A 72,089-nucleotide genomic window follows, 5' to 3' on the forward strand; every position below is an offset into this window, starting at 1 on the left:
GAGTCTTTGGTGACATACCAAATTTCCTCAGACACCTCACAAACCATAGCCACTGGTAAAACCTTCTTTGTGATTGCATCAACATGGAGGCTCCAGCAGAATGCATGCAAAACAGAAAGAGAGATGAAGAGATGTAACAAGAACAAGAATTATGACAAACTTCATATAAAGAAGACAAATAATGAATAAGTAAGAACTAAGGAGGGGAAGAAAATGGAAGAAAGGAAGTAAGGGGGGAATTGAGAGGGTGAGCTTTGTTATATGTGAAGATAAAAGTATTTTCTGGAGGGTGTTGGGTGGGAGAGAATAACAGTCACTGCAAAATCAGTTGATGCTTGCGAGCGGGTTCACAATCCAAATGGAGAGGGGTGTTGTGGTTGCCCGGCAAGGGACAAGGGGCAACTCAGAGAGGGGGGGATATTGGGGTTAAGGGAATTTAAAATGTGGGAATAGTGGGAATATTTTATGTTTTAGAAGTGTTGTCTTACAATGCATTCAAAAAAACAAAACAGAAATGGATAAGGGGGAAAGGTGGTGATGAGGAAGTGGAAATGAGAGGTAAACAAAGTATGAAATGGCCATGTTGAACTATATGACTATAAATATTAATGGAATACATAACCAAATCAAAAGGAAGAGGCTGTTAAATTTATTGAAGAAAGAAAAAATTTGATATAGCATTCGTGCAGGGAACACATCTAACTGAAGTGGAACACAAGAAGTTAAGGAGAAACTGGGTAGGGCATGTTACGGCCGCATGATATAACTCAAAAGCCAGAGGAGTAGCTATATTAATCAATAAAAATGTACTAATCAAAATAGAGGAGGAAATAATAGATCCAACAGGGAGGTATGTAATGATAAAAGTGTCAGATATATTCAAAATTTTGGAACTTGCTCAATGTATATGCACCTAATGAAGAGGATCAAAAATTTATGCAAGATATCTTTTTGAAGATTGCAGATATGCAGGGGACTTTAACCTTAATTTGGACTCAAAGATGGATGAAACTGGAAAAAGACTAGCAGAAAGAACAAAGTTGCCAAATTTATGGTTAAATCGATGCAGGAAATGCAACTTTTGGATATATGGAGGAGACAACACCCAAAGGAAAAGGAATACTCATATTATTCGGGTAGGCATAAAACATACTCAAGGATAGACCTGTTCCTGTTGTCAGCCCACATCCAAGGGAGAGTTAGAAAAATGGAATATAAAGTTAGATTGTTATCGGATAACTCACCCCTGTTATTAGCAATAGAGCTGGAGGACATCCCACCAAGAATGTATAGATGGAGATTAAACTCCATGCTACTTAAAAGGCAGGATTTTAGAAAATGAATTAAGCGACAAATTAAAATGTACTTTGAAATAAATACGAAATCAATGAAAGCGTTTATCAGAGGGCAGATAATAAGTTATGTAACTAAGATGAAGAAGGACTACAATCGGGCAATAGAACAGCTGGAAAGGGAAACAGCAAGTACAGAAAAAGAATTAGCAACAAGGGAAGATACAACAAAAAGAAGAGAAATGGCGGACAAAAAAATAAAATATGAAACACTACAAACGTACAAGGTGGAGAAGAACATAATAAAGACAAAACAGAAGTATTATGAGCTAGGAGATAAAACACACAAAATACTAGCTTGGCAGCTTAGAACAGAACAAACTAAAAGAACGGTATTGGCATCAAGGAAAAAGGACAACAAATTACATATAACCCAACGGAGATCAATGAAAACTTCAAGGAATTCTACGAGCAATTATATAGAACTGAGAACAAAGGGAAAGAAGACAAAATAGATGAGTTTCTAGCTAAAATTGAACTACCAAAATTGCAAGAAGAGGAGCAAAACAAATTAATAAAATCATTTGAAATAGAGGAAATACAGGATATATTCAAAAAACTTTTCTTTCTTTGGCTTGGCTTCGCGGACGAAGATTTATGGAGGGGGTAAAATGTCCACGTCAGCTGCAGGCTCGTTGGTGGCTGACAAGTCCGATGCGGGACAGGCAGACACGGTTGCAGCGGTTGCAGGGGAAAATTGGTTGGTTGGAGTTGGGTGTTGGGTTTTTCCTCCTTTGCCTTTTGTCAGTGAGGTGGGCTCTGCGGTCTTCTTCAAAGGAGGTTGCTGCCCGCCAAACTGTGAGGCGTCAAGATGCACGGTTTGAGGCGATATCAGCCCACTGGCGGTGGTCAATGTGGCAGGCACCAAGAGATTTTTTTAGGCAGTCCTTGTACCTTTTCTTTGGTGCACCTCTGTCACGGTGGCCAGTGGAGAGCTCGCCATATAACACGATCTTGGGAAGGCGATGGTCCTCCATTCTGGAGACGTGACCCACGCAGCGCAGCTGGATCTTCAGCAGCGTGGACTCGATGCTGTCGACCTCTGCCATCTCGAGTACTTCGACGTTAGGGATGAAAGCGCTCCAATGAATGTTGAGGATGGAGCGGAGACAACGCTGGTGGAAGCGTTCTAGGAGCCGTAGGTGATGCCGGTAGAGGACCCATGATTCGGAGCCGAACAGGAGTGTGGGTATGACAACGGCTCTGTATACGCTTATCTTTGTGAGGTTTTTCAGTTGGTTGTTTTTCCAGACTCTTTTGTGTAGTCTTCCAAAGGCGCTATTTGCCTTGTCGAGTCTGTTGTCTATCTTGTTGTCGATCCTTGCATCTGATGAAATGGTGCAGCCGAGATAGGTAAACTGGTTGACCATTTTGAGTTTTGTGTGTCCGATGGAGATGTGGGGGGCTGGTAGTCATGGTGGGGAGCTGGCTGATGGAGGACCTCAGTTTTCTTCAGGCTGACAGTCAATAAAATGACGGGAAAGGACGGACTCCCAAAATAATTCTATAAAACATTTAAAGACTTATTAATTCCTCCTATACTGGAAGTAATGAACCAGATTGAAGAAACACAAAATATGCCAGATTCATGCAAAACAGCAATAATTACAGTAATACCAAAGATGGGAAAGATCCACTAACACTGGCATTGTATAGACCAATATCTCTACTCAACACAGATTATAAGATAACAGCTACACTATTAGCAAACAGATTGGCTGACTGTGTACCAAAAATAGTAAAAAACTAGATATAATGGGATTTATTAAGAAAAACGAACAACGGACATTATCTGTAAGTTCGTTAACTTAATGCATGCAGTACAAGGAAACAAGACGCCAACAGTGGAGGTTGCCTTAGATGCAGAAAAAGCCTTTGACAGAGCAGAATGAAATTATTTATTCAAAGTAATACAGAGGTTCAACCCATCAGAGAAATATATTAATTGGATTAAAGTATTATATAAGGGACCATTGGCGAAGGTGACAGTAAATGAATATATATCAAACCAATTTAAATTAAGCAGGTCAACTAGGCAGGATGTCCAATATCTCCCTCACTGTTCGCGTTAGCTATAGAACCATTGGCAGAACTGATAAGAACAGAAAATAAAATAAGAGGGATAAAAATAAAAGAGAAAAAATATAAAATCAGTCTATTTGCAGATGATGTCATAGTATTCTTAACAGAACCAGAATTATCAATAAAAGAATTACATAAGATATTGAAGGAATATGGAGAAGTATCGGGGTACAAGATCCACACAAATAAATGTGAAGTGATGCCAATGAATAATGCAGATTTCACAAAGTTTAAGAAAGAATCACCATTTAAATGGCAAACACAAACAATCTGATACCTAGGTATTCAACTAGATAATAATCTAGGCCATCTATACAAATTAAACGATCACCCATTAATAAAGAAATTACAAGATGACTTGGAACATTGGAAGGATTTACCTCTATCACTGATAGGAAGGGTAAACTGCATTAAAATGAATATCTTTCCAAGGATACAATACCTATTTAAATCACTACCAATTCACCTAACAGAGAAATTCTTCAAGGAGCTAAAGAAAATAATAAGGAAATTCTTATGGAAAGGGGGGAAAACAAGGATAGCGCTAGATAAATTAACAGAATGGTACAAACAAGGGGGCTTACAGCTATCAAACTTTAAGAATTATTAGAGAGCAGCACAATTAAGATACCTATCAGATTTTTATCAGACAAGGGAAAAACCAGATTGGACCAGATTGGAGCTAGATAAAATAGGGGAGAAGGTACCTGAATATATACCATATAAGTGGGATGAAAAGCTGGTGCAACAGGGGAATTCACATTTGAAAGAAGATTCACGTAGAAAGGAAAAAAAACAAATGATCAACTACCAAAATTAATATTGATGCAAAATCAACTAATCCCTTTCACAATAGATAACCTTTCCTTTAGAGAATGGGAGAGAAAAGGGATCAAAAAATCGTAAATTGTTATTTGAGAAATAAATGATTATCTTTTGAACAAATGAAGTGCAAATATGGTACATCTTATGGTAAAATGTTTGCATACCACCAACTGAAAAACTCCCTGAAGGACAAATTGGGAAGCAGCCTGAGGTTTCCAGAAGGAAGCAGTTTTCAATATGTGATTACTGACACAATGATAATTAAAAGATTTATAACAATCATGTATATCAAACTACAAGAGAAAGAGAACAATGAAATAAGCTGTAAACCCTAACAAAAGTGGGAACAAGATCTAAATATAAAGATAAGGAATGAAAAATGGGAAAAGCTATGCTTCGGAACTATGAGAAATACAATAAACACGAGGTTACGCATGATACAATATAATTGGTTACACAGGCTATACATCACACCCCAAAAGTTAAATAAATGTGACCCAACAGTATCAGATAGATGTTTTCGCTGTAAGAAGGAAATGGGAACAACAGTAAATGCAATTTGGGCATGTGAGAAAGTGGAAAAGCTTTGGGAAGATCTAAATCAGGTATTAAATAAAATCACAAAAAGCAACATACCAAAAAATCCAGAGATCTTTCTTCTAAGTAAAATATGAAGTAAAGAACTTGGCCTCAATTTGGATGGAGTACAAAAGAGGTTTATTATGATAGCCTTAGCTGTAGCAAAAAAATGTATTATGTCAACCTGGAAATCAAAGGATAGCCTGAGAATACAGCAATGGTACATAGAAATGAATAAATGTATTCCATTGGAAAAAAAAATAACATATAATTTAAGAAATAACATCACAGTATTCGAACAAATTCGGGAACCATACATGGAACACAACAGCGAAATCCTACCGCGGACCTCCACCGCCTAAAATTACAGAATGAGAAGAAGACAAAATGAACTGACCCAGTGTGTAAAAGTAGATGACACAATTTTCTTGTTTATTTTCATTGTGTGATGAGATTGTTTAATGAGTTTAATTTATAATATATGTTGAATGTTGAGTGGGTGAGGAGGGGGGTGGGAAGGATGGAGGGAAGGAAGGGGGGAAAGGGGAGAAAATGACACTGTGTATATTCAAGAGGGAAAAGTTTTTGTGTATTTTGGTCAATATGGTTCATAATGTGAAAAATAAAATTAAAAAAAAACGTGGAGGCTCCAGGACAGATCCTCAGAGATGTTGACATCCAGGAATTAGAAGTGTTTGTCCTTCTCCACTACTGACACCTCAATGAGACTGAGTCATGTTTTTCTAACTTCCTCCTGAAGTCCACTATCATCTCTTTGGTTTTGCTGATGTTGAGCGCAAGATTGTTGTTGTTACACCATTGCCATTTGTGATTCAGCTGACAACTGTGGTGCATTGGCAAACTTGTAGATGGCATTAGAATTGTGCCTGGCTATACAGTCATGGATGAATAATGAGTAGATCAGTGAGCTAAGCATGCATCCTTGAGGTGCACCCAAGTGGATAATCAGTGAGGAGGAGATGTTTCCAATCCGTACTGATTGTGGTCTTCCAATAAGAAAGTCAAGGATCCAGTTGCGGGGGTGGGGGTGGGGGTGGTGGTACAGAGGCCTAGAGTTTGAAACTTCTTGTCCAGCACTGAGGGAATAATAGTATTGAAGGCCAAGCTGTAGTCAATGAAGAACAGTTATATGTACAAATTTCTGTTTTCGAGGTGATCCAGAGCAGAGTGGAGAGCCAGTGATAATGCATCTGCCATGGAGTGATTGTGACAATAGGGGAATTGTAGTGGATCCAGATCTTTACTGAGCTACATGTTAATTCTGGCCATGACCAGTCTCTTGGAGCATTTCATCACAGTAGAAGTTAGTGCTACTGGGCTGTAGTCATTGAGGCAGCTCACACTTCTCTTCTTGGGTACTGGGATGATTGATGCCATTTTGAAGCAGGTGGGAACCTCTGACTGCCACAATGAGAGGTTGAAAATATCTGTGAACACTCTGGCTAGTTTCTTAGAGCAGATTTTCAGTACCCTGCCAGGTACACTTTCAGGACCTGATGCTTTTTGAAGGTTCATCCTCTTGAATGATGCTCTGATGTTGCCCTTAGAGACAGATATCACAAGGTCCTCAGCCTTTTCAGGGATTCTCTAGGGCACTGTTTGGTTCATCTTCATCATTGTAGTGAAGCATCACAGCCATCTATAGTATTTTCCCTCATTTTGTAGGCTGTAATGGACTGCATTCCCTCCCATTGCTGGCATGTATCTGCCTCTGTCTCCAGCTTCCTCTGGAATTACCACTTTGCTTCAGAGATGGCCTTGTGCAGGTCATGCTTGGACTTCTTGTAATGATCCCGATCCTCTGCCTTAAACACTCTTGTTCTTGCCCTCATCAGTTTGTGAATTCTCTGAATGATCCAGGGCTTCTTGTTGAGGAACACCTGGTATGTGTGCATGGGCACACACTCATCCACGCAGGTCTTGATGAAGTCAATGACACCTGTTGCACATTCATTCAAGACTATAGATGAGTTCTTGAATATGTCCAGTCCACTGATTCAAAACAGTTCTGTAGATGCTCCTCTGCCTCCCTCAACCATACTTTTGCCATCTTCACCACTGGTGCTGTGGTCTTCAGTCCCTGCTTATATACCAGGAGTAGAAGTACAGACAGGTGATCAGACTTGCCAAAGTGCGGTCGTGGTATGGCTCTGTATGCGTTCTTCATAGTGGTGTAGCAGTCATCAAATGTTGGTTCCCCTCGTCTCGCATGTAATGTGTTGGTGGTAGTTTGTCAGAGACTTCTTCAGGTGGGCCTGATTGAAGTCTCCCACAATGATCGGGAAGGCATCTGGATGTGCTGTCTCATGGCTGTTTATCACAGTGCTCAGTCCTTCCAGTGATAGCCTGATATGAGCCTGGAGCACATCAGAGCACTGTGACCAGAATGATGGTGGTATCCTCTCTCAGCATGTAGAATTGGTGACACTTGATTGCTAGACGTTCCAGGTCTGGGACATGACTGTCACATCTGTGCACCATGATGAATTGGTGATGACACAAATGCCGTCTCCCCTGGTTTTTCCCACATGCCACTATTCGGTCATCACGATGGAGGGTGTAGCCCTTGGGCTTCATCGCCTTGTCTGGAATGTCCGCATTTAGCCATGTTTCTGTAAGGCACGTTACACAGCACTCCCTGATGTCTTGCTGATGTTAAAATCTGGCTTGGAGTTCATCGGGTTTGTTCTCCAGGAACTGTACATTGGCCAGGAGGATGGTAGGGAGCAGAACCCTCAGGTCCCAGCATCTCAGCCTGACCTGTAGCCCCTCCCCCCCTCTGCATCCATGTGCTCAAGTCTTCTTTACCTGGACCATGGGTCCACTGCTGGTAGTTTCCACGATGTTTAACTGGTCCATGCACTGTCCCTTTAAATCCTCAGCGGTGTTTAAATGTGCTGAGCATTTGCGACTCTCGTGAATTTTAAATGGACCATTCTCTGTCTGTTTAAAACTTCCGTGGTGTTGTTGTATTTTCATGAGCTGTTTAAAGGTCCCTCCTGATGGAGACTCCCAATTCTGCTGATTCCAAGGTCTGCCAGCGATCTTAGTACATCGATGTTTTCAGCTGAATTTGATATTATGTTCCTTGTTTTTTTGTTTGATTTTTAGAAGTTCTGAACAGGAATATTTGATTATTATCATAGGAGCTGCTCTCAAAGTGTCACCCCTGTAAGGAGCCATTTTAGTTGTTTTTTTCTATATATTTTCTATATCAAGTTTCTATATCAATATATTTCTAAAGCACTTCCTGGAACATACTTGACAAACTGCAAGCCATCCAGCCCTTTTACAGTATGGGAGTCCCAGTCAATACATGGAAAGTTAAAATCTCTATCGTAAACTTATGTTTCCTATGGCTGTCTGCTATCTCTCTACAGATTTTCTCCTCCAATTCTCACTTATAAGACAACTTTATGAGTGTGGTCATACCTTTTCGGCTCCTCAACTCCACCCATATAGCCTCAGTAGATGAGCCCTCTGTTCTGTTCTGCCTGAGCACAGCTGTGATATTTTGCAGGACTCTCCTCTCCCTTTCACCATCCTCCTCTCTCCACCCTCCTCCCCACACCATCACATCTGAAGCAACAGAAGTCCAAAATATAGAGCTCCCATTTCTGCTTTGCCTGCAAACAAGTTTCACTAATGGCCATATTGTTGTAATTCCATATGCCAATCCTCGCTCCAAGCTCATCTGCCTTTCCTTTCCTTTCCTTCTGTTTGTCTTGAAATAGATGCACCTGAGAACGTTTCCACCATATACAAACTGTTGACTTCTAACATTGACTGCAATTTTCACATCATCTTTTCCCTCCTCCACTCCTCTATCTACACTGGCACTCTGACTCACAACCACGTGCAAATCTAGTTTAACCCCCCCACCGAGCAGCACTTGCAATCTTTCCCACAAGGATATTAGTCCTCCTCCCAACGGAATAGGTCCCACCTTCACGCGAAGAGAGCCCTATGATCCAGAAATGTGAAGCACTCCTTCCTGCACCATGTCTTTAGCCATAGCCTGGGTAGCAATCCTGAGATAACAAACCTGGTGGTCCTGTCCTTCAACCCTGGCTTTCCTGCTTTCCTGGTTGATTTCTTCTGTTTCATTCTCAGTTCTGATGGTGGGCCTTAGACTTGAAAAGTTTCCGCAGATGCTGCTTGACCTGCCAAGTAATTTTTCTGTATTTTCTATTTTAATTCAAAGTTCCTTAACTTGCATTTTTTTTTCAAATCTACCTTATCTACTTCATCTGTTTTACTTTGCCAAATTACAGCACCCCTTACAATTTATGAATACTGAACAAGTCGAAAGCTATGTTCAATCTATATTTTTCCTTATCTTCAGTTCAGCCATAATTTTTTCTCATGTAATTGTTGGGCATTTGGAAGCATATTTAATGTTTCACATGAATGGAATTGAATATATACATTTCATAAATTTATAATGATAAGGAACAGCTTGAGGGAAAACCAGTTTAAGTAATTGCTCTGGGAATTATTAGCAGAATTATTTGTAATAATGTCTCCCGAATTATTCTGTTGGGGAAATGTACTAATGCTTTCAGAATAAAACATATTTATAATTAGGAATCAATATCATGAAATATGATGTAAGAAATCTTAGTATTGTTGCTGGAGATTTAGTTTAAAAGAAAGTAAGCTTATTTTTAAAAAAAATGTGGCAAGTAACAGGTTTGAACATGTTTCAAATACTCCATAATTGTTTCTTTGCTGAAGTATACTTTTCATAAAGACATTTTGCCAAGATCTGGATTTGCTTTGTATCATGCTTTGCCATGAACCTAATTCATGCAAAATATCTATAAATGTTTATTACATAAGGTAGTTCTGATTTTGTTTTCCTTAATTCTGTTATCTTCATTCTTTCTGGCTTCGGGCTTTCGGAAATTCTGATGAATCTGTTCATTTCCTCACAAGGCACTAATGGGACCTGTTTAAGACATATGATTTATGCCTGAAGTAGAACAGCATTATTTCTCATTGATGCATGGATATAATTGGAATATGATTTCATTAGATAAAAGGCTTATCATTCATTACTTAATGAGGCATCACTACCTGACCATGCATTATCTATATACTGTATCTTTAACAAGGCATTTTAGCTATTCTCAGAATATTTATGAATATACTTATATTTTTATATCACCTCATGGAAAATCATGAATGTGGAATGTTGCAAATTCAAGATAATTTTCAGCAAAATAATACATGCAATTTGATCAATATCATTTCAAAATTATAGTTTATAGAGTTGTTTCAAACATTACTCAGAAATCCGAAAAGTTTAATCCTGTTTTGTAAAATTTCAGTGCTGTTTCCTTTGGTATTAGCATAAACTCAAATGATGAAATGACCTCTTTCTGTGTTGCACTTGGTTTATGATCCATAAATTATGCAATATACCTCTTCTATTGATGCTGAACAAATCATTAGTGCATTTCCATGGAAAATATTCAGACTGTACCAAGCAGTTAAAAGTGATCCTTATTTTTACTCTTGCTCCATTACACTGATTTATTGTTGGTAATTTTAATGGCAATGTATTGTGATGTCACAGTATGGAATACAGCATTAAAAACGTATTCTGCCAAATGGGACAATAGGGACTCTTTGAAAGAATAGTTCTGTGGAAATTATCTCATGTAATATGTTCACAATGATGTTGCGATTCGAGCATTTTATTTTCCTTTAGATTCAAGTTTTATTGTCACCTGATTGCACTAGAACAACCCAATGAAACAGCATTTTCCAGTCCTCAGTGCTGAACACACAGACGGATAACGAGACATAACAAACATACAGACGAACAATACATATGCATGACATGTATGCACAAATCCAGATAACTAACTACATATTGTTTCATGACTATGACAGTCTAGGATGGTTAGTGTAAATAGTTCCTTTGTTTGAACAGCATTCTCAATACACATGGGAAGAAGCTGTTCCTTAGCCTGATGGCGCTGATACTCCTGCATCACTTCCTTGATGGGAGTCGCTGAAAGATTTTGTGTGTGAGGGTGGAAGGGGCTCTCAATGATTTTGTGCGCCTCTTCAAACATCGATCCCAGTAGATCATGTCAATGGGGGAGGGGGAGAGGGGAAGACTCCACTGATCCTCTCTGCCACTCCTGTGGATTGACCTCCAATCCATTTCTCTGCAGCAACTGTACCACACTGTGATGTTTAACATTTACCCTATATTTGTTTCCTCTGGCTGGTGGAGATGGCCTTCCTGTAAAACTCCATTCAAACTCTTGTATAAAAATTAATATTCTATATTTTAAGTTGTGTAATATTGCATGCACAGACTGCACTGGGACAAGGTCTTGATATCTCTGGAAAAGGGTAATGATAACTCTGCTGGAAGATCCACCACTGATCACACCAGGCTTCCTACAATTTGTAGCAGAGTCTTTTGCATTTTACTATTCATTTTACCAGGAGATGCAGCAAAGCTAATCCAGAGGAAGGTGGTCTAGAGTTATACCAACACAAGGCAACATTTTTTGAGCTGCATGTTGTTCTCAACCTGTTGTTTCCTTCCATCCCATGTAGTAGCAAATTGATAGATGGAATTCCAGTTTCAAATTGTGCTTATTATTATTCTCCATTAACTTTTTTTAAAAACTTTATTTATTTGTTCAAAATACAGATAATAAGTAACATATATAACAATAAACTAAACATGAACGATATATTTTATATATATAAGAAAAAAAGAAAAAAAGAAAAAAGAAAAAAAAAAAAAAAGAGAACCCGCCCCCCCCCCTCCACTTTCAGCCAACTCTCCTAAGGAGAGCCATAAAGAGAGAAAAAAAAATAAAGAAAAATTAAAAATACATATTAATTCTCCATTAACTTCAATGGAGAATGTAGTTAGGCAGGCTGGAAAATATTTTCATTTGGATATAATGCCAATTACAGGTATTGCTCAATCTAAATCAGGGGTGTCAAACTCAAATTCACAGAGGGCCAAAATTAAAAACTTGGACTAAGTCGTGGGCCAAACTAAATATTTATTGAAAATTTTCAACAACATCTGCATGTTTTCTCTTCTTTCAACATATGTAATGTTAAACTTTTTCTTATTAAAATAAATGTTTAATAATAGTTTTGGTTAAACTCTTTCCAGAAAAAGCATTAACAAATGAGAAATTAAATATTCAATAAATAATATTTCTCTATAGCCTTTATGCTCCTTTTAAATGTATTTTTTTCACAAGCCAACAATTAAAAAAAAATAACTTGCTTCAATGACAAAACAAGTTTGTCTTTTAAAATGATGAACATATAGTCTGCCTCCCACCTGTCTTGAAAGGTCCTGTTTTCTGTCTTTCGTTTGGCCATTTTTCGTAAGGGGTTTATTACATGTGAGTTGGGCGACAGGTCGCAGATGCTAATGAAAGTAAAGAGAGGAGGTGGGGGCGATTAGCGGGCTGACGGGCTGGTGCCAATGCATTTGCAAAGCATTCTGGGATTTGTAGTATTAGCTGTGCATGCGCTATACTGGCACGGCGGCCAGCGGGCCAGCTCTAATACATATTTGATATGATCTTGCGGACCAAATATAATTATATCACGGGCCAAATTTGGCTCGCGGGCCTGAGTTTGACATTTGTGATCTAAATGGTTAAAATGTCATTAACTTGAAATGTTACTTTCCCCCCTAGATCCTTCCTCAGATCCTGCCTATCTTGCTTCATGTTTCCAGTATATTTTATAATTATGCCAACTTATTAAGCAGTGCATCCATAGCACAGAACCACTTTTGTATCCAAGACCTGCTTGACCCATTGAGGATGTTAGGGAAATTTTAAAGATTGGTTAGAGTGGGCAGCAGGTGAAAATGGAAATCAGGGAGAGTGTGTGCACATAAGAAACAGTCAGCAGAATTTGGAGTCCCATTGTAAGGATGGGGTGCCAATCTCAATATGATTAATACTCAACTATTGCAATATTTCAACAGTATTTTCTCACTTCTAAATTTCTGGTTTTTTTTTGGGAGGGGGGGTTCTTATTAACATCAGAAAATAACACAATATCCCACTTCTTCATCGACTGATAATCAGGAAAGATTGCAGGGACATCATGGGCTAGAAGAGGAAAGCATTTTCAGCACCACATTTTTCAAAGTGCTACAAATTTATGCAACCAATAAAGGCAGTGAAAATTCAATACTCTTCTGCAATTTTCATTTTCTTTGGTCGCACCTATCTCCAAAGACATGGTAGAATTTCATACTTGGCAAATCCCGAATGTACAATATTAATCGTTAATTGAGCTGAATTTCACAAGTGGAGTGCAAAGTGCAGCCATTATTTGAAATTGTAGATGAATGGCTACCCCATAATTCTCATACAAGTTTTAATTGTAAGAATTTGAGTTGTATTTTATTTCCTATACAAATCATACGATATGAGTTCTTCGAGAGTTTTACAATTTCAAAGCGTCTCAACAATCTTGGAACAATCCTGAATTACAAATAATTGTGCACATTTCTGAATACTACTCCACAATTGAAACAAAAAAAAATACAGTAGCTAATTGGTGCAAATATCAGTTCCCTGTACATCAAAATTCTAATGGCCAGATAATATGTTTTTAATGTTGTTGGATAATTGATAAATACTGGGCAGGACACTTGGGACAACTCCCCTGCCATGGGATCTTTTACGTACACCAGAGTAACGTCATCCGAAAGACAGCATTGCCCTGATTATTTGCATTGAAATCCCATTCAGGATTTTGTGCTCAAGGCTCAAGAGTGTGATTTGTGCCTTTGTTTCATAACTTTGAGTCAATTGTGAGCCACAGCTGAAATCAACATCTTTAAGATAGTAGCTTGCTAACATCATTTTGCATGGCCTGGAAAATGAATTGGCATTCATTTTAGAACTCTGCTGTAACAGACCATTTGCTTAAATGAAGTCCATCGTTTATCTGGTGTTTACTCTGGCAGACGTTTAGCACAGATTTTCATGAAAATGGCTGTTCTTTCTTTGAACATTAGGCAGATGGCTTGAGAATCAAAAGATTCCCTTGTTGCAAATGCCATCTGACACTCTTAGGCACAACCACCTGTTAAATTATGCAAAAATTCTTCTAATATTTGGAAGGCATTCAAGATCCATGTTCCCTTTTGGTCTTTTGAATCTCATTCCAGTGTGTGACTTTCAGTAAGGAGCATTTGATATGGAATTGTGTTTGCCACAGCAGTGACAATTTTGTTTCATATTTACCCTGAATTTCAGAGCTGAAGACTGTAACAATAAAATTATGTTTTTTGCAGTTTTTGGAAAGGTTTGTGGCATGTAATTAAAGCTTCAGCCGCAATAAATCCTTTGTTACATTCACTGCATCATATTTGACCTTTAATTCAATGACACTTGCAGTCAATTCCACACCTATGCATTCCAAATGACAGCATCTACACATTGCTTTTGCAAAGATGGACATGATCCTGTTTTATGATTCTCTCATTACACATTTTTTTTCATCAATGCCTGTTCACTGTTGTGGAGATGTGAAAAATAATATAATTTTTAAACATCTCCCAGCTAACGTAAGAGCTTTTCTTTTTCAATATTCTAAAATATATCTTGGCATATCAGACATATTTCTGCAGCAAAAGCTGTGGAGTTGGCTCATTGGTTATCAATCTATATTATTTTTACATGATTGATTTTGCCTAACATCACATAAGCTGATCTAAATCTGGCAGGGCCATCAGTGGCCTTTGCACCCACTTTTTTTTACACTTGCATGCACAGCTGAGACTTCCACTGAAGTCGGATGTCCACCCATAATTAGATCTACTGTTTTCAAAATGTGGTAAGATTATATGTCAAGAGAAATGAAATGAAAATGAATGGGTTTATTTCTTTTCATAAGAATCCAGTATTTCTCTTTTTAAAGCCAGTTGTGGTAAGCATTGAGGAGGAGCTGTTCTTTTGTTGTTGTTTTCCTTCTCCATAGTTTAGATCTGATTTGTTATCACTTAACAGTAGTCAAAATGTTGTTTATGATTTTAGTGACATTATTAGGTTATAAAGTACATCTTCCTCACCAATTCAATTCCTTGATTACTTTGATAATATTCTTTGATATTCAAGAAATTCTTGTATTTGTATAACATTTTGTAACTAATGAGCTATATTTTGAAGCATTGCAACCCACAATTTGCACACTGAAGGCTCGACAAACAGGATACCTTGGTGAAGGGCTCAAGCCCAAAAACTTTGCTGTATAAAATACACTCTTTGACCCGTTGTGTTTCTCCAGTATTGTGTTTTTACTTCAACCACAGCGTCTGCAGACTTCTGTGTTTTACAAGATATTGACCATTTAAAATGCTTTTCTTCTTGTAAATTTTGATAAAGTAATTAATTGTGCACTGCATAGTCAGGGTAACTGCAAAAATTATATTCTCATAAAAATGTCCACATCAATTTGAGTGACAAGACTCTACCTCAGTTTAACATCTCATCCAGAAGGCAGCAATTTTAGAATGCATGTCTGCCTTAATCTTTGAACTTTCATCTGACATACAAGGTCAGAGGAATAAAACAGGAGGACCAATAACTGAGCAGCTATTGATGCTTGGTATGCGACTGTATCCACTTATTTCATCAAATGTTTTGTTGGATATGTTGTCAGCTGCAGAGAGTAAGCAGTGTTTAATATTGATTAAGTGTTGCATGTTATTCTCATTTACTTACCCCATTTCTCCCCATCAAAAAAGATAACTTTAAGTGTCCACATTTTGCTTAAAAGGAGTCCAGAGACTAATAACAATAGGTCACACATTTAAAAAAAATGACAAATATTTATTGTAAACATTTTACTTGAAATTATGATGGGAGGTGATGGCATGAAAAGTTTTCATAGGGAGTAGAAAACTAATAAACCAAACTCAAGGATCTGGGCCTCTGCAACTGAATCTTCAATTTCCTTATCTGCAGGCCTAATCAGTATGAAACAGCAACAATGTTTCCTCCTTGCTGACCATCAACACTGGGGTACCTCAAAACTATGTGCATCATGTTCTGCTCTAGTCCCTCTCCACTCACGATTGTGTAACTAAGTTTGCCTCCAGTGCAATCGATAAATTAATTTATGACTGGTGCACTATCGATAAATCCAAAAGACTGAAGTTATGCAGAACTGATAGGCTTTTATTCACAATAAAATGGACTCACATCCATGCTGGTTGACTGTCCTGAACTAGGGAGAGGGCTGTGGAACAGTCACCTTTATTCAGGAATTTGTGGGAGGGGCCACAGGTACAATGGGCATGCCCAAGCAGATAAATATACAGTGATTTACCACAAGGACACCACTGTTTTTGGGCTAATAACAGGAAATGATGAGTCAAAATAGGTGATGGAGATCAAGAATCTGGTTATGTGGTGCCAGATCATAACATCAACGTCCAAGTAGCTTATTGTGGACTTCATGAAGGAGAGGCTAAGGGATCGCACACCTGTTTGTATTGATGCGATGGCCGTGAAGAACAATAGTACCTTCAAGTCCCTTGCAGTTCCCAGGTGTCCACATACTGGAGGATCTCTGCTCAAGGCAGCACTTTAAGGAAACAATGAAGAAGGCAACACCAATGTCTCTGCTTTCCAAGAAGTCTGAGGAAATTTGTCAATCTCAAGTGGTCAGGAACTCAAAAGGCTGCAGACAGTGGTAAACCTTGCAAAGTCCAACATGAGCAGCAACCTCGCATTCATTGAAAGTAACTATGTGAGACATTGCCTCAAACAGCTGCCAACTCTATGAAGGGCCCCATCACCCTGGTTATAATTTTTTTCTCACTTCCCTTTTCAAGCAGAAGGTACAGAAGCCCAGCATCTCCTGGATCAAGAGCAGTTTTATCCATTGGCACGTTCTTGAACTCCTTGACCCCAATCATAACTACTCCAGGACCACCAAAAGATCTATTTGCACCACTGAAACACCATTAGGGCAGCACGGTTGGTGTAGCAGTTAGCACAATGCTGTTACAGCAATCGGGAATCGGGGTTGGAATTTTGTGCTGTTTGTAAGTAGTTTGTACATTTTCCCCAAGTCTGTGTGGGTTTTCCCCGTGTCTGTGTGGGTTTTCCCCAGGGGTTCCAGTTTCCTCCCACCATTCAAAACATAGTGAGGGTGTAGGTTAATTTGGTGTAAATTGGATGGCATGGGCTTGTGGCCTTAAATGGCCTGTTACTGTGCTGTATGTCTAAAATTTAAATTTAAAATGTTTTTAAATTTCCCGCATGCTAACTGCAACTGTAAATATTCATTCCTTTGATATTTATTATACTTTTTTCTGTCTTATATTTGTTGTAATTTCAAATGATACTCTTTTAATGGCTATATTTTATGCACCTAGTTGGCTGCAACAAGTAAGAACTTTGGTGCATTTGTACATTGTATATGATAATAACTTCTCATTGAACAAGTACATGAGAATGAAAATGTCACAGCATGAGCAGAGCTGCAGTGGTCAATATGACTGATCTTTCATAGGATATGGTCATGAAAGACAAATCTCTGCCATGCATGTTATCAGTTTATGATTCTATGAAGAAATTCTTTACCTCCCTGTCTACTTGTATTGCTAGAGACTTTTCAGATCCCCATGCACAGTGCTGCTTTCAAGAATTCTGCCATTTACTGCATACTTTCCTCTCATATTAAACTCCATATCATATTCAAAGATAAAAGTGGACGTTTACTTAAATAATTAAATTCATACCATGTAATGGCATTTATAAATTATATTACAGAATCTGGAGTTAATGATTAATGCTTTGAAAGGTAGATTATGCATGCTTGTACCTTGGGAGTATCCAGAGACTATAAAACTGCAGTATCTCTCTACTCAATACTGATCTGCAGAACCTTCTGATCTTACTGACTGCATTTGTGCTCTTTCACTCATTCTGCATCCAGTCTCTCTGAATGTAAAGGAGACCACAACAGGAAAACCAGATGCAGTAAGTGCTAGTATATAGCAGAAGCAGAATTCACAATGTCCTTTTTTAAGAACCTTTTTGCATTTTTATTTGTGTGTGCTGAGGCGTTGTGTTGAGCTGAGTTCCAATGAAGAATATTGGAACAAATTACAGTCATCTGAACTTGGAAATGTAGGAGATCAGAAAAGTGGTGGGTCATTCAGATTTATTATGCAGTACAGCAAGACCATGAATAAATCTGGACGCCAAGCCTGGTGACACCATGTAAAAACAAACCCAAAGCAAGCACAGAGATTAGCACAGTTGGGAAACCATTAAACAAGATCACAGCTTATGGTCCATCACATTGTTGACATAAAATGAGAGGAATTTGAACAGATAGCAAAATTTGAAAAGGATTATCCACAATTTCTCTTGACTGACAGAATTAAAGATTTATCCGGGGAGTAAACAAAGGTGTATTGGGGGCAAAGTATTGATGTGGATTGAGAACTGGCTGGCAGAGAGTTGGGATAAATGGCTAGTTTTCTGAGTGGCAGGCGGTGACCAGTGGGACCCCAGCTGTTCACAATTTACATTAATAATCTGGATGAGGGGATTGGATGTAATATCTCCAAATTTGCAGATGACACTAAGCTAGGAGGGGTTGTGTGCATGGAAGAGGGGGTCAGGAAGCTCCAGTGTGATTTGGATAAATTGAGGGACTGGGCAGATACATGGCAAATGCACTACAATGTGGATAAATGTGAGGTTATCCACTTTGGTAATACAAACTGGAGGGCAGATTACTATTTGAATGGCAATAGATTAAGAGATGGGGAAGTGCAGAGAGACCTAGGGGTACTTGTACACTGTTAGGTCTGCTTTGTTCATGAATGAGTGAGTCAAACACCAGACTGAGTCAAAATCAAGGTTCTTTGTTCTTTATTACCGGATTGTAACACTTGCAACTAACAATGTTAGTTGGAGAAGGCGCATTCTGCCGTTATCAGCAAGTGGTGTTTTTTATATACCTTAGGATACGTACTTAGTAAATTATCATACCATGACATTGTCCAATGAATAAACTGTTGCTGTTCCTCTCTGCTAGCCTCCTGCACATCAATTTGTCATCCCCACTCTTATCTTGAGAGTACAAGGTCACAACTGCATCTTGTTACGGCCCAGCACTGGGTGACTCCCTCTACATTCCCAGCTCATGATGTTTTTACCTAACAACACCAGTCTCTGAAGACGAGCATGCAGGTACAGCAGGCGGTTAAAAAGGCAAATGGTATGTTGGCCTTCATATCAAGAGGGTTTGAGTATAGGAACAAGGATACCTTACTGCAGCTGTACAGGGCCTTGGTGAGACCCCACCTGGAGTATTGTGTGCAGTTTTGGTCACCTTATCTAAGGAAGGATGTTCTTGCAATGGAGGGAGTGCAGAGGCGATTCACCAGGCTGATACTTGGAATGGCAGGAATGACTTAAGAGGAAAGATTGCGCAAATTGGGATTGTACTCACTGGAGTTTAGAAGATTGAGAGGGGATCTCATAGAGACATATAAAATTCTGGCAGGACTGGACAGAATGGATGCAGATGGGATGTTTCCAATGATAGGAAAATCCAGAATCCGGGGCCATGGTTTGAGGATAATAGGCAAACCATTTAGGACTGAGATGAGGAGGAATTTCTTTACCCAGAGGGTGGTGAATCTGTGGAATTCATTGCCACAGAGGCAGGTTCATTAAATCTATATAAGAGGGAATTAGATCTATTTCTTCAGTATAAGGGTATTAAAGGTTACGGAGAGAAGGTGGAGACGGGGTACTGAACTTTAAAATCAGCCATGATCTTGTTGAATGGCGGAGCAGGCTCGAAGGGTCGAATGACCTACTCCTGCTCCTATCTTCTATGTTTCTATGTTTCTATAAAAGTTTTATCCTGAAGCTGTTGATTATCATCAATTTACTACTTGCTGAGTGGTTGGGGGAAACAGGGCCACTGATAAAAATGGTTGAGGAGGGTTAGAAAAGATAAAGGTTCCATTATTGTCATGTAATACTACATTTAGAATGTAATGTACATTACATTCTTTAACTTTTGTCTACCATAGGCAGACAGAGACCCAAGGTATGTTGGCTGTTTTTCACCTTGACAGAACAAAAAACCTATGCAAGAAATGGTTAACATATATAGTTTTTAGACTGCAATGTCAGGAAAAATAGCAGAAAAAAAATTGAATGTAATTACTGCCTGTGTGGTCGTTCACACTGGGTACCTTTTTAGACTGCAAGTACCTGAGTGCAACAGTCCCAGTGATTGGGCATGCAGTGGAGTGGATGACCATCAACAAATTTTTCCATTACTATTTACACTGCAGGCTTACTCCAAAAAGTTGTAGGAGTCCTGCAGGATAAATCGTGGGGCAGGAATTCACTCAAAATTCCTGCACATTCCTTTTTAGACTGGCCATGTAGCAGCAAAATCCCTTGATTGTGTCATTACATGCCTGCAGTCTGAAAACCATAAATGATTTGACCACCTGTGCTCCCTCCATCCACAATCTATTCTTTTGGTCTGATGGACCTCAGCCTTCACATGTCTATAGATCTGTTTCTTTTCCTTCAGGGGCTCATGGATTTCCAATTCAGGATACCTTGTATTTCATCCAACCTGTCTGGTTGTCTTCTGGGATAGAAACCAAGAGTATATTCACAGGTGTTAAGGATGGTAGACTTCAAAGCTGTCCAGAAGCTATGGACACTAAGTGGCTCCTGTTGGTTGGAAGTCATCAGGTTGACAGTGATATGCTGTCTGAGAAGAAAATACAATGTCTATAAGGAATTTGTATATTCTCCCGATTTCTGCATGGATTCCGTTTTCCTCCCACCATTCAAAAAATTTGACGGGGATTGTAGGATAATTGGTGCATTTGAGGAGCACACACTTTTGCACTGGAAGGGCCTGTTACCATGCTACATGTCCAATTAGTTCCTTGAGATTTTCAATTTTGCTAAGAGCAGCATGTCTGTGGCCAACATTGTTTTCACCCCATGCCAGGCTGTTGGAGATAATAGAGCAAACATTGGCTACCATATTCATATGACAACTGGGATATTAACATTCACATACAAGTGGATAAATATGTAGGTTCCTCTTGCAAATGTAGATGTAAAATAACACACGAGAGCACAGAATCAGAATCTTGCCTTCTTCCTCCTCATTACTTCTCCTCACACCCTACCCTTTACCCCTCACACACTTAATCCCCGATCCTAAATGCTTTCTCATTCATTTTCCGTCTTGTCTCCTGTCTTCTTAATCCCTGTTAGAACCATTTCTCCAATCTTTGCTCCTGATCCCACCTTTTGCACTCTGCTTCATAAGCAATGCGAGGCCCAAAAGGGAGAGGGAGGTAAACACCAATTGGCTGGGACCTCCTCAAGAAGGTCCTTTAATTTATTTATTGTGAAGAATGCAGTGCATGGAAACCATTGTGTTGTGAAAATCACAACACAGCTCAGAACCACACTAATCACTTTTCTCAGCTTGTGAATTGCATCATTATATACATGACTGATACAGAACTATTAGAGACCAGAAGTATCTGGTCAAGATTCCCATGTAAAGCAATTTGACTTAAACATTGTTATAAACACAACGTACAAAACATTTTTTTTTTCTGAGGTGGTGAAAAATAACCAGCATTACAAATTCAAACATCCAGGTCTCTGTCTATCCACAGGATGGCACATCTAAGGCTTTGATCCCAAGACATTGAACATAATTTGTTTGACTACTGCAGACGTTTATTAGGGCAAGAGTAGCTTCCATTCAGCCAGTATGTTGCCATTAAAAGGAAATACAAAAATGATTAACATCCATCGAAGGCACCTACCATCTGCTGCCCAGGAGAAAAAGCCACATTTTTCTTTCTATTTACAATATACTAACCTTTGTTTAAATTATAGTCAGCATTCCTTTTCCTTGTTCTTGGCTCTGCCTACGGTTCATCCACTTAGTGCTCTGTCCATAACTTGTCTTTTCACAGCATCATTTACCTTGATGAGCTCATTTAACCAAATCTTCAGATTTCACCTGGAGAAACAAAGCTGATTCACTTTACATGCCATAACAGTTCTATAAATTGATCTCAACTCTCAATCTGATACTGCTTCAGTAAGCAACAATTCTGTGCTGTCCTCTGGGAAACACTCAGCCCCACAGAACTGAAATGGCTAAAGCCTTTGTGAAAATTAAGCAACACTGTTTATGTGATGATTGATGAACTGTGTAAAATTACAATGCATTACTTCTGATTTTCTCCTTGTTATGTATGCAGCCAGTATTAAAAGTCCTGCATTCAGTATTCCACATTTTAGGAAATGTAATTGCACCATGAGACAAGATTAGATAGGGTGGGGCTACTTTATTTGAAACAGAGGAGATTGATGAAAGACATCATAATTTGGCAAAAAAAACTATAATGGGTTGAGGGAGAAGATGAAAGGAAGACATTTATTTCACTGAACAAAAATGAAGGGTTGTAAATTTAAATGAATTGACAGGAAAAATGGAAAATATGTGAGGATTTTTTTTTCCAACCTGAGGGAGGTGAGGAATTGGAACTCACTGTCTAAAATAGTAGAGGTAGAAAGCAGTATCACATTTAAAAAGGAACTGGGTCAGGACTAAGAGAACAGTGGACTGAAGGGCTATGGACCTAATACTGTGAGATTGACTTGGGCAGGGTATGAATTTCAACTCGCACAGATACAGGGGGCTTTATAGCCTATTTCCATTTCATAAATTTTCAATTGTTCTGCGAAGAGCAGGGGTGCTCTGGCACACCAGTTCTACCAATTGAATTTCCATATAACAAAACGTGATCATTATCACATTACTATTTGAGAGTATTTTGATGTGTCCAAATTAGCAGCGACACATCAAACACTTAAAACACTTCTACTGCATCTCATTGGTTGTAAAGTAAAATGAGCATCAGAAAGAGTGAAGAGATATTTACTGTACAAATTCTTCATTGGAACTTCTTAGTTGACCTGGAAGTAGGGAAAGCTAAAGATCAAAAGCAGGAAAACAGGGAGGTGGAGTGTAATGGCGTAGAAGAAGAAAGTGGAATTACAACTCTCGCAAGGGATTAAAATATTAAGCCTGAATTAAAAATTGATTTTAAATTTAAAATATATTAAAATCCTCCAGAGTCTACCTAGAAGCCCTTGGACATGGCAGGCAGAGGAAAGAAAGCAGCAAGAGAGAAGAAAATTGTAAGTAAAGATAATAAAAAAAGAGGAAGAACGTCCTACCTTACTTCCAGCCCAAACCAGCGCCACCTCCGAAGGACACTGGGGAAGAAGGTGCCGTATAAATCCAGATCTCTCCTCAAGAATATACTAATATTATGCACATGCGCAAAGGTTTATTTCCGTGCTTGCCTAAAGAGGAAGATTATGCATTGGAATGGTCGCTCCATAGCACCATCCCCAGTAGTGCTAGTGGAGTGAAGGAACTGCAGGCAGATATAGCAGACATGCCAGAATTGTCAGGAGTACCTGCAGTTTTGACAGGTGGTGATCAAGAAAAGGTCAAGAAGAATCAGATCAAGATGAAGATAATCAAGAAGATGATACCAAGGGTTTTGGGTTTTGGGAAAAAAAAGAACCAAATATACTTACTAATAATGGGTCAATATCAAGTTATAAGGGCTGATGTTAGATCTGATATGAAGTAAATTATAAGTGAAATGTCGAGGTCCGCTCCAGAGGTGAAAGAAATTAAAGCAACAGTTCAAAGAGTTGATTTGGATCTGTGGAGAATTAAAAATGATATGGATATTCATAATTATAGAAATGAGAGAGTTGAAAATTTGGATACACTCTGGGAAAAACAGAGGAAAGAAATTATGGATAAGATGGATATGTTTGAAAATCAAAGTAGATGGAATAATGATAAGATTGTTGGACTTAAAGAAGATTATGAAGTAAGTGGCGATCTTGCGGAATTTTTTTCAAAAATGGATTCCTGGAATCTTGGGAGAAGAAAATTTTCCAAGTAGAATTGAATTGGAAGGGCTCTGAGAGCTTTACAGAGGAAATCACTGTCAAATCAATGACGTAAAGCTATATTTATTAAATGTCTGTGCTATCAAGACAAAGAAAAAAATTTTAAGATTGGCAGTCCAGAAAGCTCGGCAGAACATGGTTATTGATGAAAATAAAATGTTCTTTTATGCAGATTTAAGTAAAGCAGCGGTGGATAGAAGTCTCTCCGTAAGAGACTTGATCTAGACAACATGCCTGGAACATAATCACCACCCTTTCTCATATAATTATATGAGATTTCACTGGATTTTTGGCTCAGAAGCCATCCTTTTGGTATAACCTGTCGATGGCTATGTATATGATCCATTCAAGCCTCCTCCATATTTCTTTGTCTAAATCTTTCAGGGTCACTCTTTATCCTTTCTCCCTCATATAGTTGTCCAAACCCCTCAAAAATATATCCATAATTAGTCACCTGAACCAGCCCATTCCCCGTAATGATGAATCCTACATTCCCACCACATTTTGCATGACTTCCTTAGGTCAAAATCAACATATCTCAGGCTTTATCAGATGCATCCTCGCACCTTGTGGAAAGGCAGGGAAAAAATTAGAGAGGCCAAATGCAGAGATATTTACATCATCATTAGCTCTGGGTGATGTGCCAGAAGGTTGGAGGGTGACTAATGTGTACTGTTGTTTAAAAAGGGCAGCAAGCAAAAGCTTGGGAACAGTTAACCACAGAGTTTGAGTAAGGGAGATTATGTCTCACGAAGCTGATCATCTTTTTAAGAGGTATGGTGAAGGTAGGACAGTGGACATTTTAAATATGGAATTTAGCAAGGCTTCTTATGGATGGTTAGTGTGGAAGGACAGATCACACGAGATCCAAGGGGAGTGGGTCCATCAATTTAATTCTTGGTTAAGTGGAAGAAGTTATAGGGTAATAGTGAAAGGATACTTTTCAGATTAGAGGCCTGCAGGGTTTGGTACTGGATTCACCTATACTAATGATTTGGATATTGAAAACAGTTAATATGGTTGGTAAATTTGCAAATAACACCAAAATGGGAGGTGTTGTGGACAATAAAGAAGGATAAATAAGCTTACAACAAGGCCTTGATCAGTTGGGAACATGGGCGAAGATGTAGCAAATGGAATTAACTCTGATAAATGTGAGATGTAGGACATTGGTAAGTCAAACCAAAGCAGAACTTGTAGAGTAAATGGCAGGGCTCTGGAGAGTGCTGGAGAGCAGAGAGACCTTGGGGTACAGGAACATTTTTCCATAGAAGCAACAAATTAAGTGGACACAGTGAAGAAGGTAGATGGCATGCTTGTCTTTAGTGGGGTGGGGGGGGGTGGTATTTGAATACAAAAGTTAGGACATTATGATACAGCTGTACAAGATGCTAGTGAGACCACACTTGGAGCACCATGTGCATTTCTGATCACCCAGCTATAGGAAGGATATCATTAAGGTGGAACTGGTGCAGAGATGGTTCACCAGTATGCTCCTGGGATTGGAAGGGTTGAGTTACAGTTAGAAGTTTGATAGGCTGGGTTTTCATTCCCTAGAGCACAGGAGCCTGAAGAATGACCTGGCAGAGGTTTACAAAATCATGAAGGGCATGAATAAAGAATATGCTTACAGCTTTTTTTTCCCCATGGAAACACATTTCTAGAATTAAAGGGCATAGGTTTAAGGTGAGAGAGGAAAGATTTCAGACAGATCTGAAGAACAACCTTTAGATTCAGAGGGTAGTTCAAATCTGGAACAACCTATCAGAGGAATCCATTGAAGCAGGTACAATTACAATGTTTATGTTCATAGGATAGATGTATAGATGGAAGGCCTGACTAGGAAATGGTCCAAATTCCGACCGAGGACTAGCCCAGAATGCCAACTTGGTCAGCATGGACAATTGGACGTAAGAGCCTATACTGTGCCATTGGACTCCATAATTCTTAGAGACATTTGCAATTGATTGCACAATTCCAATTCAATCTCCAACTTCACAGCTTTTGTACATGCATGTATAGAGTAAGACCCAAATAACTTTCTGGCATGTATTGATAAACGTAAAAAGTAGGGACCTCATAATATAGCTGAACAAGCATTGGTGAACCACACATGTGAAAAGTGCCAGTCAATAACAATCCCCAGCAAGTTTAATACAAATCCCTGACATGGAATGGTATTATCTCTGCCAGCATCCTGGAATCTCACCATTATCCATGTGGAATGCACCTAAAAAAACATGACTGCAAGGCTAAATTAAAAGATATAGTAAATCTTCTGTTACTTTAAAGCCTTCTCATTAACTACAGACACAAGGTAAGAGTCTGATGGAAGATTTCTTGTATGAATGTTGTTCCACTGTCAGGAAAAAAAAGCAAGCTAATGGATTGATGCTCTACACACCACTCTGAACACATACACAGTGTCTGCATTGTAAACTACCTGCTCAATGCATTGCAGTTACTTGCCTGTGGTGCACCTACAGTAACTTCCAAGCCCAACCACTCCACTACCAAGAAGGATAAAGGTTTCGAGTCCATCGTGGTACCACCTGCAGCTTCTCTTCAAGTTACATGTAGTCTAACACGGAAATATATATCACAGCTCCTTAATCATTACAGTTTTAAATCCTGGAACTCCCTCCACAATAGTGTCATGGGAATAAAACCACCACCATAGATGGAGCTGTTCAATAAGGTGGTTAAAGGGAAATTATAGATTATAGATTGGCCATAAATGCTAGCCCTGCTGCTAATACACATATTACAAAAATTAATACATTGAGAAAATAAATTTCTCAGTGTTTCCAAGTTTTGTGCATTGTGTAAGAACTACTACGGGTAACAGACGTCCAATTCACATGGCAATGAACATACTATACCAGATTGTTATAAAATTCTAACTAGTTGAACAATGGTCTTCAATGCCCTTCAATACACATCCATTTCTTTTCAGTCTGGGCAATATGTAACTCCAGGCCCGATGCTAACAACTGAATATCCAATCAAAAACAATGAAGAAAATATGTTAAATGGGGACTTGGTGAATTTACATTGTAGAGAAATAAATATATCAAAGGTTTGTGTACTCCTCAAGAAAATTTACAAGGAAGACTCAGAATTTATCATACAAATTTCAATTGGTTTATATTCATTTTTGATTATAGTTTGGAGTAGCTTAATCTCTCGTTTGATGCTAGCATTATGGTATCACATGATATTTTTGTTGCATATCTTGGCTTATGAATTATAGTTATGGAACTGAGTACAATCCCTGTGAAGTATCCAAGAATCACATCACGATTTTATTTTGTGGCTCAGAGTGAGGAGTATTGGCAGCCTTGTTTTATAATCAACCAGGTCTGTGAAAAGGCTGTCCTTATCAACAAGAGTGAATAAACTGTCTTCAGGACAATTCTCTAAAGAGTCTAAGTTACTCTGCAATTAGAATTTAGTCAGAATTAACTACATTAAGAATGTCTCCTGAGAGCTCTGTGGCTTTTTGCTGTATCTGTGGTTCAACCTACCAAAAGGTCATCTTAATTACAGTATTTCTCAAAGAGTCATTGAGTATGTCAGTCTTCTGAGCTGAGAATGAAATTTTGAGTGTCGGAGCTCAATGCTGCAAGGTATTATGGCAGGAATTAATTTCTGAAAGTAACATATTTGCTATGTCTAAGGATTCATTCGGATATGTTGAATAAAGTGTTTATCACTTGACAGACTCTAAGATTGTCCTGAATCTACCTTGTTCATCTCAGTGACAGTACTGCCAGGTTTCAGAATAACAGAAATTAAACTGGTAAAGTATAAAAAAAAAACATAAATCAAGATTAAGTAAGGGAATAATAGGTGGATGAATGTAATTAAGCACATTTTTGGAGACTTTCAGGTTTTAGTATATCACTTAGTTCATTAAAGAATTAGGAGAGGGATTTTTGGACTCGATGGAGCATGATGGATGACACAGTTGGCGTAGTGGTTAGCGCAATACCTTTACAGCACCAGCAATTGGGATCAGGGTTCAAACCCCGCGCTGTTCTCCACATGTCTGCATGGATTATTCCCGGGTGCTCCGATTTTCTCCCACCATTCAGAACATACCAGGGGTTTAGGTTAATGGGTTGTAAATTTGGTGGGACCAACTTGTGGGCCGAAACAGCCTGTTATAGTGCTGTACGTCTAAATTTAAATTTAAGAGATTATTTGGAAACATACAAGATAACAATTTTTTTTCTTCTAAATTTCTGAATTTCCTTCCTCACTTCAGCTGAGAGTGATAAGATTCCAGGGTGCATGGGTAGCATAGCGGTTAGGTCAACCCTTTATGGCACCAGTGACCCAGGTTTAAATTTAGTGCTGTCTGTAAGGATTTCGTACATTCTCCCTATGTCTGTATGGGTTACCTCCAGGTGCTCTGGTTTCCTCCGTCAGTTCAAACTGTACAGGGGTTGTAAGTTAATTGGGGTATTTGGGCAACATGGGCTTCAGGGCTCAGAAGGGCCTGTTACCGTGCTGCATGTCTGAAAAAAAAGCTTAGGCTTGAGGTGCATTTGAATTGAACCTTTGAGGCAGGTTAACACCATTGATGTTCTGCGGTGACAAGATGCTTGCAGAGTAAAGATATACATGAATGTGAGATTCTGCACCCATTTATCAAAATGAGGACATTAGAAATGTTATAAATTTGGGGAGATATGAATAATGCCTTATGATTACATATTCACATAGATGTTACATATGACCATCTCAAGGAACAATAGAAGGATAATGGTCTGATGAAACATTTACCCTGGCCAGTTTCTCCTGTTGATTCAAGTTCAAGTTTATTATCTTCTAATTGTGCACATAAACCCAACAAGACAGTGTCTCTTCAGACCACGGTGCACATACTAAACCATGGAATATACTGTACATAATGATCATGTAAATAATCAAAATAAATATGTATAAATATTTGGGATGATTTTCACAGTTACAGGAAACTGTTGATCAGTCTCATAGCCTGCAGAAGGAAGCTATTTTCCCATCTAGCAGTCCTGATTTTGATGCTCCTGTACCACCTTCTTGATGATAGTAGGTTGAAGATACTGTGCACTGCATGAAAAGAGTCAGGTAATTCCATGAGCCCTATTTAGGCAGTGCTCCCATAAAAGTTGTCAGGCCCAGTGATCCTCTCAGCTGTTTTAATGATCATTTATATAGACTTCCTGTCTGATGTTTTGTAGCTACCATACCTCCCAATGTGGCTGTGAGACAAGACACTCTCAAATGTGCTCCTGTAAAAGGTTGTCAAAATGCAGGTCAGTAGCTTGGTTTTCCTCAACCTCCTGGGGAAATGTAAGCGCTGCTACAACTTCCTGATTAATGAGGAGGTGCTTTGACATCCTGCATATATGCACATCAAGGAACTTTGGACTGACTGTCCACTCTCTCCATGGCAGAACTGTTAATGTTTGAATGGTTGACCTTTGTTCTCCTGAAGTCCATAATCATCTCCTTTGACTTGTCCACATTGAAACTCAGGTTACTGTTCTCACACCATTTTTACACTACCAAAGCTAACAACAGCAAAGTAGCTGTTACTCCTTCTGAGCCTATTCAGTTCAGCTCAAACAAATAGTTTGTACAGTGATTGATCTCTCATGTATGGTTCAATGCCAAATTATGTGATGTGCTCATGTGGAGGGTCATCAGTAGACTCAATTAAACAAATAATTTGATCTGGAGTTCACTCTCATGGTAATATGCTGATGAATTTAGCAAGTGAAATCATTAAGCTTCCGATTCTCCAGTCTTTAACACCACCATTTTTGAAATAAAATAATTAGAATATATTGAAGTAAGGGAAGAGCCAGATTAAATCAAAGCAACCAAGAGTTTTAAACTTCCTGACACTTTTTAATGACCTATCCTTTGAGGTTGTGTCAGACGTAATGTTTCAAGAGAAATGTGATTTTAAAATGTTATTCTTGTTTCATATTCTCTTTTCTTTCTCTAGCTCTGTTGCCAACTCCATTGCTTCAATAATTCCTGAATTCTACAATTTTTGGTCCTTCAATATTCACGTTTTCTTGTTCGGCTATTGCTGAGTTACTGACCAGACCCTTAGCTCTGGAATTTCCTTCACAAATAATTAATCAGCTTTCCACCCATTAATCCTAAAAGGGCTCCATGTGGATTGGTTCTATGACCAAGTTTTAAGTGAGTTCTCCTAATGTCCATTAACGGCCCTTTGACAAAGTCTGGTGAATACTTTCGGACTTCACACATTAACTCTGGTTCTCTTTCAATAATTGCTGCATGAGTGGTTCCAGCATTTGCCTCTTATTTTTATCTCAGATTTCTATCATCTGTAGCTTCTGTGAATTTTCATTCATTGTCAAATTTGACTCAGTTGTTGATAGCATAAATCAACCTGGATTTGTACTGAATTAATTGTGTGTGACGTTCAAATATTTTCTTTTTTGTTTTCAAAACTGAAACATTGGAGTTAAAATAGAGTGGACAAACAAGGTTGTAACTAAAACATTCTAATTTTGTAGATATTTGTGCCCTTATTAGCAGCTTATTTATTTGAACTCAAACTTTGGATCAAATTTTCCAGGTTTTACCCCACCATGTGGGAAAACTGGAAAATTGAAATATTAAGGGCATTTAGGAGACTTTTTGACGGGTACACGGATGAAAGAAATATAGAGAATTATTGAGGCAGGATGGGTTCAGATTTATTTTAGTAGGTCAATTGGGCACACTTTTAGAAGTTTCGATTAGCTAAATTTTATCCTAACATCTCTTCTGAATGTGGCATAACTGAGCAAGATCTGTTGTATCTTATGTTTTGGCTAGGTCCTTCTCTCTTTAATTTCTGGCAAGAGGTATTTCATACTTTATCATTAGTTCTTAATATTAACTTAACTCCTAGCCCTTTCATTGCTATTTTTGGAGTGAGTGGGCCAATGGATTTAATATTGACTTCTTAATCCCATGTTTCCATCATTGCTAGAAGGGCCATTTTACTGAGATGGATAGGTGCTGTCCCACTCATACTCAGTGGTGGGTGTATATGATTGCATGTCTGTTGCTAGAATAAAATAGGTGTTCTTCTACTGTAATGGATCTTTCTCTTTTGGGATCCTTTTCTCAATTATTTTAAAAACTTGTAGTGCAGCAACCTGCTGCCTACTCCACAGCTTCAATGACCAAGTTTTAAGTGAGCTCTCCTAATATGTCTGTAGCAACATCCAAACATGACGATCGAGTAGACAGCACGGGCCTAGCCAGCCTTCTTCCATAGACCAGAGAGGCAACAGAGGAAATGGACCAATCAGCAATCAGCAGATTATAAAGCCACAAATCAATGATTGGCAGAGCATAGGCCACGCCCGCTGATGACATAGCAGCAAGAATCAGCCAGCCTATAAAAGGTGGAGTGAATGACCCAATAAATCAGTACTGTTTATAGTCTCGAGTATGTGTGTCTTCTCTAGAACTCTAACCCAGAGCTATAAACCGTAGCCGCATGCTACATTGGTGACCCCTACAGGTCCAAAGAGCAATTTCAATGAGTAACCTTCAATTAACGTGACTTTGTTTAAGCTTTCGACCTTCTGGACGTCACAACCATGGGTGTCGTTCCAACAGATCAAGGCACAATTCACCATTCGACACATCACCACCGACACCAAACTTTACCACTATGTCGTGAGCTTCCTCAAGAAAAAGATAGCAAACAGGATCATCAATTTTGTCCAGCATCCTCCAGAGGAAGGGAAGTATTTGGTCCTCAAAGAGCTTTTAAACAGCACTTTTGGGCTCCCAAAGTGCAAATGCATAGCCTGATTGCTGCACATGGATGGCTTGGGGACAGGAGCCCTTCCACCCTCTTGAGCAACATGATTGTTTTAACCGACGGGCACACTCCTTGCCTGTTCTTCAAGCAAACTTTTCTGGAGTGACTGCCAGAGGACATCCAGCTGCTGATCACAGAGGAAGACCTCAGCCACCCCAAAAAGGTAGCCACCTGAGCAGATGCACTCTGGGTGGCAAAAAGGGCCTCATGCAGATCATTGGAGCAAGTGACCACATGCTGGCTACAACAAACGACAAGACAGCCAACCAACTGGCCAGTGGATCCCACCGGTGAGCAATACTGTTTCCATCATCAATGGGGTGTTCCAAGGCCCATCGACACCGCTCCCCCTGCATGTTCCAGGTAAATGCCAGAGCTGTCATTGATGGCTGTGGCAGTCAGCCTACAAGATAGCTTCCAGCCTGTTTGGGACTCCTTGTAGGGCCACCAGTTCCTGGTCAACCCAGGGGCTGAGGTCAGTGTCTTTCCTCCTTCCAAGTCTGATACCCACAATGGAAGTGTGGGCCGGGGCCTGAGGGACAGCCAACAATTTGGACATTTGGACTTTCGGCACCCACACATACCCCTCTGCTTCGGGGACAACTTGTTCACCTGGAAGTTCATATAGGCGACCATGCGACAGCCACTCCTGGGTCTGATTTCCTCAGGATGCACTCCCTATTGTCAAGGAGCATAGACTGGTGCATGTCAAAACTTTTCAAACCGTTTATTTTGAGGGAACTAAGTTTACCACCCACCACCTACACTCAGCAACCGACACCAACAACGAGTTCACTTGGATTGTAATTGAATACCCTTCCATCACAATGCCTCACTTTACCTCAGCAGAACCTAAGCACAGGAGTGGCACCATGTCCTCATGGAGGGCCTGCCATTTCATGCCAGGGCGCTCCACTTTCACCCCGAAAAATCCAACCTCAAAAAGGAGGAGTTTTGATAAATGGAAGAACTCAGCATCATGCAGCCATCCAACAGCCCCTTGGCCTCCCCACTCCTCATGGTTCCCAAGGTGGCAGAGGTTTGGAGACCTTGCGGGGATTACCGTCACCTCAATGAGGCCACCATGTCAGACAGATATCCTGTGGTCCACAACCAGGACTTCACCGCCAACCTGCAATGGGCATGGATCTTCTCAAAAGTGGACCTCATCAGGGGCTATCATCAGATCTCAATCCACCCAGAGGACATTGCCAAATCTGTAATCAACACCCATTTCGGGCTCAAACCTTCCGAAGACTGATGGATGCAGTGGGCCGGGACGTCAGGTTTACGTTCATATACTTGGATAATATTCTGATAGCCAGCTGTAACCTTGCAGAGCATATGGCCCACATAAGGCATTTGTGCACTCGCCTGATCACATTTGGTTAGACAAGTGCTAAGTACCAATTTGGGCGAGAGAAAATCAATTTCCTGGGGAACAGCATAAATAAAGATGGGGCAAGGCCTTTGCCCAAAAAGGTGGAGACCATCTGGTCTTTTGCAAAGCCAACTTCAGTAAAAGGCCTTCAAGGGTTTGTTGGTACAGTTAACCTTTATCACCACTTCATACCAGTGGTAGCCCATATCAAGCGACCTTTATTCTCACTTATAGCAGGTCAAAAGAGAGAAATTTAATGGGTTCAGGAAGCATCAGATACTTTCCAGAAAGCTAAAGATACCCTGGCCAATGCTACCCTCCTAGTGCATCCAAGGACAGATGCCCCGACAGCCCTCATGGTGGATGCCTCCAACATTGCGGTCATGGGTGTATTTGATCAGCTGGTCGATGGACAATGGCAGCCTCTAGCTTTCTTTAGCAGGCACCTCTGATCATCTGAGCTCAAGTACAGTGCTTTTGATTGAGAGCTCCTGGTGTTATACCTGGCGGTCCAACACTTCAATTATTTCCTGGAGAGCAGACAGTTCCTGATGTTTACGAACCACAAGCTGTTCACTTTCACTTTTGAAAGTATCAGACCCATGGTTGGCCAGGAAACAAAGGCACCTGTCCTATATATCCGAGTTCTCCACAGATATCAAATACATCGCCAGGAAAACAAACATGGTAGCCGACACACTAACATGGCCATCCATACTGGCAATAAAAGTCCCTGCACCAGGAATTAACTATACAGCCATGGCAGCGGCACAACAATCAGACCCTGACATCAACGCATACAGGACTTCCACTAACCGGTCTCCAGCTAGAGAACGTACGCATCAGCCCAGGGGAACAGACACTTCTGAATGACACCTTGACCGGAAGATCTCGACCTATAGTGCCGGCAGCATGGAGGAAACAGATTTTCGACACGGTCCTTAATATGGCACACCCAGCCGTCAGAACCATGGTCAAGATAGTGGCCAACAGATACATATGTCATGGTCTCCGCAAAGAGGTCAGTCATTGGGCCAGGACCTGCACACAGTGCCAGGCAACAAGAGTGCCGACGCACATCAAAGCCCCTCCCCAGTCTTTCAAGCCGGCCCAACGAAGGTTCAGCCATGTGCACATTGTCATTTTGGGCCCTCTACCAATATCAAGAGCAGCACAATACCGCTTGACAATGATTAGGTGGCCAGAAGCTGTTCCCTGCAGAAACTTCCACTGAAGCATGCACCAGAGACCTACTGAACACCTGAGTAGCCGGGTTTGGGATTCCAGACCATCTGACCTCAGACAGATGGGCTCAGTTCACCTCAGGCCTTTGGAAGGCATTAGCAAACACCCTGGGAACACAGCTCCACCATACCACAGCATACCACCCTCAGGCCAACGGGTTGATGGAAAGGTTGCAGGCACCTCAAGGCAGCCCTCATGCCCTGGCTTACTGGTCCTAACTGGGCCCTCCTGGATATTTGCACTGCTCCCAAAGAGGATTTTGACACATCAACAACAGAGATGGCCTACAATGCACCCCTGGTCATCCCTCACAAATTCCTGGCCTAAAGCACAGACGAACCGTCAGGAGTGGCCCTGACTCACCCAAGAGAACAACTAGGCACGCTGGCCCTGGCACTTCCCAAAGCACACGGCCAGCCTAAAACCTTTGTCCCTTAAGAATTAAAGGACTGCAGACATGTCTTTGTGAGATGAGAGGCTCACTGAGCTCGACTTCAACAGCCTTACAAAGAACTCTACTGGGTGATCAAGCACAACGGGACCTCCTGTGTGCTAGCCATCAGAGGCAGGGAGAAGGCGTTAACGATCGACCATCTCAAACCAGCACATTTGGATCCTAGCCAGCCAGTCACCTATTACGGCCCCACAGCACAGAGGCAGGCCTCTCAAGGATAGAGCTGACACACAGATCGCTGGTTCGGGGGTGGGGAAGGGGTCGTATAGCAACCTGCCACCTATTCCACAGCACAACACAAATCACAACACTCGAACACGACAATCGAATAGGCAGCACGGGCCTAGACAGACTTCTTTCATAGGCCACAATGGCAATGGAGGAAATGGACCAATCAGCAATCAGTGGAGCATGGGCCACGCCCACTGATGACATAGCAGCAAGGCTCAGCCAGCCAATAAAATACAGAGCAAGTGACCCAATAAATCAGTACTCTTTGTACTCTGGAGTGTGTGTGTCTTCTCTTGAGGTCAAACCCAGAGCTATAATCAGAGCCACACGCAAAATTAGATTAATTATTTTTGGTCTGGCAAATACTAGAGCGCATCGGATGCCCCCCAAAGTTCCTCAACACGATTATCCAACTGCACGAAAACCAACAAGGTCGGGTCAGATACAGCAATGAGCTCTCTGAACCCTTCTCCATTACTAATGGTGTGAAGCAAGGCTGTGTTCTCACACCAACCCTCTTTTCAATCTTCTTCAGCATGATGCTGAACCAAGCCATGAAAGACCTCAACAATGAAGACGCTGTTTACATCCGGTACCGCACGGATGGCAGTCTCTTCAATCTGAGGTGCCTGCAAGCTCACACCAAGACACAAGAGAAACTTGTCCGTGAACTACTCTTTGCAGACGATGCCGCTTTAGTTGCCCATTCAGAGCCAGCTCTTCAGCGCTTGACATCCTGTTTTGCGGAAACTGCCAAAATGTTTGGCCTGGAAGTCAGCCTGAAGAAAACTGAGGTCCTCCATCAGCCAGCTCCCCACCATGACTACCAGCCCCCCACATCTCCATCGGGCACACAAAACTCAAAACGGTCAACCAGTTTACCTATCTCTGCTGCACCATTTCATCAGATACAAGGATCGACAACGAGATAGACAACAGACTCGCCAAGGCAAATAGCGCCTTTGGAAGACTACACAAAAGAGTCTGGAAAAACAACCAACTGAAAAACCTCACAAAGATAAGCGTATACAGAGCCGTTGTCATACCCACACTCCTGTTCGGCTCCGAATCATGGGTCCTCTACCGGCACCACCTACGGCTCCTAGAACGCTTCCACCAGCGTTGTCTCCGCTCCATCCTTAACATTCATTGTAGCGCTTTCATCCCTAACGTCGAAGTACTCGAGATGGCAGAGGTCGACAGCATCGAGTCCACGCTGCTGAAGATCCAGCTGCGCTGGGTGGGTCACGTCTCCAGAATGGAGGACCATCGCCTTCCCAAGATCATGTTATATGGCGAGCTCTCCACTGGCCACCATGACAGAGGTCCACCAAAGAAGAGGTACAAACACTGCCTAAAGAAATCTCTTGGTGCCTGCCACATTGACCACCGCCAGTGGGCTGATATCGCCTCAAACCGTGCATCTTGGCGCCTCACAGTTTGGCGGGCAGCAACCTCCTTTGAAGAAGACCGCAGAGCCCACCTCACTGACAAAAGGCAAAGGAGGAAAAACCCAACACCCAACCCCAACCAACCAATTTTCCCCTGCAACCGCTGCAACCGTGTCTGCCTGTCCCGCATCGGACTTGTCAGCCACAAACGAGCCTGCAGCTGACGTGGACATTTACCCCCTCCATAAATCTTCGTCCGTGAAGCCAAGCCAAAGAAGAAGAAAGAAGTTATTTATTAGTAGTGGAATCCTTAACTTGGAAGCCATCTTGATTTTTAGTTTAGGAATATATGGTTTTTTTTCCATTTAATAACATAGATTCATATGTACTTTGTTCATTGTTATTTGATACTTGTAACTCTGTATTAATTTATTTTTTTATTATTATTATTACCATATGTACCTATGTATTTTGCATAAGTTAAAACCAATAAAAAGATTGAAAAAGAAAGATTTATTTTAGTAGGAATACAAGGGCCAAAAGTCTGTACTGTGTTCTATGTTCTATGTTTATGTGCATGTCATTAAGCCTAATGACTATCGACCAGCTAAGTCATTAAGTCTTAATGACTATCGACCAGTAGCACTTACATCAACAGTGATGTAGTGTTTTGAAAGGCTGGTGTTGAAGCATATCAGCTCCTGTCTGAACAGTGACATGGATATATTTCAGTTCACCAATCGTAGTAACAGGTCTAGATGCCATCACAATGGCTCTACTACAAAGCACTGGATCACCTGAACAGCAAAGATGCATACATCTTTATGCTCTTTATCGACCACAGTTTGGCATTTAACATCATCATCCCCTCAAAACTGATCAGCAAACTCCATGACCTGCGATTCAACACCCCACTGTGTGATTGGATCATGGATTTCCTCACCTCCAGACCACAATCAGTGAAGAAGTTCTCCTCCACAATCTCCATCAGTACCAAAGCATAACAGGGCTGTGTCTTTAGCCCCCTACTCTACTCACTTTACACCTACGACTGTGTGGTTCGGTACGACAATAACACCATCTACATATTTGCCAACGATACCATGAGAGTGGGTTGTATAAAGGAAGGGGATGAGTCAACATACAGGATGGAGATTTAAAACTTGTCTGAATGGTGCACCAACAACAACTTTGCTCTCAATGTCAGCAAAACTAAGGAGCTGATTGTTGGCTTCAAGAAATGAAAGCCAGAGGTAAACAATCCAGTGATTGTTGGTGGATCAGAGGTGGAGAGGGTGAGCAAATTTAAATTCTCGGGAGTCACTATCATGGAGTATCTTTCCTGGACCAAAACACCAATCGCATTGTGAAGAAAGCACGTCGGCACCTCTACTTCCTTAGGAGTTTGCGGAGGTTTGGTATGACATCAGAATCCCTGGCAAATTTATACTGAGGTGTGGTGAAAAGTGTGCTGACCAGATGCATCATGGTTTGGTATGGAAACACCAATACCCCTGAAAATAAAGCCTCCAAAAGATAGTGGACACAGCCCAAAGCATCACAGGTAAAACCCTCCCCACTATTGAGTACATCTACAGGGAATTATGCAGTTGGAGAGTAGCAGGAATCATCAAGGACTCACATCACCTAGCACACTGTTCTCACTGCTGCCATCAGGAAAGAGGTATAGATCCCACAAGGCTCACATCATCAAGTTCAGGAACAGCTGCTACCCCTCCACCATCAGACTCCTTACCCACAAACTCAATCAGGGACTCATTTAAGGACTTTTACTTGTGCACTCTATTGATATTCTTTTTGTTCTCTCTGTATTGCACAATCAGTTTCTTTACATTCATTATCTGTTTACAGTTCTTTGTTTATGTTTTTATGCTGTGTATAGTTTAATTTTTGCACTACCAATTAGTGGTAATTATGCCGTGCCCACAGTAAAAGGTACCTCAGGGTTGTATGTGATATCATGTATGTACTCTGACGATAAATCTGAAATCTGTCTTAAGCTTTAATTTATTAATTCCCTGGATGTGGGCTTGGCATCTCTCATGTTTATTCTTAATGGACTCTTGACTGCAAGGCTTTTCAGTCCACATTAGGGGAAAGTCTGCTCCTTTACCATCGTCTGAAACCTGTTACATTATACAGGGGCAGGAGAAACTTGGATCTTTCCTTCGCTGAAAAGTCATAAAATTTTATAACAACCTTGGAGTTCCACAGTTACCATTAATGATGAACACTTTTTAATTGCCAATTTATCAAATCAATTGAACTTGAATTCCCTGAATACAGTGATAGATTTCAAACTCATATATTCTCCTTGTTACTTTATTCCTGATTGGTTGATTACCCTGTCTAGTAACAAAATCGCCCTGCTACAATACCACTCATCCAGGAATATTTGACTGTATTCAGCAATGGGAAGCTCTCTTGGACTCATTACATAATTTATTTATTTTCTCTCTGGGGCTGCAATGTTCAGTCTATCATTTTCTTACAGACTGTCATCTCTGAGAGATTTATGCTTGTAATGAATATGGAAAAAGAACAAATGCTAAACACTGTTGTGCAATAAATCAGTGATTCAGATTCCTTTAGCTCAGGGGCGGACAACCTTTTAACATGTGTGAGTTGAACGGCGGGATGCACTGATGCTACCATAAATTAAGTAAATACTGAAACACTCACATTATGTAATTGAGTTTTCAATTGTCTCTGCTTGAAGAACGTAATGTATAATGTATGAACATAACTGATGATAATTTATCAAAAAACAATCCACAGAAAAAGTTCAAGCAACAAGATCAATTGTATTCCTTCCAAACAACTACAATGATGGATTTCAGGTCGGGGAAGGCATCTTCAAATCTGGATTCTTCTTTGTGAAAAATGAACTTTGTTTTTCCCAAGCTTTCTTTTAGTCTCCAAACTTCATCTGTCCTATATGTCCACATAATTCCTTGAATTTCGCATGTTTTGTTTCATTGCTTGATATTGAACATCTTGTTCACAGCAACACTTTCATTGTAAATAAGCCAAGCATAAAGCTGCACAAAGAAGTAATTTTCGGTCCGAGTTTCTTGAACCCTATCGATGCCTCTCATAATCTTGTAGACCTCTATCAAGTCTACTCTCATCCTCCTAGGCTCAAAAATGAAAGGTCCCAGCTCTGTAAACTTGTCTCATAAGATATTTCCCAATCCAGGCAACATCCTGGTAAATCTCCTCTGCACCCTCTCCATAGCTTCCACATCCTTTCTATAATGTGGTGACCAGAACTGAACACAATACTCTTAAGATTTGTAGAGTTGCAGCATGACCTCTCTACTCCTGAATTCAATCCCCCTATTAATGAATCCCAGCATCCTATGTGCCTTCTTAACTATTTTATCATCTGTGTGGTGACCTTGCGGGATGCATAGGTTTGCACCCAAGGTCCCTCTGTTCATCCACACACTTAAGTAACCAACCATTAACCCTGTACTCAGTCTTCTGGTTAGTTCTTCACCCCGTACATCTGGATTGAAATACATCTGCTATTTTTCTGTTCAAGTCTGCATCATCTATATCCTCTTGTAATGTTCAACTACCCTCAGCTCCATCCAAAACTCCTCTAACTTTGGTGTCATCCACAAACTTACTGACCCATGCATCCAAATCTCCATCCAGGTTATTTATAAAAATCAATAAGAGCAGGGTCCCAGAACAAATCCCTACAACTCTCCACTAGTAACCAAACTCCATACAGAATACTTTCCTTCAACTACCTCTCTCTGCTTTCTTCCTACAAGCCAATTTTTTAATCAATTCAGCCAAGGTTCCATTAATCCTTTGCCTTATGACTTTCTGGATGAGTCTTTCATGGGGACCTTGTCAAATGCCTTGCTAAAATCTATGTCGACCACATTTACTGCCTACGCTCATAAATTTATTTTGTTACCTCCTCCAAAAACTCAATAGACTCATGAGACACAATCTTTCCTTTTTTAAAGCCATGCTGACTATCCTTGAGTAGACTAAACTTCTCCAAATGCTCATAGATCCTATCCTTAAGAATCCTCCCCAATTGTCTGCACACCACTGATGTAAGACTCACCAGTCTATAATTCCCAAGATTCTCCCCATTACCTTTTTTAAACAAAGGGATTTTGTTTCCCATTTGGCACCTCCCCTGCAGCCAAAGAGGATTAAAAGATCATAGCTACTGCCCCAGCTATCTCTTCTCTCACTTTCCACATCAGTCTGGTATATTTTGCATCCTGTTCTGGGACTTATCAATCTTGATGTTTTTAAGAATCTTCAACACTTCTGCTTCTTTAATCTCCACTTTGTCCAGCACACAACCCTGTTCAATTTCAACCTCACTCTGATCAAGTTCCTTTTCTCTTGTGAACACTGACACAAAGTGTTCATTTAGGACCTCCCCAACCTCCTCTGCCTCCAGGCACATGTTGCTTTCCTTATCCTTTAGTGGCTCCACCTTCATTCTTATCATCTTCCTGTTCTTCATATATGCATAGAATGCCTTGGGGTTCTCCTTAATTCTACATGCCAAGGCCTTCCCATGTTCCCTTCAAGCTCTCCTAAGTACTTTCCTAAGCTTCTCCTGAGCTCCTCCTGTTTCCAGCTTCCTATATCTAATGTATGCTTCCTTCTTGCTCTTGACATTGTCTGATCTGTTTTGTTAGCCATGGTTCATTTTTTCTATCATATTTTCCTTGTCCCAGTGGGGCAAACCTATCTTGAACCTTGCACAAGTAGTCCCTAAACCTCCTCCACACTACTTCTGTATTCTCACCCTTAAACACCTGTTTCCAATTTATTCTCACTAGTTCCTGCTTCATCCCTTCATAATTAACCCTTTCCCAGTTAAACACTGTCCCAGTTTAGATCCTTTTCCATAGCTATGTTGAAGCTAAGGGAGCTGTGGTCACTCTCACCAAAATATTCCCCCACCAAGAGGTTCTGCTCCTGACCAGGTTCTTTCCCCAGAACCAGATCCAGTGTGGCCTCTCCTTTAGTCAACTGGTCCACATACTGTGGCAGGAATCCTTCTTGAACACACCTGACAAATTCAGCCCCATCTATCCCTCTTGCAGTCATGAGGTGCCGGTAATATTAGGACATTGAAATCATACATTATTATAACCCTGTATTTCCTGCATTATTCAAAAATCTGTATTATTTTCTGTTCCTTGGTGTCCCAAGGGCTATGGGGGGGGGGGGGGGGGAGGTAGGTGGGGGAAACAATATTTTAAAAAGAAAAGAAAGACTTCTGAGGTCCAATGATTTCACACAGTAAAGGCCACATGACCAGACAACATTCAAGTTGTGGCATGAAGATTTCAACTTCACAACTATTTGTGCTACTAGTTAATCTGCAACGACACTGGGATATCACTGGCATCTGACCATGAATGCCCAGTTCCTAAAATAAAAAAAGATCTAAACCAGAAAGCAGCTCACTCTCAATCATGAGCATTTACTTATCAACACCTTCCTCAAAAAGTGCCCAGTTCAGTTTTCACTCAGACTTTCTGGCTCTGCTCCTGTTTTCGAGCTGAATTCCACATAAGGTAAAATTGATTTCTCTTGACTTTGCGGAAGGATTTGACCAATTGTCATGATATTATTAATATTCTGCAATCTACCATTTCCCAGTTCATCTGTTGTTGAAACCGTTATCTAAACCAGCCATTCTCAACCTGTTCTTAGCTATGGCCCCCTTCTGACTCTTCTCGAAGTTTATGGGATCCCTTCCCTGTGAAGCAGTCAAGTTTTGGTTTCCTCTGTACTTTTCTCCTACTAATTACATAAAAAAACATAAAATTTTTATGTCATGTGAGGTGAAAAAGCAGGGCTTTTTTTTCTTAAATGTACAGAGCCCCCCCCCACCAAGGTGGGTAGATGTGGGGTGAGGCATTGGGTCCCCATTGAAAATGGCTGATCTATACATTCGCCACCTCATAAAATGACCTTCCCAATGCATCTTGAATGCTTTCAGCTACTTTTCCTCAATGTCAAGTTGACATCATCCAAAACCTTGCTTTCTGTATTCCTTCATTTGCCCATTATCCTAGAGCTTAATTATAAATATTGTGAAGCAGTGCTTTGATATTAAAATTCACACTTTTGTTTACAACATTCAACTGACATGATCCCATCTCTACTTTAATAAGTCTCTGTCTATCCTTCTAGTTCTGCCTTCTTGAAGTTTATTTGAAGCTTTCATCTTTAAAAAGAACATTAAAGTTAATGGAATTATCCTTTGATTCCCAACAAATTATTTACATAAACTCGATTAAATTCTCAGGTGTTTAGATGGATAAGGCAATTTGTTTTCAAAAGAAGCAAATTTAGACTATGGAACATAGAACATTACAGCACACTACAGGCCCTTCAGCCCATAATCTTGTGCCATGATATACCTGCCAAAAAGTAACAAAGCCCTCCCTATCTCATAACCTTCTATTTTGTTTTCATCCATGTGCCTACCTAAATGCTCCTATTGTTCCAGGATTCACCACCACCCCTGGCAATGTATTCCAGGCATCTACAACCTGCTGTGTTAAAAAAAAACTTAACCCTGATGTCTCCCTTAAACCTTCCTCCATTCCTCCTTCATTTTGTACAAATGTCCTCTGGTGTTTGATACTCCTAATGTATGATATTGGGGAGTCCAGGACAGATTGGGGATCCCAGGACTTTGAAGCTAAATAAGAGTCATATACTCGCAAACAAACCGTGACGAAGTGGCCCTTCAGCCCAACTAGCACATACCGAATAAGTTAGCGTCTGGGCGAGTCAGATTTCCTCACATTTCTTCCATATGATTCAAAACCCTTTTTATCCATATAGATGTCTGAATACATTTTGATGGTTGTAATTTTACCCACAACTGGTTTCTCCTGGGAGCTCATTCCTGATTCAATGACCCACCAAGTAAAAATGTTGCCTCTCAGTTCCCTCTTAAATCTCTCTGCTCTCACTATAAATGTGTCCTCTCATTCTAGAGCTGTCTACCCCTGGGATAACATCAGTAAACATTCACTTTATTCATTCCCCTCAGCCTCCAATGTTCTAAGGTATACAAATCCAGCCAATCTAACCTCTCCCAGTAATGCAAATGTTATAGTCCTGACAACATCCTGGTGAATCTCCTGGGCACCTCTTCTAACTTATTGATAAACTTTCTGTAGATGGGTGACCATAAATGCACATAATACTCCAAATGTGGTTTCACCAATGTCTTGTTCAGTTGTGTCATGGTCCAAATCATTGTACTCAATACCTTACCCAATAAATGCAAGCATGTCATACGTCTTCTTCAACATCCTATCCATCTGTATTGCCACTTATAGTGAATTATGCACGTTTAGCCTTTAGTCTCCCTATTCTACAACTCCACCATTTATTGTTTGTCTTACTGTTTCACTTACTGAAATGCAATACCTCAAACTTTTTTTAAAAAATTAGAAAACACAATAGATCTAATTTAAAATCCAAGATTTATAATTTGTTCAGAGTATTTTTTTGGGATATGGGGTGAAGTATGTCATAGATCAGATATAAACATAATGATTCGCAGTCTCATAGATAAATATTTCATTGTAGTAGCTGTGTAGCGGGACATGTAGGGTATAAAAGAAGATTGTAAAATCTGAATAAAGTCATTCTTGAGTTGCCTAATCTGGCATGTGAGTGTGTATTACTTTAGTAGCTCTACCATAGTAGCCACTACAATTGGTTACCCCAACTATAAGTTTCAGCCGAAGATTGAGTCTACAGTTATAACGGACACACCTACAGCAGCAGCGGCAGCTGCCTCCACGGCAGCAGTTAACGCAATGGGACTTCACATGCCTCCTTTCTGGACCCATCAACCTCGGGTTTGGCTCATTCAGGCTGAAACCCAGTTTCATCTTTGTGGCATAACGGCGGAGGACATGAAATTCTGGCACGTCGTAGGTGCTTTGTATGCTGCTACCGCCTTGAGTAAGTTGGATCACTGGATTTGGTGTCCCAACGCACACAACTTCAGACAGCGGAGCACAATTCACCTCTGCATTACTTTCACCTTTGCGTACTTTTATTGCACACACCTGCACCACACCACGGCATACCATCCACAGTCCAACTGCCTTGTGCAATGTTTCCACAGGCAACTAAAATCCACACTTAAGGCCCGACTCACTGGTCCCAATTGTGTCAATGAGTTATCATGGGTTCTACTGGGAGTGCGCATGATTCCAAAGGAGGATTTGTCTGCATCATCTGCAGAGGAGGTTTATGTTACGGTCCTCACGTTCTAGGGGACTTTCATTTCACAACCATCTCTGACCTGGATGTCCTTCAGCAGCTTCGACATGGTATCACAACCAGCAAACCTGTTCCTACCAACTGGCATGGATCCCCTAACCAACATGTGTGCCCACCACTCCCGAATGCTGATTTTGTTTTTGTACGCAGATAGGATCCAGGAGCACCGTTACAATGACCATATGAGGCCCTTTCTGCATGATTAAGAGGGATGGGGTTGTGTATAATTTGGACATTGGGGGGCATTTGCAGCTGTTTAGTGCAGACTGACTCATGCCAATTGTTAGGTCTGCTTTGTTCATGAATGAGTGAGACAAACACCAGGCTGAGTCGAAATCAGGGTTCTTTGTTCTTTATTACCGGATTGTAACACTTGCGACTAACAAAGTTAGTCGGAGAATGCATTCTGCCGTTATCAGCAAAATGGTGATTTTTTATACCCTTGGATACATGCTTAGAACATCATCATATCATTACTTGTCCAATGACTAAAATTGTTGCTATCCTTTCCCTGCTAGCTTCCTGCCTCTCAATCCATCAATGTCTCTCTTATCTTGTAAGTACAAGGATGCATTCTGTTACTCCTTAGTACTGGGTGACTCCTTCTCCGGTCCCATCTCATGATGTTTTACCTAACAGGAGTACAAGGACACCTCCCCTTCTTGTTACTGCCCTGTACAGGGTAACTCCCTACACATTCCCATCTCATGATGTTTTACCTTACACTACCCATGTGGATCCCACTTCAGCCATTCAATGCCCACAGTCCAGACGACGTGGGCATCCACCTGAGGCACACGCAGCTGGTGTTTTAGTTTTGGGCAATGGTTCTGTGGGGGGGGGTGGGGGGTTGATGTCACAGCCATGTAAGTGGACAAGCAAGTGTGCAGCACGGTGTCGCAAACCATTGCCAGCACGGTTCTGCGGGCTGCAGAACAAGTATACAAACAGGTGAATACTCACCTAACGGAGCGGTACTGCATGCTGGAGAATGGCACGTTGTCCTGCTGAGTATCCTGCCGGAAGGTGGGGGACACTCATAAAGATCAATTTAAACCTGCCGGTGCTGAGAATCGGAAGCACTCCAGTAGCAATGTCCCGCCTTGTCCTGTGGAGCCTGGGTCATGTGGGGTATAAAAGAAGATTGAATAAAGTCAGTTTTGAATTGACTAATCTGGCATGTGTGTAGCCATAGTAGCCACTACACCGTTTCCATTTCTGTGTTCCTGTATTTTCAGGCTGGGAGAACGAATCTGAAATTGCAGTTGAGATTCATTTTTCAGATGATGATATTCAGATCTATTCTTACCTAAAGGAATTCTATCTCTGATGTTGACTGAAAAAGTTACCGGTAATTCTTGGCAGATTTGCATGAAAACGTACTGAGCATTGGATTACGTTAAACCATCTCATATCAAATCATAATTTATTTATACATAATTTTAAATAAGTAAGATTCATTTCATATTATCCAATGGGTATTTTGGGGAAAGGCTAATAAATATTTCATTCAGCCTAAGAGGCAAGCCTTTTCTAACTTTATCAGTTAGGTATCATAAAAATGCTAATATCTTCAACAAAAGGACTGTGTCAGGGTTTAGACTATTATTTACAAAACAGCACTTGGTCTTGTTAAGTATTACCATTTGGAATTAATGTTTTAATGGGAATGTGTTGACTTCATTCCATTTGGTCACGATTTATCGCTTATAGCATTGCTTGTGATGCAGTTCTGATTTTTAATGAATCTTTAACTTGTTTCTAGAAAAATTATATTGAATTAGATCATTTGTGGAAGCAGCTACTAAAGGAACAGAATTGCTAATTCATGATTTTGACAATAAGTTCTAGATCCTGATTATTAAATCTTGCATTTTCTTTTGGGAAACAATAATGCTAACCAACAGTTAACCAAGCTTGTTGTTGTCTTGTGGTGATGCAATTCTAAACAGCATATTTTATCATGAAGAAACAATTATGACAAGTCTACACATTATTAAAATAGCCCAGTAATGAGATAATACACTTAAATGTGAAGATTAATGATCAACAAAGTTGAGAATATAATTATAGCAAAACCAGGATAGATGTACACATTAAATCTCTACCACTTGTGCTGCTAACAGAAAGCATTAAAGGCTGCTGCTTGGGTACTCGCAAGTTATGTTTCAGTCTTGAATCCACACAAGCTGATCATGAGTTTTCTGTGTATTTTTTGAGTCTCCTGATTTTAATTTCTGTTGAAATCAGTACAAATGAAACTCAGGAGAGATGCAAATTAGCACTCCAATCTCCCATCACTTGACTTGCAGAAGCACACAGTTAAAAAATATTCTACATTAAAAATCTTCATGCATTTTCAGCCAGAGGCAAAGCAATAAGACTCTAAATTTCACCTGAAGATAACAGAGTTCGCATAAGTCGTAGCTTTAATTAAGTATTTCCCGATGTTTTCCCACACAAATTTGGACTGAAACAGTCCTTCAGTTCTTTTTCAGTCAGTGATTAATGCAATTGTGCAAGTCATTACTAAAATGACAAGAAAAACTTGTCTTGGTGGGTTAAATTATTTATAGAAACATCATGACTCTGATAGGGACAAGGGATAATGGTAATGATTCAAAATTTATTAAAATTATATTGCCCACATCATTTGTATACAGTCCAATTGAGAATGAGTAAGCTCCAATTTCATGGTACAGTTGGGTACCATAAATAGGAATAAAGCAATTGTAAAAGGTCACCCATCAAGATGCAATGTTCACCACTGAATTTGGAGATAATCTTTCCAGATATTACGTACTTTCAAGATTAGTTGGTTGCAGCTCTATTCAGAAACAGCAAAAGGCCATATCAATTTCTGATTGAGGATCATTTTTATTTGTTTTGACCTGACAGCATACATTAGCTTGTAAATCAAAAGCTTTAACCATGCAATTAAATCATGTCACAAGAGGACAATCTATTTTTGCACCAGACAAACATGTCATCAGAAAGAATAGATGAATATTTTGAAGACGAGTCATCCTGAAAGAAAGTAACTGCTAGTTAAAAGTTTATATAAAATGCTGGAAATCTGAAATAAATACAGAACAGAATGGAAATATACAAAATAACTGAATCAGATTTGATAGAGCAATTTTTGGATAAATTAAATATTCCTTTATGGTCTTCAAACAAGTAGCCACTGTTGGAGAAACCTATTTCTTTTAAAGAGATTGTCACAGCAATTAACTCTGCATCCAGGAAAGTTTCTGGTCCTGATGGTTTCCCAGCAGAATATTATAAAGCATTTTCTTATTTATTGACACCTTATTTAAATTTGGTATTTTCTGAATTTTTGACTGCTGGAAAATATCTGGATACCTTTTATGAAACTTTAATCTCTCTTATTCCTAAAAAGAAAAGAGACCCTTCTGATTGTTCTTCCTACAGGCCAATTTCTCTTTTGAAAGTTGATGCTAAGATATTGTCTAAGATTTTGGTCCATAGAAGTGAATATATTATGTTTCTTATTATCTCTGAAGATCAAACTAGGTTTATAAAGAGTAGCTATTCACAATTTAATATCCATCATTTATTAAGTATCCTTTATTCACCTACTATCTCACCTTCTGAATGTATTATTTCCTTAGGTGCTGAGAAAGCTTTTGATAGAGTAGAATGGACCTATTTATTTAATGTATTAGAGAAATTTGATTTTGTCTCTAAATTTATTAATATATTTGTCTCCTACAGGCTCAATTTTTACCAACTCAATAAAATCCAAACTATTTACACTCTACCAAGGAATTAAACAAGGTTGCCCTTTAAGCCCATTATTGTTTAATTTAGCATTAGAAACATTAACAGTAACCTTTTGGTAATCTGATGACATTTCTCTTATTACAAAGGGTAGAACTGTGTATAAGGTCTTGCTTTATGCAGATTACCCTTTAAATATCTGACCCTGGTTGTTTGATTTTCATCTATTTTATCACTCCTTAATTAATTTGGTCAATTTAATGGATATAAATTAAATCTCCAAAAAAAAGTGAGTTGTTTGTCTTAAACTCCTCTAGCTCTCCAGATTTTACCATTCCATTTAAAATTGTTTAGAATCAATTTAATTATTTAGGTGTTACTATAACTAAGAAATTCAACAATTTATTTAAAAAAGAACTTTCTTGCTTTAATGAATCATTTTCAGAAATCCCTAGTTCACTCTCCCTAATTGGGCATATTAATGTTATTAAGATGAATATCCTAAGTTCTTGTATATCTTTCAAGCTGTACCGCTTTTTGTTCCCAAAACCTTTTGACTTGACCAATACTATCATCTCTTCCTTTGTTAGGAGAAATAAATTGCACCATCTTAATAAAACTTTACTTCAAAATCCTAAAAGGACAGGAGGGGATGGTGTTGCCTAATTTTAGACAACTGGTATATTATTGGGCAGCTAATATTAGATATATTCATTTTGGACAGAATTAATTGGATTAATTTGGAAATTGATTCGACCAAGTAGTATTCCCTCATTTCAACAGTATGCCTCTTTCATAGGTTGCTTATAGCCATTCATTAATATATGTTTAACTTTATTGGATATATAATCTTATTATGACATACACACACATGCATACATACACATAAAACTCAAGAAAAATATTGGAAAGAGGAAATTTTCCACAGATCAAACATGCTGATTAATAATTTAAATTAATTTAAAACTTACGTAGACATTTTCATATTTGCGATCTTGAAACCATCACATCTTTAAATACTGGCCTTTCATTAAAATATTTCAAATTAATCAGATTTAAATTATAAAAGTTTTACCTACTGTCTCACATCACAGAGACCTGGAAACATTTTATAAGACAGGGAGTATGACTGCATCCACTCCTATTTCCTATGCTTAAAGGAAATCTTACCTTCTAATGTTCTCATGCATATTCAACCTTATCTCTGATTATTAAGAGATCAGATAGATTTTGAAAACAATTCAGACAAAAAGCAATGATGAAGGTTTCATAGAAAGAGACAAAGTAAAGGAACGTGCTGATGACATTGAAATAACCTGTCCACCAAAACCTAGGGATCTCTAGTTTCTGACATCAAGTTTTTTAAATCTTGGTTGCTGTTGAAAATTGGTTCAGAGAGATCTGTGATGTTCAGCAATAACCATGAAGCCAATTACGTTATAGATTTCTCAAACAGTGAACCGAGAAGGCTAAAACACATTTTTTTTTAACGATGTGCTGCAGTGCAAATTAAGGATTGTAATATTTACAATAAAACCCCTGGTATATCACAATTATGGGGATTGGTGTTTGCCAGATAAATAAATTTTCCGGTTGCTTGAGATTGCATGTTACATGATTGGTTAAAAGTGACAGAGAGATGCACTATTTTTAAACCTATTAATTTTCTGCAGTTTTTTTTCAGAATCAGAATCAGAATTTGTTTTTGTGAACAAGTCACAAAATTTGGTATTTTGTGGTAGCGTCACAGTGCAAACATTCATATTATAAACCATCTTAAAATTATAATTTTTTTTTAAATGCATAAAAAATAGGGCAGTATCTTTGGGTCATTGATTATTCAGGAATCTGATGGCAGCGGGGAAGAAGCTGTTCTGCCGGTTGCTTGAATTCCAGAAAACAACTTTTGCTGTTTATAGGATTCAGTTAGAACCTAGAATATAATGAAAAAAAAACAAAAAAATAAATAAATAGATTTATTTATATATAATTTTAAACTACAATGTCCAACCAGCCTAGCCCAATCGATGGTATGGCACTAAAAGAGCGCTGCACTCTGTCTCCAAATTTCTGGTCCATTAACTATAACTTCAATGAACATACAGTACAATTCCAATTATCCAAAATCCTCAGTTATCCAAAATTGTTTGGACCCAGAAGTAACATCTCTTCAGCTCTGAATTTTTTTTCCCCCAGATAAATGAAGATTTCAGAAAAATCAGAAATCCTCAGTTATCCAATTTTTTTTTTTTCCCAAGCCAAACTAATGTCACAGGTTGAAAACATTTTGGAATTTTGGAAAAACCTCTGAGTAGAATTTTGAGTTTTTGGTGTTGGATTTATCTTATTTTGTTCAGGTTGTTTTTTTTTTGGTGAAAATTAAACATTATTTCATGCTTTAAAAGCCTTCCCTTGTTGTTTGTTGTTGTTTAAACACAGTTTACAAGTGATTTGCTGTTGTTACTGGGCTACTTTTAAAAAATGAACAATTATGCTAAAATGTCATTTATCCAAAATAGGCCCAGTCCCAACTGTTTCGGATAATTTGAAGTTGTACTGTAGTTGGTGATGCTGCATCCAAACAGCATGTTTGGTGCTACTGATTAGTAACTATTTCTAGGGATTTATATTTTGAATAGTTTAGAAAATGTAAATATAATTCATGAGATTAAATTGTTTTCTTAGTGCCAAAAAGTGTGCTGAGAAGTAATTATGGCTCAATATAGCTTGAAAATTTTAAATAAACTTCATGTGATAATGCAGAGCATTTTTAGGGTTCATTAAAATGAAAATAATTTCAAATACAGGTACTCAAATTTCTCAACACAGAGCTGAGATATGGTCTCCACTAGAGATGTCTGTTGGTCCATAAGGTCTGTGTGGTGATGGCTGCATTACTGAGAGCAACTTTAGAAATTATATGTGAAGTCACACATCAATTTGAATCTCAAAATTCCTGGCAGTTTCATGACAATTAATGTTGGCATTTTTTAAATATTTTACTTTGAGAATTTTCAATCAACATGCAGTCAAAACAAGGAATGATCAAAAAGAAAAATGTCAATATCCATAATATTAACAAAATATAAATATCAATCTGCATGCCAATATTAAAGAAAGTGAGTAAAAAGAAACGTCAACATGTGATTGAATTATTATAAAGAAAGAAAAATTACAATAATACTACAAAATGCAAATTTAATGTCCAAGTTGACCCAAAGGGAGACAAAGATAATAGAAAGAAGAGGGAAAGAAGAACTAAATATGAGGAACCTTCCCACATCCCCCCCCAGAAGAAAGAAAAGAAGAAAAAGTAAGAAAAGAGAAAGAATTTTTAAAAAGATGGGCTTCACCTAGAATAAACCCCACTTCCATTAAGGGACAAATAACCTGACTTATCTAGGGTCCTCGGCACTGCGAGGACCAGGAAAAAGAGATGGGGGGTGGGAATCATTAAAGTTTTACCCCATTGGATTCCATATTCTAGAAATTTCATCATACCTGTTTCTGAGGTTATAGGTGATCTTCTCCAGGGGAACACAATTATGCATTTCTATCTTCCAGCGGGATAAACCTAGTTTGGAATCAGATTTTCAAGTAACAGCTATGCATTTCCTGGCCACTGCTAAATGAGGCTAATGAATTTTAATTGATATTCATTGACATTTAAGTCTTACGACATCTAAATTCCCCAATAAAAATAATTTAGGTGTCTGAGGGTATCAAATTCCAGTATTTTTTTTCCCCAGGAGATTACTGATATATTCCCAGAAAGGCCCGACTTTAGGGCATGACCAGGTTGAATGTAAGAAAGCAATTATTTCTTGACAACATCGAAAACATTGAGATGTTCTATCAATAACTCAAAAGACTAGAGTTACAGAACTATAGGCTTTTATTTACAATAAACTTGAAGGACATCCTGTGCTGTGACCCAGGCTTCAGGGGAGGGGTTATGGTGGAGGAGCCTTTATATAGGGTCAAGAGGGAGGGTATAGTCACAGGATGGGGCAGAGCCAGATTAATGAGTGTACATTAGTTCACCACACATTGGTCTGATAGTTCCGATTTCAATTTATGTAACTTTTGTGGAGTAAGGTATAGATTATGCAATAATTCATATTGCTCCAGCAGATACCTTGCATTAATCACATTAATCCTGTTGTCCCGACATAAGTCGGACCAACAAAATAGATCAATTTCTATACCAAAATCTGATTCCCACCTTGGTCTTGATTTATAATACTGGCATTTTTGATATAATTACTGTTACAGCATCTGGGCCATCAGAGGATGCATTTCCTCTCATTTGTATTTGGTTTCTCAAAATGTTGCAATTGGCAAATTCTATTTACAGAATGCATTCTCTTCCCATAAGGCTGATCTTTCAGACAAATATTACAAAATATAAATACAGAGTCCTTCATTATTCCCCAGTTAAATACACTATTATTTGCCAATCTAACCCTCTTCAATTACTAGCCAAGCTGAGAGCCAATAAAGAAGGCCCATAAATGTGCTGGGACTTCATCAGAGTTGCCTGAAGGAATGCTTCATGGATTAGCAGCAGTGATGGTCCCCTCAATTATTTTACTCTCTCTAAGTAGGGTAATTTCTTGCACCTCTCCAAGTTTAACTGTGCTGATACTGAGAACAAACCATATGGGAAGGAAAAATAAATCAATTCCACATCTTCTGTGGTAGAACATGCCACAACTTCAAACAACTACCTCACTGCAAGTTCCAAAATAATCATCCTTATATTTATGTCTATCATACATTATATAACTTTAGCAACACACAAACTGCTGGAGGAACTCAGTGGGTCCAGAGTCATCAGTGGGAGAACAAGAATTGTCAACATTTCAGGATGAAACCCTTCGTTAGGGCTGATATTACTTGATATTGCATATTATGTTGTTCAACCATATGATCTACTACAGTGTGGAGCACCAAGTAGATGATATGCATGCATAAAGTCACAGAGACATAGAAATATATAGCATAGAAATAGGCCCAAGGTCCAACTTGTTTTGGTCGTTAAATCATCTGAGTTTGTTCCATTTGCAGTCATTTGGCCCACATCCATCTAACTCTTCCTGATCCATGTACATGTCCAAACATCTTTTAAACATTATTACTGTACTCTCTTCTGTGCATCCTATAGCAGCTTATTCTACATACTTTACACTCCCATACATATCAATTCAGAATAGGTGTCAAGCTCTCAGCCTTCGGTTGTCATCCAGCATTTTTTAAAGTCATGGCTGATTTGATAGAACATAGAGCGTTACTGCACAGAACAGGTCCTTTGGACCATGATGTTGTGCCAACCTATATATACTAGCCAAAAAATAAAAATAACATCTCATAACCCTCTTTTTCTTTTATCCATGTGCCTGTAACCTCCACTCAACATTCCTGCCTGACCTGGCAACCTTCCCTCCCTCCTCCTTCCCAACTTTCTTTCTCATGAAATATCTATCCACCTCTGGCATAAAATTATTCAAGGCCTCTGTTTTCACATTCTTTTGACATTGCAAGAGCAGAAAATAGCCATCATTTTTGTCTTAAGTGGGTGATTTATTATTTTTATACAGAAACTCCTTAGTGTGGAATCTGAGACAAGAATGAACATCTCCTCACATGCACTCTCAGGACTTTGTTTCAATCAAGTCTGTTACTTTGCTTAGTTCCTGGGATACAGCCTAGCCTGTACAATCTTTTCACAAGGTAGGTCACTCAATGTTGTTATCAGTTGCACAATAAATAAAAATATTCTGAAGCAATACTATTTCACTGATGCACTGGCATACTTATAATCATCTATTGGGACTCTCTATTCATATCCCTCTGCCTCTCAAAACTTCACAACCCACTGACACTCACCAATCAGCTAATATGCTTCTTATTTTTCTCCTACTAACTTAGACAGTTTCACATAATCCACAACGTCAAATTTGCCCATTCACCTATCATATCCTTATCCCTTTGTAGGATCCTTCTTTTTTTTTCTTTTTCGTAACTTTATTTATTCGTTCAACAAAGTTATTACATAATATAAGAGGGTTAAAGTCAATAATTTACCCTTAGAACCTATCATTCTATTTTTCCTCAACCTTAACTTCATTAAATGTTTTAGTATAGGCACATTATATTGTTGTAATAAATTTAAATTCCACCAAAACAAAAATTGATGTAATTCAAATTCAAAGATATTCGTCATCTCAATTTTAGCCCAACTTGGGGGCCGTTCCAATTCCATTAATAAACTAATAAATTTAAATTGAGCTGCCTCATAATAATTTTGAAAATGTGGTAAACATAATCTCCCTAATGCATATTTCCAGGTTAGCTTATTCAAAGATACTCTCGGAAATTTACCCTTCTATAAAAATTCCCTAACCATTTTATTTAAACCTCAAAAAAAATTCTTATTAAGTAAACACAGAATTGTCTGAAACAAATATTGTATATGTGGAAAGATATTCATTTTGATTGTATTTATTCTTCCAATTAAATTTATAGGAAGATACTTCCACTTAAACAAATCAGCTTTGATATTTTTCATTAATGGTACATTATTTAATTTGATTGATAATCAACATCCACATTTATACCCAAATATTTAATTCAATCAGTCCACTTCAAATTAATAATATTCTTATAAACTGCAAAATCTCCTTCATCTATAGGGTAAAGTTTCACTTTATTCTCAATTAACTTTATATCCAGACAAAGATCCATATTGTGTTAAACATTCCTTCAAGTGTAAAAGTGACTGAGCTGGGTTTGTTAAATACATCAATACATCATCAGCAAATAGATTAATTTTATACTCCTCATATAAAACTCTCATACCTTGTATCTGTGTAGTTTGTCGTATCAACTATGCTAAAGGTTCAATTACTAATGCAAACAAAGCTGGAGACAAAGGACGACCTTGTCGAGTTGAATGAGTTAATTTAAAAGGTTCCGAGATCCGACCATTTGTCAATAACCTGGCTATTGGTTTATTATATAAAGCTTTAATCCAACCAATAAAAGAAGGACCAAACTTAAATTTTTCTAAGACTTTAAATAAAAAGTTCCATTCAACTCTGTCAAATACCTTTTCTGCATCAAGAGATATCACCATCACATCATGTGATGGCATTGTTTAATGGGTTTAATGTATCATATAGGTTGAACATTGAGTGGGTGGGGAGGGGGGTGAAGGAGGGAGGGAAGGAAAGGGGAAAAAGGGGAGAAAATAACACTGTGTATATTCAAGATAGAAATGTTTGTGTGTATTTTGGTTAGTATGGTTCATAGTGTGAAAAATATATAAAAAAAATTAAAAAAGATATCACCATCGATGGTCAGGACACTCTCGATATATATTAATCAAACTAATCACTCAAAGAATATTATCTGAAGCATACCTATTCTTTATAAAACTGTTTGATCAACATGTATCATCTTAGGTAAAAATTTAGCCAATAGATTCGTTAATACTTTAGCTATTATTTTATAGTTTATATTCAACAAAGAAATTGGTCTATATGAAGACAACTTTAACGGATCTCTAGCCTTCTTAGGAATTACAGTAATTAAGCCACTACAACATGATTCAGGTAAATTATAATGTTCCTTAATCTGTCGTAACAGATCTCCAAACACTGTAGATAAATCATCATAAAATACCCTATAAAATTCAACCAAAAACACATAATCACCAGTTGATTTTCCATTCAGCCGATTTAACATAGCCGATTTAATTTCTAAATCAATAAAAGGGGCCTTCAGCACCAATATGTCTTCTTCTCCTAGTACCGGTAATTTCAACACCAATAAAAAGGAATCAATCGAACCGTTCTCCTGGTTTTCCTCAGAAGTATATTATTTCTTATAAAATGAATAAAACTCATCATTAATCTCACGAGGTTTGTAAGTAATAGTCAAATTCCATCTAACTGCATTAATAACTCTTGATACCTGTTCTTTCATTAACTGCCATGCAAGTACCTTATGTGCTTTCTCACCTCATTCATAATACTGCTGTTTAGAACTATTAATCAAACATTCAAATTGATAAGATTGCAACGTATTATATTTCAATTTCAATCTAGACAACTTTATCTTCTGATTTTCTGTCGCATCTCTCTGAATTTTTTTTCTAATTGATCAATCTGTTTCTCTAATTCAAGACTGTCAGTCAAATAGTTATTTTTAACCTTAGAGGTATAACTAATTATTTGACCTCTCAAGTAAGCTTTCATAGCATCCTACAATATAAATTTACTCTGAACGAAGTTGACATTTTCTTCCAAAAAGAGATTAATTTGTTTCTTAACAAATTCAATAAATTCCGGATTTTTTAACAACATCGTATTGAATCTCCAACGAGAAGCTGCACAAACTTTTTCAGAACACTCATAAGTAAAATACAACAAAGAATGATCTGAAATTACCCGACTTTTATATTCTGCTTGTAGTATTTTCCCCTGTAATTGGGCCAATACTAAAAAAAAATCAATTCTAGAAAAGGATTAATGTCTAAATGAATAAAAAGAAAAATCCTTCTCTGTTGAGTTAAGATGTTGCCAAATGTCCACTAAATTAAAATCTTTCATCAAAACTGGAATTTGAATTGCCACTTTAGATTTTTTAACATTTTTTGGAGATTTATCTAATAAACATTCCAAAACACAATTAAAATCGCCTCCAACCAAAACATTTTCATTAGCTTGTCCCAAAATCAAAAATGCATCTGAAATAAATGCTTCATCATTCACATTCAGTGCATAAATTTTAAGTAAAGTCCACAATTCATTAAAAAATCTTACAATCCAACTTAAGAATACATCCTGCATTCATTTCCATTGATTGTAATTCAAAAGATAAATTTTTAACGTATCAAAATTGCTACTCCCTTAGCTTTGGAATTAAATGAAGAAGAAAAAACATGTCCAAACCAATCCCTCTTCAATTTCATACTTTATTTTTCATTCAAATGTGTCTCCTGTAAAAAAGCAATATCAATCTTCATCTTTTTAATGTAAGCCAAAACTCACTTACGCTTGATCGGATTATTTAATCCCTGAACATTAAAGGTAGCAAATTTCAAATGCGACATATCTAATACAATTGCTAGATACCAAAAATAGTCACAAAATTAATTAATTAAAAAAATTTAATATATAGAACCCTCAAATTAAAATATATAGTCCCTCCAAATAAAAATAATATTCGTTAATAAGAGAGAAAAAAAAACAAAAAAAAACTACCAAAAGGTAGTAACTCCCTAAAAAAAACTGGGTGTGGATTACCCACTAGTGACTGATTACTAACAGAGAAGTTAGTGCAATCCCCTCCTCCCCAGCCAGCCAGTCAGAAATATTGACATATTACAACAAAAAAAATCAGCCTTGAGATTCCAGTCCAGATGGTGAACTCATTTCAAGAGTGGATGAACTCTTTCCATTCCCATTCTTTCCATTTCTGCCATTTTGTCCATTTCCAAGTCCATCAGATTTTCTTTTAGGAGATAATGATGGACTCTTTCTTTGTCCTCTGACATCCAGTAACGAATTAGCAAAAACCATTGCCTCATGCTCACTCTTAAAGAATTGAAACTGATAATTTCCAAAAAACACATTCAACACAGCAAGATAACGAAAAGCAAATTTGTAACCTTTACGCCATAAAACATCTTTAACTGGATTAATTTCACATCGACGTCTGATGATATCTTGACTCAAACCAGGGTAGAAGAAAACTCTACTATTCTGAACCATCATTGGAGCTTGTCTTTGTCTTGCACTTTGAACTGCAAGTCGAAGAATTGTCTTTCTATCCAAACAATTCAAACAACGAACTATCACAGCTCTTGGCGGCTGACCAGATAGGGGTGGTCTTCTTAAAGCTCTATGTGCTCTTTCCAATACCAGTCTGTCAGGAAAGGACTCTTCCCCCAACATCTGGGGAATCCAATTTTTAAAAAAAATTGACGGGATCTTGACCTTCTATACCTTCTGGAAAACCCACAATTTTCACATTATTTCTTCTGGTTTGATTTTCTAAATAGTCCATTTTTTTAATTAACTCTTTTTTCCGGGCTCCTAAATCTTTAACTAAATTTTTCACCTTTACTATTGTTTCTGTATTGGATTGTACCTGTTGTTTACATTCAGAAAAAGAAGCTTCAATTTTTTTGAAATTTTCCCTGTTTTCTTTAACTTCTGCCTTAACCACATTTAAGTCTGAAATTATATCAGTATTCATTTGAACCAGCTGATTCAATTGACCAGTAGTAACATCCAAATAAGAAGCAATACCTTCAAACATCATGTAAACAGGCTGAAGTGCAGTTTTAATTGCAGGATCCGGTTCCATAATTTGTAACTTACTTTCTTCCAGCTCTTCTTCCATTTCCTGTACAATAGTATAGTAAGGTAAGTCCTCTTCTTGTTGTTCTTCAAAAGGTAACATTCTCGTGGTTTTGCTGTGAGTTTGGACACCTAACGATGACCCCCCCGACTTCCTCAGGGGGTTGCCGCTGCTATCCCACCGCAGACCATTTTTTAAAATAAAGTTACAGAGTTCTCCATAATTAACAGCGCCACCCAAGCGCATAGTCACTGCAGACGGGATCTTCTTCCTCCGCGCTCCTGTCTCTTTCAACGGGAGAGTTCTTTGTAGCAAGCCTCCAAGCTCAAGCCCAACTTCTCAGGAGCGCGCTCCTTCCTCCGCAGAACCAGTCGAACCAGTGCCATCTTGAGACTGGTGAGTAACTGTTACCTTAGCTTTTGTCCCCACCGGCAACGTTGAAGCTTGGGGATCGCTGAAAATGGATCCGAAACTGTTCCAAGTTGTTTAGGTCCCAATTCTTCTGCACTTCGAAACTGTATTTTCTTTTGTAACTGAGACTTAGACATTTTTTTTACATTAGTAGCCATAATGGCTCACCAAAATATCAAACTAAAAATTAAAGTTTTAAAATTAAAAATAAAGTGTGAAAAAATGGGCATTTGTAAGTCTGACCAGGGAGGGCAGGGATTACACGTCTGAACTCTACGCCATCTTGCCACACCCCAGGATCCTTCTGTACTCTGTACAATTTACTCTCCTACTTACTTTCATATTATCAGAAAATTTAGCAACTTCTGTGCCTTCATAAAGTTATAAGATGATGAGGCTTTGTGTTCATTCCCTGTAACATTTCTGTCTTCATATCTTGCCAGTCAGAGAAAGACCTGTTTATTCTGTCTCTCTGCTTCCTGTTAGCCAGCCATTCTTCTATCCATGCCAACATATTACCTTTCATACCATGATTTAAAAAAAAATTATGCAACTTTCACTTGGCACCTAATCTGATGCCTTCTAAAATTCAAAGCAATGTACATCCGCTCATTCCTTTTATTCAGAATAGAACTCCATTAGATTGTTCAAACATGATTTCCTCTTCAAAAAAATCACATTCATTTGGCTTGATTACCTTGAATGTTTCAAAATGTCCTCTTTTAATGCTGTTAATAACAGCTTCAAACATTTTCCCTCTGGCAGATGTTAAGCTGATTAACGTGTAGTTTCTCGATTTCTCTCTCCCTTGCCTTTTCAGTGAAGAAGTTGTTCTTCTCTACTTTTCAATATGATTGAATGTTACCATGTCTGGAGAATGAAAACCAGCACATCGCAAGGTTTTCTTGAAAGACCTAAACAAAGTGCATACTTCTCAGCCCTTTGGCCATCACTGTTCCTCTGGGGATTATAATTTTTCAGAGACTCTTTCTCTCTTCCAATTCCTGATCTACAGTTGATCTGGAATTCTGCTTGCACCTTTTCCTGTGAAAACACACAAAGATGCTGGAGGAACTCAGCCGGTCTCACATCGACCATAAGAGGTAAAGGTATATTACTGATTTCTTTGGCGTGAGCCCTTCTTCAAAGCATAAGCAAAGAACAGAAGGCATCTGAATAAAGACTGAAGAATTGCAGAGGGAGGAGTCCAGACAAATAGCCAAAAGATGTAAATTGGATATGCTAAGAGGAAAGTTAAGAATTGATTTTGGCTCTGTGAAAGGAGACAGAGGGAAAAAAGGAAGAGAGACAGACAGACAGAATCAGAGGTGGGGGAAGGGGGGGGTGTTCCAGTGAAGCATGTTGTGAAATATCTCTTGAATTGAGCAGTAATATTCAGGCTTCCCATGTTAATTCCACAGACTTTATTTCTAAGGAACTGACAGAAGATCCTTTCTTAACAGGGTGATCATCTAACGCTTGGTACAAAATTGCCATAGACCCCCCAACTTCATCCATCTTTCATCACCCTCACCACAATGTTTGCAGTCAGCCTCCAGCTCAATAAATCTATGCTGGACTTCCTTGAGCTGCAAACACTGGCTGTGGACCTGCTTGCCTCAGATTACAGTATAGCTCAGGAATTCCCGTATACCACAACCATGTCCTGTCATGATTAACGGAAATTAAATAATAGCCTAATTATGAGACACCATTAGTTACTTGACCTGTTGATTTCATCAGTAGGATTGTATTTTGTTCACATTCAGGGATAGAATAGATCTCAATCACTTACCAGATGTGCTCCAAAAGGTCAGTTTTCTTCCCAACTCCAAACACACTCCTAAAAACCTGTACTCATCAAGCCTGGTTCTTACACTCTTCTATACAATCATTGGGGCTCAATCCATGTCCGACCTTGAACTCAGTGATCCTCAGATCGTGAGATTTTAGCAAACACACAGAGCCTCTGTTCCTGCACTATGTTTAAACTGATGGGCTCATTATCAGAAACTCTTCAACTGATGGGAAAAATGAATAGCATGGAGGTGAGGCATCAAGCAGCAGTCCACATTCATGTGTTCACAGTTTCCCAGATTAGAACCCATGCTTTGGTTTCAGTTCTTTTTCTTTCAACAGAACATTGACTATCAGTTTGGACCAATACTTCTGCCTTGATTTTCCATATATTCCTATAGATCAGATGTTAATTTTATTGCTCTAGGTCTTTAATCAAAATCATAAAGCAGAGAACAATGAAGCACAGTATAGGGTCTTCGGCCCTTGATGTTGTACTGACCCATACATTCCTACCTGGAAAAAAAAGTACTGAATCCTCCCTACCCATAACCCTTTATTTTCCGTTCATCCATGTGTCTGTCTAAGATCATATTAAATGCTCCCAATGTTTCAGCTGTCACATTATCCCCAGCAAGGCATTCCAGGCACCCATAACTCTGAGTGAATAAATTTACCCCAATTTCTCCCCTAAATTTCTCTCCCTTAACTTTGTACATATGTCCTCTGTAGTTTTCTGATCCTGGCCTGTGAAATGAGTGCTAGCTGTCCACCCTATCTATGCCTATCATAATTTTGTAGATTTCTATCGTTACTATCATCCTTTTACACACAAAAGTGGAAAGTCCCAGCTCTGCTAACATTGTCTCATAACATTTCTTTCCAAATCCAGGCAACACGCTGGTAAATCTCCTCTACACCCTCTCCATAGCTTTCACATAGAACATGACTGCTCTACTCCCAAATCCAATCCCCCTATTAATGAATCCCAGCATCCATGGCCTTCTTAACTATCCTATCAGCTTGGGTAGCGACTTTGCAGGATGTACGGATTTGCACCACCAAGTCCCTCTATTCATCCACACTCTTAAGTGACCAACCATTAACCCTGTACTCAGCCTTCTGTTTAATCCCTCACCTCACACCTATCTGGACTGAAATTCATCTGGCATTTATCTGCTCAACTCTGCATCCTGTCTATGTCCTCTTGTAACTTTTGACTACCCTCAGCTCCATCCACAGCTTCTCCAACCTTCACGTCATTACAGCACCATCCTTCCACCTCTTCATCCAGGTTATTTATAAAAATCAAAAAGAGCAGGAGACCCAGAAAAGATCCCTGTGGGCACTTCACTAGTCACCGACCTCCAGGCAGAATTCTTCCCTTCCACTATTGTCAGAAACACAAATTCTAACAAATGAGTCTCTTTAAGATCGGTGACACGACAAGCTTTATTCACAAGTCTGCAGAGTTGGACTCAACTGGCTTCTTGCCAAGTCAAGCCCCGATACATACAGTGCATTGTTTTTTATACAATTTGCTTGTCCTTCGGCATCTCCACTACACTGCTTTAATTGGTTAGTTTTTGCAGAATCATCCTGATTACTGTTAGTCACGCACACCATGATCATTCATGACCTCTGCTCACACCAAATTCTGTTTTTCACTCTTTATCAATCTTTGGCTCCTGCATGTCTCTCTGTAATTAAATCTGTTGCAAGTCTGTTGTAACATTTTCCAGCTAAACTCTAGTGGTTAGCCCCCTTTTATGACTAATCATCACATTTTAACTTAAACCCTTTTTAACCCAAATTCTCTATCTATAACAACTATTATTCTCAGTTTTCTTCCTAAAAGTAATTATTTTTATCCACACAGCCAAGGTTCCACTGATCCTGTGCCTCATGACTTTTTAGATGAGTCTCTCATGAGGGCCCCTGTCAAATTCCTTGCTAAAATCCATGTAGACTACATCTACCACCCTACCCTCATCAATTTCTTTTGTTACCTCTTCAAAAAACTAATTTAGACTCATGAGGTACAACCTTCCCTTCACAATGCCATAGATTCTATCCCTTAAAATTCTCTCAATTAGTTTACACACCACTGACTTAAGACTCACCGGTCTATAAATACCTTTTTTTTAAACAAGGAGACTACATTTGCCATTTTACAATCTTCCAGCACCTCCCCTAAGGCCAAAGAAGATTCAAGATCCTAGCTACTGCCCCAGCTATCTCTTCTCTCACTTCCCACAGCAGCTTGGGGTATATCGCATCCAGCCCCGGGGACTTATCAATTTTGACCTTTTTAAGAAGATCCAACATTTCTGGTTCCTTGATCTCCATGTTGTCGAGCACACAGGCCCATTCAACTTCAACCTCACTCTGATCAAGGTCCTTTCTCTTGTGATTACTGATGCAAAGTGTTCATTTAGGTTCTCCCTAACTTATTATGTCTTCAGGCATTTGTTGCCTCCCTCATGCTTTAGTGGCCCCTGTAAAGGTTAAAACATTATGTTTTTTAATCTTTTGTTAATTTTGAGCCTATCCCTTTAAGAAATTATTGTTTGTAATGTTACCATAGTTACTATGATGTCATATGTCATAATATCTGAGCGGACCAAGAGTTTGCATCTCATTCTTTGAAGAATCATGACAGAGACACGAGATCAAGATACATTTCTTTGAATTCATCTTAATTTCATCTTAATTCATCTTATTTTTTTATATCTGTTTAAAGTTGAATATCGTTATATCATTTGCTACTGATGGTTATGGAAATTTCAATGCAAAATTATGTAAAATGTTTATTTGTTTTATCGACAAATTAATGCTACTCACAGCTGCAAATACAAAGTTTGATTTATTGAATTAATAAGATAATAATTCAGAATATCAATGCTCACATTTCCTAGAACATGACATGTTTTAAAATTGGGAAATATTAGAAATTGGAAAGTGTCGTCTATACCCCCACCTTCATTCTCATCATCTTTTTGTTCTTTGCATATGCATAGAACACCTTGGGGTTCTCCTTAATTCTACAGGCCAATGCTTTCTCTTGCCCCCTTTGAGCTCTCCTATGTCCTATGTCCTTCCTAGCTACCATATACTCCTCCTCCCCTTCCTGCTTCCTTCTTCCTCTTGACTTGTTGCTTGGCTTGTTTTCTCAGCCATGGCTCCCTTTTCCTACCATCTTTTCCTTGACCCAGTGGGACAAACTTATCTTGAACCCTGCACAAGTGGACCCTAAATTACCTCCACATTACTTCTGTGCTTTCACCCTTAAACATCTGTTTCTAGTTTATTCTCGCTTCATTACTTCATAATTAGCCCCATCTATCATGGTGGATAATCATCGAAATAAAGTAGAAACTCAAGCAGCCACCCACCTCTGCCTTTAAATCTCTGCCTTTGGTTCGATATCATTAGCGGTGTATCCCATACATGCCTGCAAATTTGCAGCGACAAAACACTGTCCTCTTCAATGATTTAGCAAAGAGCAGCAAGTTGCAGTTTAGAAACCATTTCTGATATTGTGACAGCAGAACTGACCTGATTTTCTTGCAAACCAAGGATCAATTCAGCTGCTAAAGATTTAATTTAAGTCAAAAATACATATAAATATTCAGCATGCTGGGGAGCATCTGTGGAGAGGGAATGTTTCAAGTCAATCACCTTTCATCAGAAATATAAAAAAGTTTTGAACTGAAATAAATCTTCATTGGGGGACAGGGTAAGGTTGACAGAATAAAAAGGGATAAGGCAAAGTTCAAAATAAAATTAATGGTACAATTAGTGGCTGTACTGAGGAATAAGGAACCCTAATGAATAGAGGAGTCGAGGACAAGAGAGCACAGCTTCAGGATAAAAGAGCATCAAATTAAAATAGAAGCGGAAAAAAATTCTTTAGTCAGATGTCATGAGTCAGTAAAACTTGTTGCCATAGCTGACTATGGAAGCAAGGTCATTGGGTGAGAATGAAAAGTATTTGATTTGTTAGGGCATTAAGGGTTATGAAGAGAAAGCCATGGTGTGGCGCTGAGTGGGAGGATGGAACAGCTCATGATTAGAATGGCAGAGCAGCCTCGATAGGCCAATGGGCCTACTTCTGCTCCAGTATCTTGTGATTGTGATCTTGTGAATAATAAAAGGGTATCTGCAGAAAATGTGAATAGGAAAAGACAAGTTAAATCATTTTGTGCATTTCTGGTCACCTAGCTCTTTGAAGGATATCACTAAAAGGAAAGGGTCCTGAATAAATAATCACAAGAACATTTCCAAGACTGAAGGGCAGTTATTTGCAAAGGCTGGATCGGCTCAAAGCTATTTTCCCTGGAGTATAGTAGGCTGAAGGTGATCATATAGATGTTTATAAAATCATGAGAAGCATGGATAATGCAATTTATCATATTTTATTTTGCCCAGAGTAGGATAATCTTAAATAGAAGGCATAGATTTAAAGTGAAAGAAAAACAATTTAAAAGGAACCTGAGGAGTGACTTTTTTTGTTCCACAAAGATGGCAGTAAGTATGTGGAATAACCTGATAAATGAATTTATAAAGATGGATATAATTAGTTGTAAATGGGTAGGAATGGTTTCGAGGCATATAGGCCAATCACAAGCAAATTGGACTAAGTCACATAGGCAACTGATAAGCATGGACAAATTAGGCTGAGGGGCCAAAGAGTCTTAGTCTTCCCATACTCTCCGTATTACTGCACTCCAGCCAAAGAAATATCCTTGTGAATTTGACAGTTCTGTATAAATCTATGGCTAAATATGAAATGCTGAAACAGGAGAGGGAAAGTACACAGAATGCAGGAAATGTGAAGTGCAAAGTTGATTATCTGAAATTGTCAAAGTCAATGATGTCAAGAGGCTGAAAGGTATCACATCAGAAATTGAATCGAGTTTTATTGGAACAATAATGTATGACTGAGTGACCAAGGTTGGAATAGGGTTGAGAATGAAACTTAAACCAATAATCATCAAGTAGCATTCATATCCACTGTGATTAAATGCTCTGAGAGGTTGCTCTTGTCCAGAATTAACTCATATCTAAGTAAAGATCTGGACACACTGCAATTCACCTACTGCCACAATTGCACCACAACTCATTGGCTCTCCACTCAGCTCTCTATCATCTAAACAACAGCAACACATACATTAGGCTACTTTTCTTCAACAAAATCTCAGCCTTCAACACCATCATACCCTCAGAATTGATCAGCAACTTCAAAGCCTGGGCCTCTGCAACTCCCTCTGCAATTGGATCCTTGATTTCCTCATCGGAAGACCACAGTCAGTATGAATCGGAATCATCATCTTCTCCTCACTGATAATCAGCACAGGTGCATCCACTGCTCTACTCACTCTACATTCTTGAATGTGTGCCTGGACACAATTCAAATACCATCTACCAATTTGCCGATTGCAGATGGCAATGAGGAAGTGTACAGAAGTGAGATAGATCAGCTAGTTGAGTGGTGTCACAACAACAATTTTAGAGTCAATGTTAACAAAAGTAAGGAATTAATTGTGGACCTCAGGAGGGGGAATTAGGAGAACATGTATTAGTCTTCATCGAGGAGACAACAATGGAAAGGTTTAAAAACTTCAAATTCCTGGGTGTCAACATCTCTGAAGATTAACCCTGGGGCCTCCTTGTTGATACAATCACAAAGAAGGCTCACCAGTGGCTATACTTTGTGAGGAGATTTGGAATGTCAATGAAGACTCTTGCAAATTTTACAGGTGTATAGTGGAGACCATTCTGACTGCTTCCATCACTGTCTGGTATGGAGATGCAATGCACTGGATAGGAAAAGATTACAGAGAGTCATGAACTCAGCCAGCACCATCGAGGACATCTACAAGTGACGTTGTCTCAAGAAAGTAGCCGCTATCCTCAAGGTCTCTTACCACCCAGACCATATCCTCTTCACACATCAGGAAGGAGATACAAGAGCCTGAAGATGAACACCCAACAGTACAAAAACTGCTTCTTCCCCCTTTGCCATCAGATTACTGAATGGGCAATAAACCAGACACTACCTCACTTTCGCTTCTTCTGCTCTAATTATTTTTTTTAATGTAATTTATAGAAGTATTTGCACCTGTAATTCTGCCACAAAACATCAAATTTGGTGACATGTTCATTGCAATAAATTCAGATTCTGACTCTAATTCATTTGTAAGCAAAGTAAATCAACCCAACGTGCACGTTTAGCTCATGATTGTATTTATATATGAGTTGACTTATCTGGACAGCATGCAAAAAAAAAGACAATAAGTAATTCATTCCAATTTAATATTACTGTGCCTTTCCATCTAATGTATTATCATATCCTTCTATTTAATTTTTTTTGCCCTTAATCTTAACTGGTTTCCTGTGAAGTTTGGGTGACAGCTGTATGAAAGATAATAGCAGTGAGGAGACTTGCCTCAACTTCCACATGACATGGAGCTCCAGATCAGTGCATCTCTGTACTGCAATTCTCAACATGGACAAGATGAACCAAGGAATCATTTCATTGTGTCAAAGCTTTATCACTCTATAATTAAGTCCTAATTAAGAACATATCTAACTACCTATTGATTATTTGCAATAAATCTTCAGTTTCAGCCCAAGCTGGAAATGCATTTCTCAGTCAATTCTTCTTTATGAAGCCAAATACATTGCAATATCAAGTGATATATTTAAATAACAGACATCCTCATCTTATTGGACAGATATGCATTTGATGAATTTATTACTTGAAATTTTATAGATATCAATCAAATCCATTTTTTTTCTGGTGCTAGAACTTGCAAATCTCTACTCATTATACACCTATGACTGTGTGCCCAGGTACAATTCCAATACCATGTACAAGTTTGCCAATTATACCATTGATTCAGCCGAATCACAAGTGGAAATGAGGAAGTGTTGAGGAGTGAGATCGATCAGCTCTTTGAGAGGTGTTACAACAAAAACCTTGAGTTAAATATTAGCAAAGCCAAGAAGATGATTGTGGACCTCAGGAGGGAATCAGGGGAACATGACCCAGTCCTCAACGAGTGCTCAGTAGTGGAGTGGGTCAAGAAACTCAAATTCCTGAGTGTCAACATCTCTGAGGATCTGTGCTTGGAGCCTCCATGTTGATGCAATCATGAAGAAAGCCCACCAATGACTATACATTGTGAGGTACTTGAGGAGAGTCTGTCGCTGAAGACTTTCAAAAACTTCTACAGGTGTACTGTGGAGACCATATTGGCTGGTTGCATCACTGTCTGGTACGGAGGTGCCAAACCTCAGGACAAGGAAAAAATCCGGAGGGTTGTTAACTTGGCCTGCAACATCGCAGGCATGAGACTCCACTCCATCAAGGACAACTACATAAGGCAATGTCTTAAAAAAGCAGCCTCTATCCTCGAAGACCCCCACCACCCAGGCTATACTCTCTTCATTGTGCTACCATCGTGAAAAATTTACAGGAGCCTAAAGACGAGCACTCAATGGCACAAGGACAGCTTCTTCCACACTGCCATCAGGTTCCTGAATAATCAATGAACAAAAGACACTGCCCTACTTTTCATGCGCTATTATTTTTATTTTGTACTTTGTGTTATTGTTGTAAGATGATTCATAATATAAATGTTTACCCTATCATGCTGCCACAAAACACCAGATTTCATGACAAATTTTGATTCAAAATATCAAATGAGTAGTGTTTCTCACTCGTCCACAACCCCTCCCCCACACTGTCACCAGCCTACCCACTCTACCCCAGTGTACCCTCTATCTCTGCAGTTCAGCATTAACCAATATCAAATATTATCTATGGCCCTTATCACAATATGAATGTATATTGATATATTGAAGAAATTTCCTAGTTTATTAACAATAATTTAGGGATCAATCAATCAAATACTTTGATGATGTTTCTAAGATTTAAAAAGAAAATCCTCCTAAGTGGCTCAATTGCCTTCCTTCCTTTTGGAAGCAGATGGCGTCTTCTGTACAAGGTAGACAAGAGACAACAAAGTAAAAAGTTTGATATGCATCCACACATGTCAATAAACTCATTTTTATTGATCTTAGAGTATTCATAATGTCATGACCCTCACAATGGTACCTTTTGTGTGACTATCATCAAACTTTCAACCTTTAACTATCTGCTTTTAAAAATATCTTAAACTGGAAAGGAAACCTCATACACCTTTAAAGGTAAAACTTCTGCTGAAGAAAAGCTGAGAAAATAAAGGATGTTTTCTGAATAACAGAGAACAAACAAGACTATTAATAATTAGTGTAATATTATTCAGCGAACCATGTGTATGAACAATATGCCTATTTTCACATTCATAATGCTCTGAAGTTATGGAGCAAACATTTTCACATTGCAACGTTGAAATGGTTGTTATAAATTTTATAACTACAATTGTTCTATTAAAGAAATCCAAAGCAATATTCAAATGTCTGTTAAACTGTGCTAATTCATTTCAATAGAATTTGGATAATAAAAATTAACTTTCAGATTTTCTTCTAACACTCTTGAAAGAAAGCCAACATCATTAACTTATTTGATTTTATGAAAATATGTCTAGGTGTTATTTCCTGGATCATCATTTAATATTGCTATTTCTCGCTTCGGAAAGGTTTGGTTAAATTTTGAGAGGTTTATTCTCATGGTTATTGTCCCATAATTACTTTTCTGCTTAGCAAAGGTGATTCCTTAACCATTACTATTATGCATTCTAGAAAGATGATTAAGATAATTATTTGCATTTCTATGCTTTTATTGTTAAAATTCATTCAGATAATAATGAGGGGAAAATATTACCTTTAATTTACCTCCATGGTAATCGCTCTAAAAGCTAAGTGATTCTTTGGAATACAATATGCATCATAAACTTCTGTGGTATCTTAATGCTGAGAAAAAATATCTTTTAAAATGGTGTAATAGTAAAGGCCTCACTGAAAGAAAATTGTTAGGTAAACAGCCCTAACAAGGCACAATCCACCTAATGAGAAATAAATTACTGATTACTGATGAATGACAGGATGTAGTTACTCTTTCACAAAAGCTAAATTATTAACATTTAAATTTAAATTAGATCTTGAATTTTAATTAATAAAGCCAGTCCACTAATTAGCTCTGCAACTGCATTTAAATTTGCAATTAAAACTTAAGGAGATGTATTGCTTTCAGTTTGATGTTAGACTTTGCTCATGTTGATAAAGCAAGCAAGTACCATGTAGATTCCAAGGATAGAAATGATTTGACCTTTCCTATTTCACAGCAATTTTACCCTTGCTGTTTTACAAAAACAAGCAATGAACTATAATTGCTGCCTGAGAGAAATTCATATAATATAATGGGTCTGCTGAGAAGCAAACCATGTGGAATAGTAACTTCAAAGGTAAGCCAGGCAGATGCAATACTGCATATTTTTTAATACATCAGAAATATATTCTTTGATGATTCCATATATAAGTGTCATAAGTTTGATGTTAAACTCTTCCAGATTCTTTTACTCTGATTTGTACAGCAAAATGAGCACAAAATATTGCTGTGTTCCATGTATTCAGTGTACATTGCATTTCAACAAAGTTTTTCTTTAAGGAGTCTAAAATCCACACACAAAAAAAAATCAATTTAACTGGGACTAGGTCTCACAAGTTTATTTTCAGGATAAACTAATGGCCATCACAAGTTTTTGAGAATTGAGCAGCTGACAAATTAATAGAAGAACTTGAAATTAAATTGTTCTTTTTGACTGAAGGATAATGTGAACCTGAGTTTAACACGTTTGTGTATTTTTATATGAATTGTGAAGAAATTGATCACTCTTTCACACCCCCATCCCCCAAATGCATAGGCAAAGGTTTCTGTGTAATTAAAAGATTGACCATTAAATAAAGTATGGTTATTTTTTTCATGGGAAGAGTGAATACATTCTATCTCATGTGCTTTGTTTTGGTTAGATGATGTACTTGTCTGTTGAGTTGTAGCTACTCTTCAAATCTTTAAGAATTATTTTCTAAAAATTAGTAACAAAAATTATCATCAGTGGGTTATGGTGATAAAAGCTTGTGATTGCATGAGGTACTCTGTTCTGCAATCTGGTTCCATTGAATTCAAAAGAAAATTAAATCAAATAACCATAGATACATAAGCTATCCTTTTTGTCAGTGCCAAAATGGAAATGTTTAGATAAATCCACTTCTGAGAGCCCAGGCAACAATCACAGAGGTTATTGCTCCTCAAATGCTCATTTATTACAATTTAAAACTGTACAATTTGTGGCATTTTAAGAGGTAATTCATGCATTAATGTTATCAATTAAATGCTCAGATATTGAATGTTATGAGGGTCTCTGCCTCCAACTTTCAATTGATGAGTTTCAGGCTTTTGCTGGACCTAGGGTGAAAAAAAAAGCCTAAACATGATAGGCCCTTCAGCCCACAATTCTGTATGGACCTACATAAACCTAATCCACAGCAAAATCCATAACTCACTTCCATAATTCTATATTTTTCTTACACTCCTATGTCTATCCAAGAGATTTTTTTTTACATATCCCTATTTCACTGTCACTCTGGGAAAATATAATTGGCTGTCCACCCTATTATAATCTAATCTTTCTTTTCTTTCTTCTTTGGCTTGGCTTCGCGGACGAAGATTTATGGAGGGGGTAAAAAGTCCACGTCAGCTGCAGGCTCGTTTGTGGCTGACCAGTCCGATGCGGGACAGGCAGACACGATTGCAGCGGTTGCAAGGGAAAATTGGTTGGTTGGGGTTGGGTGTTGGGTTTTTCCTCCTTTGCCTTTTGTCAGTGAGGTGGGCTCTGCGGTCTTCTTCAAAGGAGGCTGCTGCCCGCCAAACTGTGAGGCGCCAAGATGCACGGTTTGAGGCGTTATCAGCCCACTGGCGGTGGTCAATGTGGCAGGCACCAAGAGATTTCTTT

The sequence above is a fragment of the Narcine bancroftii genome, chromosome 1 (genome assembly GCF_036971445.1).
Source record: "Narcine bancroftii isolate sNarBan1 chromosome 1, sNarBan1.hap1, whole genome shotgun sequence".
Classification (NCBI taxonomy): domain Eukaryota; kingdom Metazoa; phylum Chordata; class Chondrichthyes; order Torpediniformes; family Narcinidae; genus Narcine; species Narcine bancroftii.